Source organism: Oncorhynchus clarkii, chromosome 18 (assembly GCF_045791955.1).
Source record: "Oncorhynchus clarkii lewisi isolate Uvic-CL-2024 chromosome 18, UVic_Ocla_1.0, whole genome shotgun sequence".
Taxonomy (NCBI): domain Eukaryota; kingdom Metazoa; phylum Chordata; class Actinopteri; order Salmoniformes; family Salmonidae; genus Oncorhynchus; species Oncorhynchus clarkii.
In genome coordinates, this window is record NC_092164.1 from 24,530,286 (window position 1) to 24,586,400 (window position 56,115).

General features: G+C 41.9%; 1 protein-coding gene across 1 annotated transcript; it reads right to left on the bottom strand.

Moving 5' to 3' along the window:
- Window positions 1-4,449: 4,449 nt before the first annotated feature.
- Window positions 4,450-32,693, bottom strand: LOC139372539 (contactin-associated protein-like 5). Its single transcript, XM_071112275.1, has 22 exons — window positions 32,553-32,693; window positions 31,340-31,487; window positions 26,972-27,175; window positions 26,612-26,796; window positions 26,275-26,418; window positions 15,212-15,485; window positions 14,901-15,044; window positions 14,553-14,718; window positions 13,548-13,654; window positions 11,692-11,811; window positions 11,108-11,308; window positions 10,394-10,550; window positions 10,100-10,227; window positions 9,695-9,865; window positions 9,186-9,404; window positions 8,792-9,031; window positions 7,999-8,100; window positions 7,780-7,911; window positions 7,543-7,676; window positions 7,113-7,416; window positions 4,944-5,006; window positions 4,450-4,734 (listed from the first exon to the last, which is right to left on the bottom strand). Exons 1-22 carry the CDS (start codon window positions 32,676-32,678, stop codon window positions 4,466-4,468), a joined length of 3,738 nt encoding a protein of 1,245 aa, XP_070968376.1. The 5' UTR covers window positions 32,679-32,693; the 3' UTR covers window positions 4,450-4,465.
- Window positions 32,694-56,115: the final 23,422 nt, after the last annotated feature.

The window sequence follows — 56,115 nt, forward strand, 5'->3', positions numbered from 1 at the left end:
ACTAAGTCCATTACCTACATAATAAGTAGCCTACAGACTAGAGTTGAAATCCAGTTCCGTATTTGACAGGCAGAAAAAAGGCGGCATAATCACATCAACGTCTTGATTGGCTGACTATGCAGTTCAGGCTGGATGGGACAGTGTTGTGTTGTGTTGTGTTGTGTTGTGTTGTGTTGTGTTGTGTTGTGTTGTGTTGTGTTGTGTTGTGTTGTGTTGTGTTGTGTTGTGTTGTGTTGTGTGTGTGTGTGTGTGTGTGTGTGTGTGTGTGTGTGTGTGTGTGTGTGTGTGTGTGTGTGTGTGTGTGTGTGTGTGTGTGTGTGTGCGTGCATGCATGTGTGTTGATGCGTGTGTTGTGGACTTCCCCTTGTTGTTTCTTGCCTTTGTGGACTTTCAACCACAACACTCAGCCTGTCATTTCATATGACCTGTGCTTGATGAGAGCCTGGCCACTTCTAGGCTGCCAGAGCATCGAGGTCTTGAGGGTAAACGTCACAGCTGAGAAAATATTGAGGAGGCTCGCTCCCTCCAGGGGAGAGTGGCTTACTACGGTCTTCACCAGAATTGATTACACAGTAAGTATTACCTACTTTGAAGAGTATCTGTTATCAAGCTGAAAATGACAAGATGTTCTGATTACTGATGATGGCACGGAGAAGAGGCTGTGATGGGGTAGTTAAGCGTTAGAAAAACATCTAGTCCTCTTTGTACCTGAGCAATTTCAAGACTGGTAATCAACATACGACACGAGATGTGCCTCTTCACAGTCAATTTCTCTGGATTACTACATTCCAAAGAGTCTTATTAGGAAGTCATTATTTTTGCTAGATTTACTTAGATGTTGTCAAAAACACTATACAGCTGTGATTAAGACAGCTGTATAGTGTATAATTGCAATTATTCATGATCTCTTCACACCCATGCACGGCCACGCACTAGGTTGAGATACACTTGCCTCTCCTAATGTTGTGGCTGGCTGGAAGTGCAAATATGCCATGACAGGCAATTTACTGCATGGAAGCGGTGAGAGACAGCGCAGAATATTATTGTCCTCCCACACAGAGGCTCAACTTCCTAGCCTACCTTACAAATAAAGGTTTTCTTGTGTTTCCCTTTAGCAAATAGTCTTTGGTTCAAACAGCTACACCCATTGAAGCTCAAAGTACTTCCTTATCAATCTCTGTTCTCCATGAGCTATTTCAGGACCAGAGATGACACAGATAATTCTGACATTCCATCACAAGGGTTAGAGTTAGCCCTTCGGTCCTAGGAAGAAATCTCAAACCCTCACCCAGGAGCCTGAAAGGTCCCACTGATCACTGTTATTGTCGTCTTTATTTGACAAGTCTCCAAAAAATTAGCCGCTCGCTAGGAAATTGATGTCATGTGGTTCTGGTGTGAAAGGAGTGTTAAGTGGCACAGCTACAGTAGTTGAATCTTAGGGATATTTTTCATGAGTGTCCCTGGAGAAAGATCTGAGGGTCCATGTTTCGCTACAGGCTGTGAGTGACAGCTGGTAATTTTGTTGGCCAAGTTGTTTATGCCTCTGACCCGACTGTCTGCTGCCCGCACCTTGACTTAAACGCTTTAGACATGCCTTATTTGTTTTCCGGTTATTTTTAGGTTTCATATCCTGTCTACAAGGTCGGCACATTCATCAATGCCCATTTTTTTCTCTCCTTTTTTTGTCAGTTTTTTAAACCCATTACATTCCACGTTAGACATTTCCTCATTCCGTAATATCACTCAAAGAGGCCAATGTATTCTGTTAATTTGCAAATGGAAGTAGAATTGAAGTAGTCACATTTGCCCTTACCCTCATCAGTCTGTGGATAGGTAGATGGATAGATTGGAAGCTTATGGGAAAGGTTAACCTGGTGTAATGAGGGAGCGGAGGAGAGCAGGACAGAGAGAGCGCGATGCATAATGGATGCTGGTTGCTGCATCATTACAGTCAAAGACTAAGCGCCATGCTGTTCTCCTCTTTCACTCAGTCTAGCAACGGACTGAAAATGGCCTACTAACAAGCTATGAATTCAGAACTTTTACTGGGAAAAACACAATATGTTCCCGACTGCAATAAATGCATGCAATAAACAAATGAATCCATTTTTGCAGTCATGATCATTCCTTTAGATAGTAGCTAATCAGACAGGTGGAGAACTGGGGAAGACAAAGCTCTCAGGTAATGTGGCATCGTCATCTTCAACATGTCTATCTCTGTAGCTGTCACAACAGCTAGAGGAAGATACATAGTCTCATTACCGGCATGTCCCAGTAGTACTCAGTCAACGATTCTATTATTTTCTCCCTCTGTAACCAACCTGAGGCTAATGTTGCTGGCTTTGTTGTTTCTCAACATCCAGACTAGATTTATTTGAACGTTTTCTCTTTTGCTTGATAATAAGTTGAACTAGTAGGAGGTGCGAACTTTGCTTATGTGCAAATGCTTAGTACCACCTTTTAAGTATTGAGCCAGCCTTCCTCTCCCACTGCATGCCATTTTATTTTGATAGGAGGAAAGAGAGGAGAACAACAGCAGTGAATGTGGACCATAGTATGACATACGGTTTTGATTTTAGGATCAGCCCACAGCTTGTAATTGTATTATTAACTAGCTGAGGGCAGGGGAGAGGGTAATGGTCTACTTCATCACTCCTCTAGAACCGCTTCTTCCCCAGTGATATACGATAACTCCAGTCAGCTCAATCATTCAACCACCCCGCTTTTCCCTAGTCTCCTAAAACTAAAGCTTGCCTTGAAGGCAACAACAAAAAGAAGAAACGAATGGCCGCATAAGAGCATTACTCATAAATATGCTCTACCCACACTTTTATAGGAGTTTTCTTTTCCTGGTTTGTGATAGCGTGGGGTCAATTATATTGTGGATAAATCACAATGTCAGACGTTGATAATAAATGTTTTTAAGACAATAGGACAGATAAAAGTGTGTACTTTGTACTGACCCAAGCTCAGACGGAAGAGGCAAAAAAAACAGATTTTGGAGATAAAGCGAGATAAGAATAACACATTTCATATCAAATCACAACATACTCTTATTCACATGAAGCTGTAAAAATGTCTTTATTAAATATACATTTGTTTACAATATACCTGAAGAATTCTATAAAACAAATTCAAAATAAATGCAATATTTAAATGAATCGTGTTCAATAATTGTGTCAGTGACGTTTGTACATCTTTTACAATAAAATACTGTAGATAAATGACCTAATGCACTTTAAATAATATAACCAGGCAATAACAATCCTTTATCATGCGTCTTTCATGACAGAAAATCATCCCCTGAATACATGTTTCCTTTGTATAGCTTGCAAGCTTGCTAAACAGATGTGTTGTACAATTTACTTGTTCTGTTGGTTTGCTAATTGTGCAAAATATAAAGCCTTGCCGTTTTACCAATGTAAGAGCAAGTAACATGGATTGTGGAGGAGACCGCAGCAAATTTGTACAACACTGTACTTCTCCGTTCAACAAAACTCACAACATCAACCAGGACAAGAGCTCTCCTGAGAATGAACCTACCTTTATACCCTAGATTCCCTCTGATTATCTCCTACAGGTCGAGAGACAATTCACTTCAAAAGTTACTAGCACAATCACATAACGTTGTACCGTACTACATTTTCACTTTCAGACATCTAGTATCAGTTTACTGCACCACCCTTTGGTGATTCATAAAAGCATAACATGTCGAGGGGATGTCGGTGATGGTGGACGAGGGTTATTGGCAGTGAGGTTCGCAACAAACATACTGGGAACAGAAAAAGAAACGACATGTTCCGAGAACAAAAGGGCCAGCCACAAAGACCTTGGCACATAGTCACAATGCTTCTCAGTGAGATTTGATCAGTGGTTTAGCCAGGGAGCAAGAGCAGGTGCATTGCTTGCTCAGACCTTGCCTTGGCAGATGGTCGAACATCATTAATTAGTCATTATCACGTTCATGATCCACAAGTGAATACAAGTAAGTGAGTTAGAGTACCGGTGCCCAACCAACCCCAAATGAATAAATCCCTTTAATTGTACATTCAGAATGGAAGCCTATATAAAGCGGGCTTATAAAGTCACTGGGGGGGATCCGATTCATTGAGGCTTTTTGTCTCCTGACTTTAGAGCAATGAAATAGGAAGTAGATACACAATAAATGTTCTCCAATTGTCATCGCTCATCAAAAGAGGTACAGCTCCCATGCTCCAATAAACAGCCTTTGAGATATAACACTGCGGCATGACCATCCTCCATTGGGTCCTTCTTGTAGCCACACAGGGAATGGATCACCAATGATCACTGCTCCTAGATAGCCCGGGAACAGTCAGGTGACTTAACACTGGGTTTTGTGATGAATGGCTGCTCTACCCAGAGGGGCCTGTTCTGTATTTGAGGCCAGGCAGAACAGCGTGCGGAACAGGAGGCAGGAAATTGGGCAAAGAAGGCTATGGTGGCATCAGATGTAGTACTCCTTTCTGCTGTGACTCACAGAGCTGTGTAGGTCCAGGTTTAGATCCAAGACCAAGTCTACAGGATAGCTGTTCTCCAGGCCTGCAGGGTAGCTGTGTTCCGGGCTGTGCCTGGAATCCTTCTTCTGTGAGATGGAGGCCTTCTCCAGGGGGTGGGTGTGGGTGTGGCTGTGGCTGTGGCTGCAGCGGCGATACAGGAAGCACGACGTCACGGCCACGGCACAGAGGGTGATGAGGAACACAGCTGTGATGAGACCTGAGACAGAGAACATTGTTTTGACTTTAAAGTTAATCATTCTGGGGGTTACTTGGTCAACATGAATATCCCAATCCTGCCTACTACGCCAAATGTAAAAAGTATCTGTTTCAGGGAGAATGGCTGTACATTGACAGAAATTAAATAATTTTCGACATAATTTATCATGTGAAGAAACACAGATAACTGGGGATGATCTTCTGGCTAACCTCCAATGACTGCTGAATCACTTCTTGTCTTCTTCAGTCGATCTACGCCCCTATCGACAACCTCTGAGGGATTTATTCCAGACGAAAGGAAGCAAGCAAAACAAAGGAGATGTCAGACATGACCTTCAATTATATTCTGTGGACGATGAAAGGCTACGTGGAATTTATAAAGGCATTTCAATCAATGAGTAATTTAATTTAGTAATTATGCCTGCTCATGTCAAAACCTAAAAGAGAGAGGTCAAGTTAATGAGTCATTAAAGACCCACTCTGTGCAGCCGTTACAACCCTTTGTATAATTTGGATTTACAGTGTATTCATAAAGTACTTAGACATCTTGTCACGCCCTGGTCTTTATATTTTGTGTTTTCTTTATTATTTTGGTCAGGCCAGGGTGTGACATGGGTTTATTTATGTGGTGTGTTTTGTCTTGGGGTTTTCGTAGGTATTGGGATTGTGGTTTAGTGGGGTTCTCTAGCAAAGTCTATGGCTGTCTGGAGTGGTTCTCAATCAGAGGCAGGTGTTTATCGTTGTCTCTGATTGGGAACCATATTTAGGCAGCCATATTCTTTGAGTGTTTCGTGGGTGATTGTTCCTGTCTCTGTGTTTGGTTTGCACCAGTATAGGCTGTTAGGTTTTCGTGTTACTTTTCTTGTTTTTTTATTGTTTGTTTTTTTCATCATTATTAAAGATGAATCTAAATTACCACGCTGGTCCGATCCTTGCTACACCTCCTCGTCAGAGGAGGAGATAGAAGAAAACCGTAACACATCTTCCCTTTTTCCACATTTTGTTTTACGTTACAGCCTTATTCTAAAATGTATTAAATAAACGTTTCCCCTCTTCAATCTACACACAATAGCCCATAATGCCAAAGCAAAAACAGGTTTTTAGATTTTTTGGCAAATTTATTACAAATAAAAAACAGAGATACCTGTCTATATAATATCTGTCTATATAAGGTCCCACAGTTGACAGTGCATGCCAGAGCTAAAACCAGAAATTGTCCGTAGAGCTCAGAGACAGGATTGTGTCGAGGCACAGTTCTGAAGATGGGTGCCAACAAAATTCTTCCCCCAAGAACACAGTGGCCTCCGTCATTCTTAAATGGAATAAGTTTGGAACCACCAAGACTCTTCCTAGAGCTGGCCCAGCCAAACTGAGCAATCGGGGGAGAAGTGCCTAGGCCAGGGAGGTGACCAAGAACCCGATGGTCATTCTGACAGATTTCCAGAGTTCCTCTGTGGAAATGGGATAACCTTCCAGAAGGACAACCATCTGCAGAATTCCATCAATCAGGCCTTTATGGTAGTGTGGCCAGACGGAAGCCACTCCTCAGTAAAAGGCACATGACAGCCTGCTTGGAGTTTGCCAAAAGGAACCTAAAGGACTCTCAGACCATGAGAACCAAGATTGAACTCTTTGACCTGAATGCCAAGCGTCACGTCTGGAGGAAACCTGGCACCATCCCTACGGTGAAGCATGGTGGTGGCAATATCATGCTGTGGGGATTTTTTTCAGCGGCAGGGACTGGGAGTCAGGATCGAGGGTAAGATGAACGGAGGACAGTACAAAGAGATCCTTGATGAGAACCTGTCCAGAGTGCTCAGGACCTCCGACTGGGGTGAAGGTTCACCTTCCAGCAGGACAACGACCCAAAGCACACAGCCAAGACAATGCAGGCTTCGGTACAAGTCTCGTAATGTCCTTGAGTGGCCCAGCCAGAGTTGAACCCGATCGAACATCTCTTGAGAGACCTGTAAATAGCTGTGCGGTGACGCTCCCCATCCAACCTGATAGCGCTTGAGAGGATCTGCAGAAAAGAATGGGAGAAACTCCCAAATACGGGTGTGCCAAGCTTGTAGCATCATTCCCAAGAAGACCCAAGGCTGTGATTGCTGCCAAAGGTGATTCAACAAAGTACTGAGTAAAGGGTCTGAATATTGTAAAAATGTTTAAAAACCTGTTTTCGCGTTGTCATTATTGGGGTATTGTGTGTAGATTGATGAGGGGAAAAAACGATTTAATCCATCTTCGAATAAGGCTGTAATGTAACAAAATGGGGAAAAAGTCAATACTTTCCGAATGCACTGTATGCTAATAAAATGGCATAAATAAAATCCATATTGTGAAGCCGAACATGATTCACATCAATGCTATTAAACTCACCAGATGCTGATTGTGAAGTTGTACTATCAGCCAACGCTCCACAGTTCGATTCAACTAGATTGCCAAGAACATGGACCAATGAGCTTCCACGACTCAGAATGGCTGTCTTCAGCGGTGTCAAATGATTGAACTGGACAGACGACAGGCAGCCAATGAAACCCTTGGATCCTGCCCTAAGCACTTCCTCATCCAAACCAGCATGTCCTGCTGATGTACCTGTGACTTTACCTAAAGTCAGAGATCGTAGTGTGTTCATCTTCATGTCAGAAGAAAGGTTGTATTTTTGGTCGATGTCTTTGTCAATCTGGTTTAAGAAAAAAAGCAAACATTTCCAAATGCAGTTCAACATGCCTTCAAGGTGGGCTGACTGTCTATGCTGTAAGCATAATGCTTTGCTATGTTGAAATAGATTTAGATAGAGATCACTGACCTGGACATAAAGGTCTTTGCCTTCCCGGTGTACTTGGACACGGTGGAGCTGCCCATCGGCTAGGCTGGAGACTTTGGGAGTAAAGATCTCTGCTCTCTTCTCTCTGTTCAGACGGTACCAGATCTGCAGACTCCCTACAAATGTTAAGAAAGTCAGAAAAAAGCTTCTAATTGTACAATGTTGTTAAGAGATGAAGACGGAGAGAATCATGGATGGAGATAGCAAAAATATAGCTACCGTTGTTAGCCAGGATGATAGCCAGGTACTGTTGATGGTAGGTGCTGACACAGAGTAACATGGCAGGGGTGTGAGTCGTCAGATAGCTGAAGGCAACGTTTTCTCTGGACTCGCCGTTGTGGGCATAGATGGCTGAGGACTGGCTATGGATTGGCTGACGGCTAGACGACTGGCTATGGATTGGCTGACGGCTAGACGACTGGCTATGGATTGGCTGACTGCTAGATGACTGGCTATCTCTGTCTCTGTTGTGCATGACTGGGAAAGGCATCTGGAAGGTAAGGGTCACCGAGGAGCCACTCTCGAAGGACATTGACACTTCTGTTACAGGGATACAAACATGGATGTTGTTGTTAGTGTAGAAGGCTCCTTATTCAGTAGTGCCATATTGTGCTGTTGATCTCAGACAACCGGCTTATCTGAATGTTGAATGGGTCAGAACAAAAGGGATGCTTGAAAGAGTAAAACTCAAAGAAACACTGCTAGATCATCAATGGATCAAACAGAAGTCACACATTCTCTGAGGTACCAAGTGCCCCTTCCCCTAAAGCACGACTCTGTCCAGAAACCTCATTCAAAACGCTGTGAATAGGTGATATCTGGATATCTGAAGTGATAAAACCTGCTTTGATGCCAGTGGATTAATACAGGATTCATCCATAATGGGTGGCGTCATCTCAGCAGGAGTCCTGTTGTGTGTCAGCCAGGCCAGCATGAACACAGCTTTTGAATGGAATTCAATCCAACAGAAAATATGTCCTGGCCCGTGATATTAGTTTCAGATTTATGGAAATGAATGAGCCAATGGGGGTTGAAAAGAAAGTATCTCTGATCTTTTTAATACATGCTTTGATCACTCCTTGTGATATAAATAAAATACATTCCCCAAATTTTTTGAAATAATACTTTTTTAAATCTATTTTCATACTTTCAAATATGCAATTTCCTAACCCCAAAGACAGCCATTAACTCAGCTTCTCACAATATTTTTTAGCTTATTGCTGTTACTCACCTTTCTTGCAGTGTGGTCCATTGTAGGCAGAGTGTGTACAGTCACAAACATATCCACTGTTTTTCTCCATACACCGCCCTCTGTTATGACAGACACTAGCAGAGCCGTTGCAGTGGCCCAGGCAGCCTGGGGTCACTCCTGGGGTCAACTTGGCCTGCTCCTCCAGGTCAAGGGTCACGCCGTTCAGGGTCAACGCACGGATGCAGCCCAGGAAAGTGCTCTCTTTGAAGGTGGATCCTCCTGGCAGGAAGTAGGAAGTAGGAAACAGAGGAAGTATAAACAGTATGTTTAAAATGCTCTAGAAATAGAAGAATACTACTTCCAATGTGGAACTAAACAGTAGCTAATATACAAAGAAAGTGTTGTTATGGTTTGACCTGGGTCTAGTGCCTACCTATGAACAGTAGGCTTTTGAGCTGCAGACGGTAGTGCCCTTCAGAGGGGGCCTCCAGAGTGTGTAGGGGCAGCTGGTCCACTTGCAGAGAGGCCTCCTTCAAGTTGCGTTCAGCCCTAACGTAGTGCCACTGCTTATCATTCAGGGGGACAGGGGACGTCACCGTCAAGTCCACCGGGCCGTTTCCCACGTCAAAGATGAATGTTACAGCTGAGGGAGCTGAGGGGGACAGACAGACAGAAATTCAAGTTCAAAACGTGGCCCACCCTTTGTTTAAGATGGATTTGTCTTACTTAGGCTTGTAGTCTTTGGCTCCCGGACCAATGTATTCTCCCCACTCAACCAGAGTTTTCCATAATGTTATCAGAACTATCTAATCAAATACCAAGTCATCTTTCATCTAGAAACAGAAAAGGTTTCAACTTGAGGTGATCATCTATCATTTACACAAGTGCCTAGGGAGGGATTAGGGTTTGGTTGATTTGGGACTCAGGGAGAGACCAACTCACTGGTCAACTTCAGCGTGATGAAGTCAGTGGTCCCCAGGTTCTCCAGGAGAACACCAGAGGAAGCCGTGGTCTTGAAGTACAGAGAGATGTCCGCACTGAGCTCAGCCTGGAACTTAGGGAAGTGGAGGGATGATGACCCGGGGTAGAAAGAGGCTGCATTCCACAGGAACCCTGCAAATACAGGAAAGTACAGTTAGAAAGTAAAGTAACTGAAAATGTAAAAACTGGGACAATTTACCCCACTCCCCCTTACTTTTACAGATATACAGAACTTGCTCCACTCTTCCCTGGTGTTAACAATTACAGTGACAGAATTATTGTTGGCATATTCTGTATGAACAAAATCTAGAATTATTATTGGCACACTCGCTTTTGGGATAATTATATGAACTGAACTAAACTTACTGTCACCGTTGCAGTGAAGGGAGCCGACTCTGTATACAGCTGCTGAGCCTGTCCTGTTGGTGTCTCCTATTACAATCTCAGTCAGTGGTAGGTGATCTTTGTAGGACAGCAGTCCTGTGTCGTTTACCCTGTTGGAAAAAGTCTAGATAATTTTAGACATGACCTCAGTTTACTCAATTTAAAGATGCACTCAAAGCTCTAAGAAATGATACATTTATAGAAGAAAAGACTGATTGGTAAAAACACATGAATGTTGTTAATGCAGGTCATAAAACACATTGGCATCCACTGTACCACAAGTGAGTGTCTGCATCACAGTTGCAGAAGTAGTTCATGTCAATGCAGTTCTCCTCCAGGCTGCAGGAGCACTGTTGGACCCCAGGTACAGAGCCTCCCCAGTAGGTCTGTTTCTCTCCACTCCCGTCCAGCCACCACGACAGGGGCCTCCCGTCTACAACCAATGCACATTTATTTCCATCATGCAATCTCTACGAAAATGAAACAAATATTTACTACATCATCAACTATACTCTTTGTCTGGCCAATGTGGTCTGCTTGGCCCATGGGACATGTTCACCTACTACACACACAGAGGTTTATCTTCTGCCATCATAGAAAACACATGATTGATTTTTAGTCTTGTAAACCCGACCTTACGCACATTGTGGGAGGCAAACGCCTGCCAAGTTTAATTGATTTTGTCGGCAATTCTGAAGTTGGTGAAATACCTTGTCTTGACATATTGTCTTGCCTGTATCTAAAACAAGACCGCCCGCATCAATATTTCATACGAGAAACAAGAAATCCCCAGGCGAGACAGCCGACGAAGACAGTGAGGCATTTTTCACAGTGGGAGTTGGAATCAAAGGGAACAGAGGGTTCGGCAATACTTTGAACTCACTGAATATTTTTGTACAACTTTTGGGGTAGAAATCCATTATGTAATTTGATTTCAACTTGAGCTCTCAGTATACTGTTTGCACTTATCAGGCTTCCAATAAGATTCACCCCAAGTATTGAAGAGACGGGACTTCCTGCAGCTGTAGACCACTTCCTGTTGACAGTGCTCAGACCGTCCAATCAGAGTGCGGAGCTGCTCCAGGGAGACAGTGTAGTTGAACCGCATCACATATGGCTTCTTTGTTGTGGCTCCAGTCACATTCACAGACCCCCTGTTGTTGTGGCCCACCACTGTCCATACCTTGTTCTCTATAGGGAAGACAGAGCAGACATTTTACTTTATATACAGGATTATCTGGTTAACAGCACAGTGGATAATCCAGATTATCATATTAGCATGAGAAAGACTACTAGAATGTAATTTTGTTTTCCAAGATAGGTGTCCTTCACATTTCTAATGATTCATTTAATTCAGGTTAGTCAACTGTATGAAAAGTACACCAGAGATAAACAAAGATGTGTAAAGTGGTGGACACACTTAATCGCATTAGCCTCATATTATCTCATTGAGAATATCCAAAACTGCACCAGCAGCTTCCCCGGCCTAGCCCGGGTTACCAAACGCTGTGCTCACCATTGCTTCACTACAATTCAGTCTGGTTTAACCAGGCTATGCCAAGCCATGAGCTCACCAGTCATGTTGCAGTAGACCAGTGCTGCCTTTAGAGGACCACTCCCATCGGGATCAATGTAGAAATTGCCAGACGTACTCCCCATTTGTCTGTGTGCCTCACACGACGCTTCATAAATAGCTGTGGGAAGCAAGATGAGTACTTATATCAATAGCCCATACGTGTGTTGCAGTATGCCAAGAGCACTAGCTCAATTACATTTTCTTGTCACATGCAAAATGTGTGAACGGTAGTGGTGTGAAGTAGAAAGCCACGGCAGCTTTTATAATTCAGCAGTCAGTAAAGTTCCCTCCACTTCACAATTTATGACACCCTGATGGGAATATCAATGAGAGTTCAGTGACGGGAAATAGTGGAAACACTAATGTAACTTTAGTCACTCTATACAGTATATTAAACATAATATACACTCAGGGGCCCGTCTAGTACCGGTACACCCGGGTCGGACCCCTTTTGCCTCCAGAACAGCCTGAATTCTTTGTGCATGGAAACGTTGCTCAATTGGTATCAAGGGACCTAACATCTGCCAGGATAACATTTCCCATACCAATACCCCACCAGCCTGTACCGTTGACACCAGGCAGGATGGGCCATGGACTCATGCTGCTTACACCAAATTCAGACTCTGCCATCAGCATGACGCAACAGGAACTGGGATTCGTCGTACCAGGCAATGTTTTCACACCCCTCAATTGTCCAGTGTTGGTGATCGCGTGACCACTGGGAGCCTCTTCTTTTTGTTTTTCGCTGATAAGAGTGGAACTTCGTGTGGTCATCTGCTGCATATAGCCCATCCATGACAAGGACCGACGAGTTGTGCGTTCGGAGATGCCATTCTGCACACCACTGTTGTACTGTGACGTTATTTTCCTGTTTGTGTCCCGCCTGTTAGCTTGCATGACTCTTGCCATTTTCCTTCGACCTCTCATCAATGAGCTGTTTATGCCCACAGGACTGCCGCTGACTGGATGTTTTTTATTTATCCCACCGTTCTCGGTAAACCCTAGACATTGTCGTTTGTGACAAGCCCAGGAGGTCGGCCATTTCTGAGATACTGGAACCGGCACACCTGTCACCGACGCTCATACCATGCTCAAAATTGCTTAGGTCATTCACTTTGCCCATTCTAAAGTTCAATCCAACAGTAACTGAATGCCTCGAAGCCTGTCTGCCTGCTTTATATAGCAAGCCACGGCAACGTGACTCACTGTCGGTAGGAGCAAACCATTTTCTCGAACAGGCTGGTGTTCCTAGTAAACTGTCCACTGAGTGTATTTGTACTGTATATTTTCACAGGTGAAGATGTTCACTATCATGAAAGAGACAGTTTAAAGGGTGACTGCACTTCTTGATTTGGCCTCGTTTTAGAATTGGTTCATTAAGAAATGCTATGACTGAATTCAAACGTGATGTGGTTTTGGGGTGTAGTTTGATGTGGGTGTCTCTTGTGTGTCTTCACCAGTGGGAAGAGTTAACCAAATAATTTAGCCAATTAGCTTTAGCCAGCTGGTGTGCGACCATGACAAAATTGGTTTGACTTTGGATAGCCTATCCCTGTGGCTAGTTAGAGACCATCAATAAATTACACAATGTAAATGAGACAATATTTTCACATTACACACCTTTTAGTTCTCAGTAAATACTTTCAATATTTGTATAGGAAAATACTAAAATGTATTGTTGGTTTGAGGTTTTTAAGCATTTGAAATGTGTAGCTATTGGAATTTTAACACATTGTCCCGTGCATCTTGTGTATTTTACCGATTGTCTCTAACTAGCCCCATAGGATATCCAAAGTCAGCCCAAATTTATCATGGGCATTACATTTGGGCCGCAGTTGTGACAGTTTGACTTACAGTTGTGACAGGTTTCTCCAGTGTAGCCTGTCCCTGAGCAGTCACAGTAGAAAGTATCCCATGATTGGGTGCATCGTCCGTCATGCTCACAAAAATTAGGCAGACATCTATGGAAAGAGAGAGACATGTTCACACTCCGAACATAACTCATGACTGCAGAGCTGCATACAGTAGCATGAAAAGCCATTAATAGAAGATAAAAGAGATATATAAGGCAGTTCCTCTATCATAGTGTTGTGTCCTTGCATATCCACTGTCTATAACCCTCGATATAGCCACTGTCTGTGCTGTCTCCTCTGCCAGTTCCCTCCATCACTCCACCCCTCCATAGAGCAGGCTTAGGGAGGAAACAGAGTGTGACTCCTGGAGCGCGTCAACCTAATCACTGCTGCCTGCTCTGGCACAGCCACAACATATTTCTCACTCAGTCTAATAGTCAGAGCTGGCACACAGGCAAATCAATACTGGCAGGGATAGATGCCCAGGGAGGGATGGGAGAGACACACACACACACACACACACACACACACACACACACACACACACACACACACACACACACACACACACACACACACACACACACACACACACACACACACACACACACACACACACACACACACACACACACACACACACACACACACACACACACGCACACAGCTGCCTTAGAGGGATGGGAACAAATTATTCAGAGGATGTTTCTGGCTTTGGCAGTGTGACAGTACAGGCATACAGTCCAGGGGGATGCATCTCAAATGGCTCCCTATTCCCTATATAGTACACTACTTTTGGTGCCATTTAGGATCCACCAAGCAAAATGCTCTCTGTTGTAATGGGAGTCCTTCCATCTGATCTCAGGTCATACACATGTTATACAGATTGAAGAGACAGACACAGAGATACTTTCCCGTATATTGTATAGAACAGTGTCACAAATGACATACTGTAGCCTAAATACAAGATATAAAAACATGAATTGTTGAGATTTTGTGAGCATACCTGTTGCGGATCCCACAGATGTCGAACTGAAGCTTGCTGTAATTACCCAAAAGCCCTTGCTGCACATGGGGTAGATCCATAAGTTGGTTGTTTAGGAAGATCTGACGCATGCACCCTTGGAAGGCCACAGTAGGGTTCTTACAGTCACCACTGTATTGGGGACAACCTGTTGGAAATCATGACAATATTTATATTGCTAAATCATTCCAGGAATAGTCATCGAACACATTTTGATGAAACAATGATCGAATTAAAACACACACTTAAAAAATTCAAGCATAATTTAAGACAGGGTCATTACCAATTTTCCACCAACAATAAGCAATAGCTAAAAGACTGCCATCTTACCTCCAAAAAATACACTATTGCCTGAGTCTGCATGACTTTGTACGTCCATGGTAGAAGTTGGCTCATTGTCCAAGACCAGGGAAACCATCCGATCTCTGTAGCTCAGACTAACAGAATGCCACAGGCCATCAGTTACACTGCCTTCTAGTGAAACAGAACACAGAAAAACACAGCATGGGTTAGGCTACATTTACTGCAGTTCCATAATGCTGCCAGTTCATTGTTACCTGCAAACGTAGCAAACATTAGCGACCGCAAAGTCAATGTGACATGCCATTAGGTGGCTTTTTCCTAGCTAGCGAGCTGCTAACCTATGGAAATGTTGGTTTTCTGCTCAGCAGCTCCATGGATCATTAGGTGCAGTTGACCTCCGCTGATTTGCAACACCAGGTGCTGTGATCCCTGTGCCAGGCCGGTGGAGAACAGAAGTCCTTCCTGGTTCCAGGTCCTGAAGTGGAAGTGTATGTCCAGCCCCCACACCCCAAGAGGCCCCAGGGGTAGAGACAGGTAGCTACCGCTGGAGGACAGGAAGGTGGCGGACACCATCTGAGGCTGGGGCTCAGAGCATGAGAAGGTCACGTTGCCCTGGGGAACAGAGGAAAGGCTAAGTAGGGATCAATGCTATACACATTCAGTGGTAGCCTACTACACTCTTCTATTGAGACGTGCTGATTAGCAACTGTTCAAAGAGACGGAAATTGTACACAGTACGGGAAGTCATTCCTTTTGTGTGTCTGTTCTGGAGTCCTTTGAGTCAGGGGTCCTTTCCTGTGACACATACAGAATGAATGTGCATGCGTGACTGACATACTGTACGTCACACACACACACACACACACACACACACACACACACACACACACACACACACACACACACACACACACACACACACACACACACACACACACACACACACACACACACACACACACACACACACACACACACACACACACACACACACACACTAGCAGATGCAATGTTATTCATGGTCATCTGAGTGGAAAGGCCATGGAAATGTCAAATGTTATCACTAATTCAGCTTTCCTGTCCCAGGCAGAGTGAAGGAGCATTGAGAGTGAATACACAGTTCAGTATTTGTCCGATACACGTGCTCAGCTTAGCTGTGAATACATCATCGATCCTGCTGCCTGCCACAGAGGAGAACAGAACTCCGGCGCTGGGCTGTCTGTCTGCACTTGACACATTTATAACTTATCCCGGTTACTAATAAGGATACACCCATTAACGAAATGACTGTAACAACTGTTAAATCCCGGTGGATTAATACATTGAAAAATGGTATGGTTGAGAGGGTTGAGGCAAAAGGAATGGCAAATAAGTCTGGCTGCACAACCGATTGGCAAACGTTCTACAAATTTAAAGACAAGAATTGTAATTTTCAATTCCGTAAAGTGAGTGTGGAAGAGGGGAAAAAAATGATTGTTCTCTATCAACAATGACAAGCCACCGGCGTCTGACAACTTGGATGAAAAATTACTGAAAGATAACAGTGGACAATATTGCCACTCCTATTTTCCATATCTTCAATTTAAGCTTACTAGAAAGTTTGTGCCCACAGGCCTGGAGGGAAGCCAAAGTCATTCCGCTACCTAAGAATAGTAAAGCCTCCTTCACTGGCTCAAATAGCCTGTTACCAACCCTTAATAAAGTTTTAGGAAAAAATGTGTTTGACCAGATACAATGCTATTTTACAGTGAACAAATTGACAGACTTTCAGCACGCTTATAGGGATGGACATTCAACAAGCACAGCACTTACACAAATTACTTGATGATTGGCTGAGAGAAATTGATGATAAAAAAAGATTGAGGGGGCTGTTGTGTAAGACTTCAGTGCAGCCTTTGACATTATCGATCGTAGTCTGCTGCTGGTAAAACGTATGTGTTATGGCTTTACACTCCCCCGCTATATTGTGGATAAAGAGTTACCTGTCTAGCAGAACACAGACGGTATTCTTTAATGGAAGCCTCTCCAACACAATCCAGGTAGAATCGGTTATTCCCCAGAGCAGCTTTCTAGGCCCCTTATCTTTTTCAATCTTTACTAATGGCTTTGAGTAAAGCCAGTGTGTCTATGCGGATGACTCAACACTATACACGTCAGCTACTACAGCAACTGAAATGACTGCAACACTTAACAAAGAGATTCAGTTAGCTTCAGAATGGGTGGCAAGGAATAAGTTAGTCCTAAATATTTCAAAAACTATAAGCATTGTATTTGGAACAATTCAATCACTAAACCTTGAACCTCAACTAAATCTTGCAATAAATAATGTGGAAATTGAGCAAGTTGAGGTGACTAAACTGCTTGGAGTAACCCTGGATTGTACTGTCATGGTCAAAACATATTGATACAACAGTAGCTAAGATGGGGAGAAGTCTGTCCATAATAAAGCGCTGCTCTACCTCCTTAACAGCCCTATCAACATGCCAGGTCCTTACAGGCTCTAGTTTTGTCGCACCTGGACTACTGTTCAGTCGTTGGGTCAGGTGCCACAAAGAGGAACTTAGGAAAATTGCAATTGGCTCAGAACAGGGCAGCACGGCTGGCCCTTGGATGTACAAAGAGAGCAAACATTAATAATATGCATGCCAATCTCTCCTGGCTCAAAGTAGAGGAGAGATTGACTTCATCACTACTTGCCCTGGCAGCAGCTAATGGGGAACCATAATAAATACAAATACAAATCTGAAACTGTCCCCTAACATATTACAGACTATCTGCCAGGCAGCATCTCAAATACCTTTACAGTCTCTTTCATTGGCTTCCACAGTTCACATGGATGGCAATGGGTTCAGCTGAATGACAAAGAGGGCCAAACAATGGGCAAGTATTGTATTAGATCAAAAAGAACATTTTAGCACTTTCTGTTTGATCTAATACCTGAACATTTGCCATGGCAACAATGCAATGTACCAGGTACGCCTTCTGCACAGATGCCCATTTGGGCTGAAAATAATGACAATAGTGGCTTCCTTTCATTTCTCATTAATGCCGCCTCCTCAACATGTCCATCTACCATATATTCACATTGGTTGTGTCTCAAATGACACCCTATTCCCTATATAGTGCACTACTTTTGTATACCACTATATAGGGAATAGGGTGCCATTTGGGACATACACATTACGTCCACAGACAGAGCTCACCGTAGGCTGGGAGGGAGTGGGTGTCCATGGCTCAGCGCCTGCCTGTAATTGGTCACCAAAGGGTTCTAGAGAGAGCTGTACAATATTACATTAACATAGACAGAGCAGAGGCGTTCTGTAATGGACTGGGAAAACTGTACCTACTTTGCCTCTTCCTAACCACCATTTAATTTTATATATGTATCATCTTCCAACATTGTAGTTTTGAAAATGTATTTTGAGAGGTGTGAACCTTCATGACACAAAACAAATTCATGATTAAGCAATAAGGCCCAAGGAGGTGTGGTATATGACCAATATACCACAGCTAAGGGCTGTTTTTATGCACGACAAAAAGCGGGGTCCCTTGATACACTGCACACTGCCCTAACCCATCTGGACAAGAGGAATACCTATGTAAGAATGCTGTTCATCGACTACAGCTCAGCATTTAACACCATGGTACCCTCCAAACTCGTCATTAAGCTCGAGACCCTGGGTCTCGACCCCGCCCTGTGCAACTGGGTACATATCCACCCCGCTGATCCTCAACACCCGGGCCTCACAAGGGTGCGTTCTCAGCCCTCTCCAGTACTCCCTGTTCACCCATGACTGTAAGTTTTAAGTTCCTCGGCGTACACATCACGGACAAACTGAATTGGTCCACCCACACAGACAGCGTCGTGAAGAAGGCGCAGCAGCGCCTCTTCAACCTCAGGAGGCTGAAGAAATTCGGCACTCACAGTACGGCAACTGCTCCGCCCACAACCGTAAGGCTCTCCAGAGGGTAGTGAGGTCTGCACAATGCATCACCCCCGGGGGCAAACTACCTGCCCTCCAGGACACCTACACCACCCGATGTCACAGGAAGGCCATAAAGATCATCAAGGACAACAACCACCCGAGCCACTGCCTGTTCACCCCGCTATCATCCAGAAGGCGAGGTCAGTACAGGTGCATCAAAGCAGGGGCCGAGAGACTGAAAAACAGCTTCTATCTCAAAGCCATCAGACTGTTAAACAGCCACCACTAACATTGAGTGGCTGCTGCCATCACACTGACTCTACTCCAGCCACTTTAATAATGGAAATTGATGGAAATTGTAAAACTATATCACTAGCCACTTTAAACAATGCTACTTAATATAATGTTTACATACCATACATTACTCATCTCATATGTATATACTGTACTCTATACCATCTACTCCATCTTGCCTATGCCGTTCTGTACCATCACTCATTCATATATCGTTATGCACATATTCTTTATCCCTTTACACTTGTATGTATAAGGTAGTAGTTTTGGAATTGTTAGGTTAGATTACTCGTTGGTTATTACTGCATTGTCGGAACTAGAAGCACAAACATTTCGCTACACTCGCATTAACATCTGATAACCATGTGTATGTGACAAATAAATTTGATTTGATTTGACTGCGTGGCCATGCACGCCTCCAGCTCAATCATCAAGTTTGCAGACGACACTACAGTGGTAGGCTTGATTACCAACAACGACGAGACGGCCTACAGGGAGGAGGTGAGGGCCCTCAGAGTGTGGTGTCAGGAAAATAACCTCACACTCAACATCAACAAAACAAAGGAGATGATTGTGGACTTCAGGAAACAGCAGAGGGAGCACCCCCCCTATCCACGTTGACGGGCCTGTAGTGGAGAAGGTGGAAAGTTTTAAGTTCCTTGGTGTACACAACACGGGCAAACGGAAATGGTCCACCCACACAGACAGTGTGGTGAAGAAGATGCACCTCTTCCTCAGGAGGCTGAAGAAATTTGGCTTGTCACCAAAAACACTCACAAACTTTTACAGATGCACAATCGAGAGCATCCTGTCGGGCTGTATCACCGCCTGGTTGGGCAACTGCTCCGCCCACAACCGTAAGGCTCTCCAAAGGGTAGTGAGGTCTGCACAACGCATCACCGGTGGCAAACTACCTGCCCTCCAGGACACCTACACCACCCGATGTCACAGGAAGGCCAAATAGATCATCAAGGACAACTACCAACCGAGCCACTGCCTATTCACCCCGCTATCATCCAGAAGGCGAGGTCAGTACAGGTGCATCAAAGCTGGGACCGAGAGACTGAAAAACAGCTTCTATCTCAAGGCCATCAGACTGTTAAACAGCCATCACTAACATTGAGTGGCTGCTGCCAACACACTGACTCAAATCTCTAGCCACTTTAATAATTAATAATTGGATGTAATAAATGTGTCACTTGTTACTTTAAACAATGCCACTTTATATAATGTTTAAATACCCTACATTACTCATCTTATATGTATATACAATACTCTATACAATCTACTGCATCTTGCCTATGCCATTTGGCTATCGCTCATCCATATATTTATATGTACATATTCTTATTCATTCCTTTGTTGTTGTGAAATTGTTAGATTACTTGTTAGATATTACTGCATGGTCGGAACTAGAAGCACAAGCATTTCGCTACACTCACATTAACATCTGCTAACCATGTGTATGTGACAAATAAAATTGTATTTGATTTGATTACAGCCCTTAAGCGTGGTATATTGCCTATATATCACAAACCCTGCGGTGCCTTATTGCCATTATGAACTGGTTACCAACGTAATTAGACCAGTCAAAATATATATTTTTGTCATACCTATGAATGACTTTAATTAATGGTACGGTCCGTTGGAGTGTAGTATGATATAGCACAGCTATTCATGGGGCCCTAGCCTGGTAAGTGCCCCTAAATGTTTAGAAAATGATTTGTTCATAATTTAAAAAATGTTAGACAAAAGAATCTGTGATGAAAATGAAAACGTATAACCATAATCAGGTCAGGCAACCATCCCATTTGCCCCCCCCCCCCCCCCCCCCCCCCCATAATGTACATGGTTTGGTCCATTCTCCACGAGGTGAAAAAAACAATACCTCTGATCTGACAGTTGCTCAAGCATGTAGCCTAAGCAGTCACGAGAGATAACCACTATGTCCCCCTCAAAAACAAAATTGGGTTTCCAGAAAAGGAAAGAAAGGAAACAGAGACGGATAAAGCAAAATTCAGGGAAAAAATTACTCACTACGTTTTTTCACAGAAAAAAAAGAGGAGAAGGATTTGAGTGGTAAGTCAGTGTAGACGGCCTGCCGAACTGAGTAGCCTAGCTTGCCAATATAGCTAGCTTGATAGCTTGCTAGCTGCATGTAACTGCCCACCGTTGACTCACTCGGCTCGGTCAGAGCAGTAATTATTAACATGATAATGATGAGCTACCATTACCAGCTATGGCTAGCTAATTAGCTATTATTTAGATATTATTATAACTGTATTCCACAACATTTGTGCGATATTGGATAGCTAATAAGACTAACATTAAAACCTAACATGTAGTCGACCTATCCATACTGTAGATTCTAGTTCTACTACTGCCGTAGACAAAGATCCCAACGTGTCTACCACATGAAGTTGAAACAGTGGACCTTGGAGGTGAGGCAGTTGTTTTATAACAGCAGCAGCATAACTAGACACATTTTTTTATTGTAAAGTTAGGCACATGATGACTTAGACACACTTAAATACGAATTCTATTTGATATGTATAGTTGAAGTCAGAAGTTTACATAGACCTTAGCAAAATACATTTAAACTCAGTTTTTCACAATTCCTGACATTTAATCTCATATAAAATTCCCTGTCTTAGGTCAGTTAGGATCACCACTTTATTTTAAGAATGTGAAATGTCAGAATAATAGTAGAGAGAATGATCTATTTCAACTTTTATTTCTTTCATCACATTTCCAGTGGGTCAGAAGTTTACATACACTCAATTAGTATTTGGTAGCATTGCCTTTACATTGTTTATCTTGGGTGAAACGTTTCGGGTAGCCTTCCACAAGCTTCCCACAATAAATTGGGTCAATTTAGGCCCAACTTATTAGAGCTGGTGTAACTGAGTCAGGTTTGTAGGCCTCCTTGCTCGCACACGCTTTTTCAGTTCTGCCCACAAATGTTCTATAGGATTGAGGTCAGTGCTTTGTGATGGCCACTCCAATACCTTGGCTTTGTTGTCCTTGAGCCATTTTGCCACAACTTTGGAAGTATGCTTGGGGTCATTGTCCATTTGGAAGACTCAAGCTTTAAATTCCTGATTGATGTCTTGAGATGTTGCTTCAATATGTCCACATAATGTTCCTACCTCATGATGCCATCTATTTTGTGAAATGCACCAGTACCTTCTGCAGCAAAGCACTCCCACAACATGATGCTGCCACCCCCGTGCTTCACGGTTGGGATTGTGTTCTTCGGCTTGCAAGCCTCCCCCTTTTTCCTCCAAACATAACGATGGTCATTATAGCCATACAGTTCTATTTTTCATTTCCTCAGACCAGAGGACATTTCTTCAAAAAGTACAATCTTTGTCCCCATGTTCAGTTGCAAACCATAGTCTGGCTTTTTTATGGCGGTTTTGGAGCAGTGGCTTCTTCCTTGCTGAGCGGTCTTTCAGGTTACTTCGATATAGGACTCGTTTTACTGTGAATATAGATACTTTTGTACCTGTTTCCTCCAGCATCTTCACAGGGTCCTTTGCTGTTGTTCTGGGATTGATTTACACTTTTCGCACCAAAGTACGTTCATCTCAAGGAGACAGAACGCGTCTCCTTCCTGAGGGGTATGATGGCTGCGTGGTCCCATGGTGTTTATACTTGCGTACTGTTGTTTGTACAGATGAACGTTGTACCTTCAGACATTTGGAAATTGTTCCCAAGGATGAACCAGACTTGTGGAGGTCTACAATTTTCTTTTCTGAAGTCTTGGCTGATTTATTTTGATTTCCCCATGATGTCAAGCAGAGGGGCACTACGTTTGAATGTAGGCCTTGAAATACATCCACAGGTACACTTCCAATTGACTCAAATGATGTCAATAGCCTATCAGAAGCTTCCAAAGCCAATTTTCTAAGCTGTTTAAAGGAACAGTCAACTTAGTGTATGTCAACTTCTGACCAACTGGAATTTTCCAAGCTGTTTAAAGGCACAGTCAACCTAAGTGTATGTAAACTTCCGACTTCAACTGTATACTATTAAAACGTTTTTTCATTTTGTAGTAGATTTTTAGTATGGTAACCTTTGTAGGAGTGAACATTAAACATACATTTCCCTTTGCTTACTAATTTCCTAGTGCCTAGAGAGCCCCAGGTCAGCAGAAAGCTGTCAGACAGACTCTGATGCAGAGGAGAGCAGGGAGGATGAAGAGGAGTTAAGGAGTAGCAGCTGTGCCAGTAAAGGAGTGACAGAAGAGATTGAACAAGCAAGTAATAAGGGAAAGGAAGAGAATGGACAGATTCGAAGTGTGGAAGATGAGGTTTTGAAAGGGAAGCTGTTGTTCACAGACTAGCCAACTGGTGTGGTGAGGAGACAGAACTGTATAAAAGCATGCACCCAGACTCAGAAGGCAAGCCATTCCCCAACTATTTACAGTAAGTCAGCAAACAGAAGAGAAATGTTGCAGAGAGACTGGCTTATTTATAGTAAGAGTGTAAAGGCATTATATTGCATTCCATGTGTTATTTTTTTCTCATGAGCAAAGTAAACCTTCACCCAGTTCTCTGAATAGTAAGGATGGCTATACGATATCATCAGTGAAATGGCAGAGAATGTATGACACACTACCAGAGCATGAGGATGGTGTGTCTCACAAGAACTGTTACTGGAAATGAAAAAATATCCAGCATAACGTAACAACAGCTACAGGTAAAGACAGTCAGCTGCAGAAACAAATCCAGTCCGAAATGTATAAAAACAGAGCACTTGTAGAAAGGATTTTGGATGACACTGTGCATCGCATCTAGGAATCTACCATTCTGAGGGAAATCACTCAATCTTGATGATGTGCATCATGGACATTACCTAGGCTTCCTTGAACTGTCGTTAAATTATGACCCGCTATTACGTGAGCACTTACAGAAAGTCAGGGACAAAAGGAAAGGAGCACGACAGTCTTGCTACCTCAGCTCTGAGAGCCACAACGAGTTCATAGGAATATGTGGTCAAAGGGTTTTTGAAAACAATACTTTATGAAAGAGAAGATGTCATCTATTACTCGGTTGTATGTGATGCAACTCCAGACATTTCCCATACTGAGCTAAATGTATTATTGGTGAGATATGTACACAAAGATAAAGTTTCGGGAAGCAGGTGACTGGGAAATAATTGAACGTTTTCTTGAATTAAAAGACTTTGCTAGAAAAACAGGCAGTGAAATTTCCGAAATGATTTGAGTGCATTGGAAGGGCATGGTATTGACATAGCAGATTGCCGTGGTCAAGGCTATGAAGTGAAGGGAGTTCAGGCACACACACTGCAAAAGAATCCACTGGCCACATACTCACCTTGCGCCTCCCATACTCTTATTCTTGTGGGTGTACATGCAGCTCAGCCGTGCCCAGGAGTATCAACCTTTTTTGCCTGTGTGAATCGTCTGTACAATCTGTTCAGTTCCAGCCCAGAGCGATGGGCCATTCTCAAAGAAAATACTGGCTGCTGTCTTAACCGCCTTTCAGAGACACGATGGAGTGTGCTTATTGCTGCGGTCCGACCAGTGGCAACTCATTTACCGTCTATCATCAAGGCCCTAGACATGCTTCTTGCTAGCTGCAGCCTGACAAACAAGAAGCCAAATCTGAGGCAAAAGGTCTGAAAAGCTACTTAATGTCTTTCAAGGCAATCTTCCTGCTCACTTTCTGGGTAAGAGTTTTGCAGTGCATTGAGTATAGAAGCCTAATTCTGCAGTCAGGAAATATTTCAGTGGACACTGAAGCAGCTCACATTAAGGCACTACAGGAAGAAATACAGGCTCTGCGTAATCAATGGTGACGCTCTTTTGGCAGAAGCCTCCACGGTGGCAAATGAACGGGGCGGAACTGCTCAGTTTCACAGTGAACAGAGGAGCCGACAGAAAACAAATAAAACGTTTCACTGACGAGACTGAAGATGACATAGGAAAATGAACAGAAGTCAGACACTGGATTTCGCAACACAGTGCTTGCGGTTCCACGCGATTGCAGCTATACGCAAGGAGATTTCACCAAAACCAAATGTGTGTATCTTGCCAAAAATTGAGAAACAAGTACTCCGCAAAGATCTCACAGATGGATTTGAAAATGAGGTGCGACGTCTAAAGATGATATATGGTGCCACTGTCTCCTGTAGAGCTCCAACATGCCATCCACAAGATGCAGCTACAGAGCATTTATTTTTAGAGAGATATGCGTTGCACTGCGAATCTTCTGTACAATGCCTGCAACAGTTGCTGGAGGTGAACGTGCCTTCAGTAAGCTGAAACATCCAAAGAACAATCTAAGATCTGCAATGTGCCAAGGCAGGTTGAACAGCCTTGCCATCCTTCCAAATGAAAACCAGTTAGCTAGAAAATGTCATTTTAAAGACATTATAAACAAGAAGGCTTGACGCTGGGCTCTTGGTGCAGGGTAACCTCTGAGTTTTGTTTCCAGGGAACAAACACAAGGGCAAATGCCTTAACCTGTTCTACCCAAGCCTGCCCGGGGACGAGCAAAATACTGTTTCAGAGTATGTTCTGCTATGGTTTATCTCGTGTGGAACTCAGGAATGAACCACATAATGTCTTGACACTACAGTTGCAGTCTCACAGATGCTTGCTCTCTGTAGGTACCACATTTATGCCTGCAGTCCACATAGTTCAGGAATTGTTTTTATTTTGGGTATGTTATTTAGGCATATATTTAGATGTTATGGGCAGTAGAAGGTTAGCCTTGTTTATAAGAATTGGTAATCAATTCTTTAATCTTAAACATGGATCATTGGTAATTTCTTCATTGAAACTGACTACAAAACCATATATTAAAAAATAAGTCACCAATTGTTTAGTTATTTATAATAAAGCATCATAAAAATCTCATGACGCAGACAGGTTTTTTTTAACATTAGGAACCAAAAATGTTTGCAATACTGTTAAAAAAAATATAGGCAAAGGATGAAGGTAGAAACTAGAATATGCACAATTGTAGTACAGAGCAGCAGAAGCTCACAGTTAGTACATTTAAGAACACATATTGTTCAGTACGTTATTTTAATCTGAACCATTCTGATTTCTATGTTAGGGGCCCTGTAGTTTTTTTTTTCATGGGGTACATACAGTATGCTAGACCAGTGTACATTCAGTATGCTTTATGTTTAGTATAGATCCCTACCACACTGTGGATCTGGAGCTTGCGTCGCTTGGCCAGGTTGATAATGCTGACTCCATTATAGTAGAGGTTCTCTATGCAGCCATGGAAGTTCTTCCTAAGGAAGCTTCCTGGTTTACCGGGTATAGGAATTCCTCCAAAGCTGAGCTTTGAGACACAAAGAGAATGGGATTCATAAAAAAAACATTACTGATTGATTACACCACCAAAAAAAAACATTTAAATATATATCATTCAGTAATGTATGGATGAATGAATGATTGATGGCGCATCATTAATTATGCCGCATAATTTGCAGTGTCTCTAATGAAATACAGTACATTAATGAATGTTGACGCACCTCATAGTCCACCTCCAGTGAGTCTTCCACACCTGTGGTGCTGAGGTGACGTGTGTGCCCGTCCACGGTGAGGTTGACCTGCTTGTTGGAGCGTTTAACTAGGACATAGTGCCAGAGCTGGTCATCCAGGAGACTGCCCAAGCCCACTGACACATTCCCACTGCTGGGGTAGAGCTTAGCGTCATCTGGAGAGAGGGAAGAGGGAAAGGAGGAGGAGGGAAGAAGAAGAGTACAACACAGATACAGTAGGTTGAATGAGGAGTTTTCATAATCAGCATATTTTACTGTATATTTGATTTTGTCATAATGATAGCACCATTCCCTTATAGTAGTTGTATGAGACCATTGGCCTGTGCTTACCCAGGTTGAGGTGCAGAGCCAGGGTCCCGTGGTGCAGCTCCAATGTCAGGTAGTCTCCTCTGTGTCCCTCCCCGTGCACCAGCACCCCATCTGCACCGTAGCTTTTGAACCTGAGGGAGATCACATCCTTCACCGTTCTCTGGGACTTCTGGTTAAACCGGTACAACAGAGCACTCCTGCCGTTGAAGTTTGCCACATCTGACTCTGTGAACCAATAGTGGATGAAGATAAACATGAAGAAAGCGCAGTCAGATCACCCATATACTGAATATTAGCATAATGTTAAAATTTGTGCTAACGCTTTATAATACATTAGTGTATAATCAGACACACACACACACACACACACACACACACACACACACACACACACACACACACACACACACACACACACACACACACACACACACACACACACACACACACACACACACACACACACACACACACACATATTGTATGGATGAAGGGCAGTTGCACTGTAAAAATAACCATGAAAAGTAGTGCACCTAATCTGAGATCTGGTGTTTAGGGGGTATTTGAATGTAAACCCAATGTGAGCGTTTTAATACACAGAATGTGTTCTAAAACAGAAACAAAATAGTCTGAAACACCCAAAGTGGTTCTTCAACTTGAATATTGGTGTTTTTAAGACAGTGTTGTGAAAACAACACTTTTGGGGGTTTCAGTGCATGTAAAAGGCAGCATAAAAACACAAAAACTGTGTTTCTCATACAATCAATGGTTTATTGATGATAAGGGCCTATGGGTATTTTTTGTGTGGAATTCCACCTTTATTTTTCCAACGCTTTATTTGGACAGATTAGAAACAGGGGGAGGGGCAATAACATAATACATTTCATTTGAATTTTACCTGCTCAACCACACAGGCCACACTGTAAGAAACTATTCTGGGGTGAATTGAAATTTACTAAAAAAAAACACCAATATACAATGCATTCGTGAAGTATTCAGATCCCTCCCAACAGATCCCATCTGTTACGTGACAGCCTTTTTCTAAACTGGACAAAAATATATATAATCCTCGTCAATCTACACACGATACCCAATAATGACAAAGCGATAACAGGTTTTTAGAAATATTTGCAAATGTATTACAAATAAAAAACAGAAAAACCTTATTTACAAAAGTATTCAGACCCTTTGCTATGGGACTCGAAATTTAGCTCAGGTGCATCCTGTTTCCATTGATCATCCTTGAGATGTTTCTACAACTTGATTGGAGTCTACCTGTGGTAAATTAAATTGATTGGACATGATTTGGAAAGGCACACACCTGTCTAAATAAGGTCCCACAGTTGACAGTGCATTTCAGAGCAAAAACCAAGCCATGAGGTTGAAGGAATTGTCTGTAGCACTCCGAGACAGGATTGGGTTGAAGGCAGAGATCCGGGGAAAGGTACCAAAAATGTATCCAGCATTGAAGGTCCCCAAGAACACATTGGCCTCCATAATTCTTGAATGGAAGAAGTTTGTAACCACCAAGACTCTTCCTAGAGCTGGCCGCCTGGCCAAACTGAGCAATCGGGGGAGAAGGACTTTGATCAGGGAGGTGACCAAGAACCCGAATGGTCATTCTGAAAGAGCTTCAGAGTTTTTCTGTGGAGATGGGAGAACCTTCCAGAAGGACAACCATCCAACCTGACAGAGCTTGAGAGGACCTGCAGAGAAGAATGGGAGAAACTCCCCAAATATAGGTGTGCCTAGCTTGTAGCGTCATACCCAAGAAGACGTGAGGCTGTAATTACTTCCAAAGCTACTTCAACAAAGTACTGAATAAAGGGTTTTGAATACTTCTGTAAATGTGGTATTACATTTTTTTCATTGTTATATATTTGAAAAAAATTGATTTATTCCATTTTAGAATAAGGCTGTAACGTAACAAAATGTGGAAAGGGGTCTGAATACTTTCCGAATGCACTATATACCATACTTAATAAAAATGAATGCAAGTCGTGCAGAGCCCGTGGTATAGCTGTAGGCCTATTGCAGCTGGCTTAGACACGCCACCCCTCTCCCCACCGAAGACCGGGGTTAAATTCCATGCTCCCTTCAATCTGTTTCTCCTACATAGCTGTATCCCCTCTGTCATTTCATAGCAGTCTCAATAAATTGTCAAAATACCCCAAGTCATTTCAATGATTTGTTCATTTCATTTTACCAAAATAATCTGATTGGGCCAAGTAGTGGTGAGGTTTTGATGGTTGTAGGTTTAGTTGGTAGTGCAATTTTTTCACAAAGTGTAATGAATTTATACAACCGACTAGTTGGCTGATACACAGCCGATACAGTGGGTGGCAGTAGGCACCTACAACATTTATTTGTGGACCGCCATAATACCAAAGAATAAGAAGAAGAACCTGGTTGTCAACAAAAGAGGCAAGAGCAGAATCCTACATTTTTTCAGGTCAACCTACAGCTACTGCTGGTGATTTGAACACTATGCCTGACAATTTCTGCCAAAATGGTATAAAATGGCAAATATTTAAAACAACGTGAAACGTTACGAGACTTCAGAAATAGGGATCTATTTCTGCACTCGACAGAATTCAAAACATTATAATGGTGTTTAGAAGCTTTAGAGGGAGGAAACCGCACCAAAAGAGAAGGTATCTAATTCTGCACTAAACACGATTCAAAACACCAAAATATAGTTTTCAACCTTTTCTGTTAGTGCTCCCAGAACCTAGGAAGGTGTTGGACAACACTTAAATAAATTAATGTTTTAAAAACATCTCCGGATGATGAGTTTCAATACTCCAGCAAAGTTAAGGTATCGTCTCCTTCAAGTTGGTGGCAGCTCAGTTGCCACTAGTTTGGTCGTTACGAAGTACTTAAATTTAACATTGTGTGGCGGGCAGGTTAAATAAAGAGAAATAATGCATTAAAAATCCATAAATGTATAATTCTTGTGCAATTCTTATCTATGGGCTACATTAAGGTTTTATTTCATTATTTTGTCTGGCGTTAGTGCATAGCCTAAACCTAAGCTTTAGGGCTTAACTGTACGCGAGCCAAATAATCTTTCCAGTTTTTAATTTTTTATTATTGCATTTTTTCCCCGGTCCCTAAACGTCTTTGCTGCACGAGAGAAGCAGAGATTAAAGAGGAAAGCGAAAACAAACTTTAGTCAACTAGGTTAAAGCATTAATTCTATCAATTTATGACATTTTTCTGGTGAGCAAGGGTTTATTTACTCTTCCAGGGCAACAAATAATGACAGAAGAGAAGCTGCATGTACAGTTGAAGTCAGAAGTTTACATACACCTTAGCCAAATACATTTAAAATCAGTTTTTCACAATTCCTGACGTTTAATCCTACAAAGAATTCCCTGCCTTAGGTCAGTTAGGATCACCACTTTATTTTAAGAATGTGAAATGTCTGAATAATAGTAGAGAAAATGATTCGTTTCAGCTTTTATTTCTTTCATCACATTCCCAGTGGATCAGAAGTTTATTGCCTTTAAATTGTTTAACTTGGGTCAAACGTTTCGGGTAGCCTTCCACAAGCTTCCCACAATAAGTTGTGTGAATTTTGGTCCATTCCTCCTGACAGAGCTGGTGTAACTGAGTCAGGTTTGTAGGCCTCCTTGCTCGCACACACTTTTTCAGTTCTGCCCACAAATGTTCTATAGGATTGAGGTCAGGGCTTTGTGATGGCCACTCCAATACCTTGACTTTGTTGTCCTTGAGCCATTTTGCCACAACTTTGGAAGTATGCTTGGGGTCATTGTCCATTTGGAAGACTCGTTTGCGACCAAGCTTTAAATTCCTGATTGATGTCTTGAGATGTTGCTTCAAAATAACAACTTGACTCAAATGATGTCAATTAGCCTATCAGAAGCTTCTAAAGCCATGACATAATTTTCTGGAATTTTCCAAGCTGCTTAAAGGTATAGTCAACTTAGTGTATGTAAACTTCTGGCCCACTGGAATTGTGATACAGTGAATTATAAGTGAAATAATCTGTCTGTTAACAATTGTTGGAAAAATGACTTGTGTCATGCAGTAAGTAGATGTCCTAACTGACTTACCAAAACTATAGTTTGATAACAAGAAATTTGTGGAGTGGTCAAAAAACAAGTTTTAATGACTCCAACCTAAGTGTATGTAAACTTCTGACTTCAACTGTACCTAATTATAGACAAGTTGAGTAACAAATAACATACAAAATGTTCGGAAATCATAAGCATAGACCTATCTAAAAAGGCCCGTCAAAAGCTTTGCGGGCTTCCGATTTTCACTTTATCACGGACGGTTGCGGGTGAACAAACAGCTGATCCGCGCATCACTAACACAAACAATATCCTGACTAGAGACAGCCTGATGTGATGATCCACTCACTGTATGCACAGCCATAGACCTCCACTCTGAGGCCGATCCATCCTGTAGTGCTCCAGTCCAGTGGGATGAAGCGTAGGAACCTAGCTGTGATGGAATGGACCAGCTTGTGTTGGACCACACCCTCTGAGTTTGTGTTCCCTCTATATGTCTGCTGGGAAGAGGAGGGAGAATAGATACAGTACTTACTAGAACGGTCAAACACATTCAAATCAAAGTTTTTTTCCAATTGGTAACAGATCATGAAAAGTAATCATTCATTCAAAAATAATGTGAAAAAAATCCAGGAATAGTAGACAGTCAATGATACTAACGAGGGCAAATTGAGGGCTTTGCTTTTGTGTCAAGATGCAGTTTTTCTACTTCTTCCTCACAACTTTTGAGAGGAACGAGGAGGAACATGAGATTTAAGGGGAAGATAAAGCTCTTTCATGACTTGTATTGATTCTTCTGTGGAGGCCTAAGCCCACCTGAGCCCATTTGTTTAGCCTTTCAGCATGGGAAGAAGCAATGCGACCTCTGTCTCTGGTGGGCCCAGTGGCCACAGAAATCAATTCAAAAGTTCAAACCCCCAAAAATAAAGTAATTCAAGTCAAGCAAAAAGGAAGCGCTGTACCCTAGAGGCCAAAAGACTGTTTTATGCTCTGTGTAACTCTCAAGCGGCCACCCGAAGCTTCTGGGGTGAGAGCGTTCAAGTACAGAGAGCAAAAAATAGCTGGGGGTTGATGAGGTAAACAAAAGTTTACATTTGGTATTTTCAGAAGTGTGACATTTTATTTAATTCTTATTTTCTTTCTTTCTATTTTCTTCCATTAATTACAGCAAAATATTTCATTTTCACATTCTACTTTTCTCTGCTGTACTTAACCAAAATCTCTCATTTACAGCTTTAAAATGTCTTATAATATCTGCCAAGGAAGGAATCCCCTTAAGACTTGAAATGAATCCCTACTTCTTATGACTTACACAAATATTATTTTTCTTATTATGCTTTTTGAAGGGACATGACAATTAGTAATTAACATAAGGGAATTTCATATTTTTTTCACCCAACTTTTAACCTAATCCGGTGACATTGTAGTTTTCATGAATTTATACGATATAGACAATTTTGACTTTGCAGCTGGCCCCTCTAGAAGGAAAAGCCTCTTAGTTCTGCCTCCAGGGCAAGACTCATGACAATAAACATCAACCTGCCAGACAGGCAGAGCCTCACCCCAGTGTCTTCGCTCTGTCCGTACTGCTTCCAAGCCAGGCTAGAGTCACTGAACAGCAGCATAAAGCTGCTCACCCAGTCAGAGCTTCCTGAACGGCCCTGTGTAGCGATGGCCGTGATCTCCATCTTCTCCCTGAGGTCCAGCTGGAGCCAAGGCTGTCTGTCTGACCGCTCCGGGGCCCAGCCACCCTCTCCTGGAGCAGGAAAGGGTACAATGGGTGTGTGTGTGTGTGTGTGTCTGTGACAATTAACAATGACATTCATCCCTGTTGCAGTTGTTAATATGTATATTATTGATGTATTTCATTTTAGCATAATTGTCATTGTTTTTATTTCACTTGGTCCTCACACCCACTAAGTGGTCATGCTGCTCCCCCTATGGTCATCCCCCCTCACCCTCTCAACAGTCTTTACTCTGCCTCCACCCCAATGAACATGTATTTATTCATCACTGCTAGAGGTATGACGTATATAGTGCTATTTCTATTGTTGTTGTTTTTTATGACCATTTTCAGTATTTTATTTCACTTAGTCCTGTACGTTGGAGCTCGGAGCCGAAGATTTTCACTTTACCCTGCAACCACACCTGCAACCCTGTACATGTGACTATTAAACACTCTGAATCTCTGAATCTGAATCTAATCTTCTGATTCTAATAATGCAGGCCAACACAGCCAAATCCCTCACTAGATCTGACAATATTTTGCTTACAGTGAACGTGGCAATGCTTACCCTCTCTTCTGTTCAGCTTTGCGGAGTGAGGCAGCTGACTATTGGAGGATGTTGAAGAGCTTTTGAAGGATGACTCAGGCAAAACTGATAGCAATGGTCCATTACAACTTTCTGAAAGAGGACCATGGTTATTTTATGCCGTGCGTGAACAATAGTGTGAAACACTGCCACCGGGTGATGGAAAGAGGGAGTGTCCCAGCAAACCACCCGATACAGTAGCCTACCTCTGACTTTTATTGAACCTTTATTTAACTAGGCAAGTCAGTTAAGAACAATATCTTATTTACAATGACGGGACACCGATCCCGAAGAAGTTTTAAGAACACATTCGTATTTACAATGACGGCCTACACAGTCCAAACCCTAACCAGGACGACGCTGGGCCAATTGTGCGCCGCCCTATGACTTCTCCAAAACAGCTACATTGAGTAGCCTAATAAGCATTTAACACCTGTCAATTTGAAGTCAACATAGACACCATGCAATTGAATACAAGACAATTGAATATGACTTCAAAGCACACCAAATTCATTTTCTTAGCCTAACAAAACAAGTGTCCTAATGTGTTAAAACAATAGCTCACCAGAATCATTATGGGAAAATGATATATACCTCTCAAATATCATACCAAAAGTTGAGTTGGATGAGTGTCAGAGTGTGACAGATATATTTGGCAACCTTAAACACCGATATCGAATAGGCTAGTCTACTGTAAACAGACTTGCAATTTACTTACTTGCTGCATGTGTGGATCCACAAATACTTAAAACAACGACACTGAATGCATAGAACCACGAGGCGCTTCTCGAGCTCATTTTCGCCAACAGAGCAGGCATTTTATCCTATTTGCGTTACAGCATCTGCCGGTTGTCTCCAGAAAATAGGTCCAAACGTGTGCGCGCCGCCGCTCAGAATGTTCCTGTGGCTTTCCAGCTCTATCCTCGATATATTTTTGTAAAAGCCATGTGATTAAATCGTAGAGACCTTCTCACAAATATCATCTTAAAGACGTTGTTTCAAAAACAACAAAAGTCGCTATTTATATTTATAAGGACAATAGCTTTAAGTTCTTCATCAAGGATTGTTGGTTACTTCTGGTGCGTTCCGACGCACTAGCATCGTCGCGACTCCAAAGGGCAATCAATCAGAATGTTGAGCACGCAGTGAGCATCTCACCTGCTTCATTTGCAAGCGCGCGCGCGCGCGTGAGTGTGTGTGTGTGAGAGAGAGAGAGTAAGCGTCAAATAGATAGAAAGAGAGCGAGAGAGGGAAGGAGATTCAGCAACAAAGACAGCTCCACGCGCGTCCAAGCGATGTCAGGGCTTGCATATCCCGCTGTGCTTTCACGCTATAGCATCAAAACATGAGACCCAACACTTTTGACGCATACTGTATAGATTGTTCAGTTCAGATGCCATAATAAACCCATCAAGCCTATATTTAATTAGACGCTGCTTAGCATTTGATTGTGATTGCCTGTCACGGATTATTGCATTGTAACGTGTTAGTCATCATACACTAAACCTCATCCTAATCTATCTCATATCATCTCTGCACCATTAATCCAGCAAGGTCATTTGGACTGAAAGTTATGTTATCCATCCTATAACAGTATCCATTTGAAATGGGATGGTCTAAAAATGGTTCATAAATCATGTAATTTTGTTTATTAATCACTTACTTGCGATACTATTTCAGATCTTGCTGCTCTCTCTGTGCATTTATGCTTTTGGTTTCTTCCCTCATTAAATATCTAATTAAATAGATTTCTGTGATTAATACTGTTTGCACCATGTTTTGTGCTGCTATCTTGTTGTGATGCTGCGATGTTGTGTTGCTACCGTGTCTTTGTCATGTTGTGTTGCTACCATGCTGTGTTATCATGTGTTGCTGCCATGCTGTGTTGTTGTCTTATTTTTAAATGCACAAACACACACACACACACACACTTAAGTACATCCTGGATCATATAAGAGCATTGTTCCATAGATAACATGATGCAGTGCTCAGTTGGGTTGCCTGGCAAGGCACTGGCAACGCCAGTTATCATCTGCTTTCTGTGGGGAGGCATGCAGCCATAACCCTGGAAGGCCAGATGGAAGGTTTAGAACAACTATTCTATATTCACCAACTCAGGTTGGACAGGACAAATACGCCATCCATCCAAATAATCAACGTTTTTGTTGTTCATTTATTGTGTTTTCATGTAATTTAGAGGCACTTTTGAAGGACTAGTTTCAGGTTTAATACAAAGATAACCGAATCCAATTAAATAATGTTAAAGATATTATATGTGAAATATGACCGTTATTGCCATGCCAACGATGTTGTTAGGAATATGATTCCTAAACATACTTCTGATAATGGCATGTTGTTGTGCTGTATTGGAGATCTCTACATATCCTGTGCCGTCATTATTAGACTTACTAGAGTGTGCATAATAACTTTTTAATGACATTACCTGGTCTGTTCCACAAAACAGTAGATACGTGGTCTTATCGTCTCCCAAATTCCAATAAAAAATACACAGAACTGAAAAATTAAATACTTTTTGGGACAGCAAAAATAATGTAACATCTATAAAACCTCCATAAACATCTAGAAACTCACTGTCCCCAAAAACTGTAGAGTAGATGAGTAAATGGATAGAAAATATACAATGCTTACACATTAACAGAAGACGGTCTTCTTTCCGATGAGACGGGTTTTAAGATTTTCAAATACCAATGGCATATTTAATCATCCCCTGAGGTCAGGATGTCAGAGAAGTCCAGGTTTAATTGTGTTCTGCATACAGCGTAGAAATAGTAATATACATGGACTTATACTGTCATATAGTCAGTATGAATAAGCACTCCTACACAGCACATTTGACACTTTCTTAGTAATTAAAAATGAACCCACCAAAATAGGGTTAAACTCACACTTTTTAAAGTGTTGATAAACGAACACCCCAAGATTGTGTTCTAACACCATGGGTTTTGCAAATTCAGACATAAATTAATACTTCATTAGAGCTGATACTGTTACACTTTCTCAGCATACATATCTATGGAGTTAAAGTAACTAGTTTTTGAGTGTTGGTTTAACACTGTACGATGACCAGCCTTATTTGCATATTTATTTACCAGGGTGCTTTTTCAGTGATTTGTTTTTGGTACCAGTACAACCCATGACTGTGTTTGCTAGTGACAGAGACATGGTTGTTGGATTCGATAGCTGTCAGTTCTATAGCCTTTCCCAAGTAAGCTCCTAAGTTTATATTTTATTATAAAAATGTAATTATTTATTATATGGCAGTGCATTCATTTTTTGACATTACCATACTTCTTCAGCGTAGTTATACCACAACACAGTGGTCTGAAAGTTCTGGTTTGCAGGCCACATCGACAAGTCATATTATGCTGGTTTGCAAAGTGTTATATCATTCCAGTTGGAATCCAGCCAGAGTTAGGTAGTGATGTTACGTTTGATACCGGAGCTCCAAGGCATGTGTCAAAATCGCTAAGCAGCTAACTTAGAAGCAGTGTGCCGACGCGTGTATCACTTTATCGGAAGTACATCATCACTGACGTCCGAAGCTTCATTTGATCACGTGCTTTTCAGACAGTGTGTCGAAAAATGCAAGATCCCACTGATTTCGCTGAGGTTCCGGTGCTTTTTTCAATTCTGTTTTCAAACACCGATCAGTACTGGACACTGGCCTCCCGGGTGGTGCTGTGGTTAAGGGACTCTGAGTTTGCGCCCAGGCTCTGTCGTAATCGGCCGCGACCGGTAGGTCCGTGGGGCGACGCACAATTGGCCTAGCTTCATCCTGGTTAGGGCGGATTTGGCCGGTAGGGATATCCTTGTCTCATCGCGCACCAGTGACTCCTGTGGTGGGCTGGGCGCAGTGCGTGCTAACCAAGGTTGCCAGGTGCACGGTGTTTCCTCCGACACATTGGTGCGGCTGGCTTCCGGATTGGATGCGCGCTGTGTTAAGAAGCAGTGCGGCTGGTTTGGTTGTGTATCGGAGGACGCATGACTTTCAACCTTTGTCTCTCCCAAGCCCTTACGGGAGTTGTAACGATGAGACAAGATAGTAGCTACTAACAATTGGATACCATGAAAAAGGGGGGAAAATTACATTTAAAAAAAGTACTGGACACTGTACTTATAAATATAGTTAGGAATTTGGACAAAAAGGTTCACCTGACTGGTAGCCTAGAAGGTGTAGTAGAGAATTATGGACCATTCAGGGACGTGAGGGTACGAGGTCAAATCCTGTTGAAGGCACACTATTTCGAAAATATTTTTTATTTGAAACCACACTTTCTGCACTGTTGTTCAAATCATTTGTTTCATTTAGTGTAATATAAGCATCCTAAATAACGCCATAGATTCCGTTTTTGAAAAATAGTAAACTTGAAGGCAAAAAAGGGAAGCATGATGGAAACCTGGTATTCCAACTGATTATAGGCTACTACTGCAGACGACTTACCGCTGCACCACAAAGCTCTAATGGAAACAGTAGAGAAAAAAAATATATGATAATCACACGCTGCTATTTTTTGCTGATCAGCAGATGACACTAATGTGCATTGTGAGCAGATAATAAAGCTCAGAGTAATGAACTGTTTTTCGCCACAATTTGGTGAAAGCGCTGAAGCCTTCAGAAAGCCTCGGTTTCCCATCACCAGAGTTAGGAAATCCAAACAATTTGAACTTTTAATCACAGTTAGAAAGACTGCCAAGGTAGAGAAGATTGATAAATGGGACGACCTAAACCGTCTAAACTGACAAAACCATATCAATAACGAGTGAGATAAGTCCAATCAATTACAGACCGTGTAGTATAAAATCAATTAATCATGCGCAAAAACATAAATATTAAAACAAACTATTCTAAAAGCAACCTGCTACAAAGAAATGTGAATTATTATGTGGATTATAGTTCATGGATATTTTTGTAGGGGATGGTACATATTTCCTAAGGGGAAATCAAGTCTGAAATTTCAAAGTGGAAATTGAAGCCTTCTTAAATGTCAAATAAACTACAAGTTTGAAGTCCTGCATTGCAGGAATGTTCTCCTACAACAGGGTGATCAAATTAAGATCCTTCATCTGAGGCTGGTGAATGAGCATTCAATACAGTGCCTTGCAAAAGTATTCACCTCCTTTGCTATGAAGCCCCTAAATAAGATCTGGCGCAACCAATTACCTTCAGAAGTTAGTTACTTAAATACAATCCACCTGTGTGCAATCTAAGTGTCACATGATCTCAGTATATATACACCTGTTCTGGAAGGCCCCAGAGTCTGCAACATCACGAAGCAAGAGGCACCACCAAGCAAGCGGCTCTATGAAGACCAAGGAGCTCTCCAAACAGGTCAGGGACAAAGTTGTGGAGAAGTACAGATCAGGGTTGGTTTAAAAAAAAGTATTGGAAACTTTGAACATACCACGGAGCACCATTAAATCCATCATTACAAAATTGAAAGAATATGGCACCACAACAAACCTGCCAAGAGAGGGCCGCCCACCAAAACTCACAGACCAGGCAAAGATGGCATTAATCAGAGAGGCAACAAAGCGAACAAAGTTAACACTGAAGGAGCTGCAAAGCTCCACAGTGGAGGTTGGAGTATCTGTCCATAGGAACACTTTAAACCATATAATCCACAGAGCTGGGCTTTACAGAAGAGTGTCCAGAAAAAAATAAGCAAACATGCTTGGTGTTTGCCAAAGGCATGTGGGAGACTCCCCACACATATGGAAGAAGGAACTCTGGTCAGATGAGACAAAAATTGAGCTTTTTGGCCATCAAGAAAAACGCTAGGTCTGGTGCAAACCCAAAACCTCCCATCACCCCGAGAATACCATCCCCATAGTGAAGCATGGTGGTGGCAGCATCATGCTGTGGGGATGTTTTTCATCGACAGGGACTGGGAAACTGGTCAGAATTGAAGGAATGATGGATGGCGCTAAATACAGGGAAATTCTTGAGGGAAACCTGTTTCAGTCTCTCAGAGATTTGAGACTGGGACGGGTGTTCACCTTCCAGCAGGACAATGACCCCAAGCATACTGTTGTGTAAATCAAATGATACAAACCCCCCCAAAATCAATTTTTATTCCAGTTTGTAAGGCAACAAAATAGGAAAAATGCTAAGGGGGGGTGAGCACTTTTGCAAGCCACTGTAAATGCATTCAATATGTTAAATTCATACTTCACCCTGCGCTGCCCTTGACATATCTCACTGGTTGTAGAAGATCGCTGTGAATCAGATCAGGTGCAAATATAAGGGGAAAATAAGTAGTATTTTATATAAAGGTCAGTGGCATTGCTTTTAGTTGCTTTGAGGCAGTCTGTCCTCAGCAACCAATTATTATTGTTTTTTAAAGTCTTGTAGAGATTGTGTTTTTGTGAGGTTCACTTTCACCTGATGGCTTGTAATTGGGAAAGGACAATCTCACAGCAGTGTGGTTCTCTCCAAATATTGGCCAGGTCACAAGAATCCCACAAAGGAGGAAAAACTGAAAATGTCCTCTCCTGCCTATCCATGACTTTTGCTGTCCTTACATACAGTATATTACTGCTTGTTCCTGCTTCAGGCTGGCCTCAGATCTGTATGAAGGATATTATACGTATTTGAGTGCACCTCAAACATGTATGGTATGTACTAATGGTCTGGTTACTTTAGACAGAAACCAAAGTAGAAAGGTTGGCCGGGGAGGATGAGTGTGCATATGCCACGACCGTCTAGCAATCCAAAGGCTGCGTGTTCGAGTTGAGTTTCTAACCCTTCCTAACCTTAATCTAATTCTCCTTACCCCCATTCTCATCAACGGGGCTGTAGTAGAGAAGATTGAGAGCTTCAAGAGCCATGGTGTCCACATCACCAACAAACTAACATGGTCCAAGCACACCAAGACAGTCGTGAAGAGGGCACAACAAAACCTATTCCCTCTCAGGAGACTGAAAAGATTTGGCATGGGTCCTCAGATCCTCAAAAGGTTCTACAGCTGCACCATCGAGGCATCACTGCCTGGTATGGCAACTGCTTGGCCTCTGACCACAAGGCACTACAGAGGGTAGTGCGTACGGGATGGAATCAAGTCTAGGTTCAAGAGGCTTCTTAACAGCTTCTACCCCCAATCCATAAGACTACTGAACATCTAATCAAATGGCTTCCCAGACTATTTGCATTGCCCCTCCCCCTCTTTTACGCTGATGCTACTCTCTGTTATTATCTATGCATAAGTCACTTTAATAACTCTACCTACATGTATATATTACCTCAATTACCTCGACTAACTGGTGCCCCCGCACATTGACTCTGTACCGGTACCCCCTGTATATAGCCTCGTTATTGTTATTTTACTGTTGCTCTTTAATTATTTGTTACTTTTATTTCTTATTTTTCTTTAGGTATTTTTCTTAAAACTGCATTGAGGGTTCTACATGGAACACAATAGGGTTCTAGTATGGGGACAGCTGAAGAACCCTTTTGGAACCCTTTTTTTCTAAGAATGTAGTGCTAGTCATTGCAGTAACATCTTATTTTACAATAATGTGGTTGTTGTATGATCGAAGGGGAACCGTTAGGGAGTTAAACCCTCAGGGAGCTAACAGAAGTCTTCAAGGTCTCAGTCTACTCAGTCAAGGCTACCCATAATGCTAGTGTAGATCGACAAACCACCTCCATTACAGTTGTAAACATGACAGAAGACCTGTCATAAAGTGACATGTCCATCCATGATACTTTTGCTTCACTGATACCCTCCATGATCCATCCTATGTACATGGTTCAGAAAAAAAACATTTGACCAGGGCCAATAGGGCTATGATCAAAAGTAGTGCACTATATAGGGAATTAGGTGTCATTTGGAACATATCCTCTGTCTCTCTCTGTTCATTTTCTTTGTCATTAGAAATGTAGCTAGCCATCATCAGCTAGACTTGTACCCTTCTGGTGCCTGATTGCTCAAGATTGAGGCAATTGAGAGACAAGATTGTTCACTAATAGCTTGGAGAAATGTGAGCTGGGCTGAAACGGAAAGCCATTCTACATTACATCTTATCTATATAGTCATGTTCTGTCAGCTTATAGCTGGTCTCATGGCTGGGATCTTTGATGCATCTGAACAGTTCAGCTAAAGGATTAAGGGGTAGGTTATCATAAATCGTGTATTATGAACATGTAGTAACACTACTTATAGCCTGCATGTACTGTAATGCATTGTGTTGAAGTTATTATGCACTGTAAGACATGCCACGGTCACGTTTTTGTTCATACACGAAAGCCTTATCTTTAAACCCTCTGTATAAAATACAAATAACTCTCTAAATGACATACATGAAGTATTTCAACTCCATTTTAGGTTTAAATGTTGTTCAAATTCAGTACGCCAGTAATGGAATATGAAACACAAGAATGCCGGGACAAAATTTGTGCCGAGCTCAGGCATCCTGTGAATGCCTAATTTTAGATCGCAACGTTCTCTTGATATTCCTCTGGTAAGGCCACGGCACAATTAGAATCTGAGGTGGTCAGGCAAACTACGGGGAGCAAACACTGTCTGTGGTTTCACAGTCACATTCAATCAATCAGTATGATAAACGAAGCCGAGACGCCATCAGATCTGAACAAGCAGACAACCTTACAAAGAGGCCACAGTCAGACTGTACACTGTGGCGGCGCTGGATAAATGTCGGACAATAACTCAAGCTAAAAGGACGGGATGCTGAAAAATATTCGAATTAGGCAAATAAACGGATGTTTCTGTCTGTGGGCTGTCTTTGAATGCCTCGCAACATAGCCAAATCAACACAGTCACACTAATGAGGTGATTACTGAGTGATTACCAACACTGTTACTGAGCTTGTATAACAATAGAACTGTAAGTGCTGTAAGAGATCCCATCCATCACAAGGGTTAAGAGAGGTGAGCCGTCAGACGTCGTTTCCCTGCTCCACTGACCCAGCAAATTCTCTCTGCTTTATTCACCCGTGTCTGAGGGCCAACGCATTTCTCATTTCAAACCCTTCACCTGTGTCATCTAACAAATCAAAACATACTACCTGCCTAAGAGACAGAGGGAGTTGTACAGCTAGAATCTGAAAAGATGTCGGATGTCTGAAAAGGAAACCTCTACGGCCCCAAAATTCATTATTGACTATTGCTGTACTGTTATGCACATGAAAATTGAGAGCTTGTATCACATTCCCTGAGCTTAGTTTAAGTTGGATTAACCGTTTAATACTTTTCGATCATGTATCATGATGCCCTATTTAAAAATGTACTTAAACAATGGTCAATAATCACTTGCAAGAAATGGGAGGATAGCATTGCCACTTGACTCTCCAAGAATGAAAAACATTTTCCAGTAAGATGGTCTGTTCCGTAATGCATCTTCATTAGTTCTGTTTGAAGAATGCATTTTGTCCCAGAGGGTCCATAGTGCATGTAGATCCAAATCTCTGAGGATGATACAAAAAAGTTTCAGATGTCGTGAGAGACCAGTGGAGAGGACATGGCGACAGTAGGATTGTGACCCTGGCCACTAAATCCCTTTCCGAGGACAGACATTGTGTCTCAGTATGCTCCAGCCATTACAAGATCATGTTCCTCCTGCAGATCAGGCTTCTTAAATGAAAAATGTCTCACAGTATATACAGTAAGAATGTTTATACGTGCCTCTACTAAATATCACCAACAGCAATTCAATGTTTTGGAAAATGCCATCCTGTGCAAAATATTAAAGCCAAATAGATTATTCTTGCAACATTTTTTGGGCTGACCCTTTTATTCAAAGAAAAGACTGAACTGAGAGTTGCAATTGTATGCAAAAAGTATGGGAAGGAAACCTTTCTAAGGTTAATGCCTATCAATCAGTTATTTTCATCAAAACGTTACATTCCCTATTTGCATAGAGTTTAATCTTATATATATAACCAGGGACGACTGTGCTTGAAGTTAGTTAAGATAAGGTCCCATCTTAATATTCATGTTATTAAACATTGGTCCACAGAAGCAATTATAGCTTACGCCTTATGCTGCCTTAACAAATGACCTTCATTTAGATGTGTCCTGCACCTCATTTGCTTTTTAGACGTGCTCATTTATCAACGTGTCAACGGGTCTCTGACTGTCATTTAAACAATGGCTTGGGATAAAAGACAAACTAAGCACCTCGCTTCCTGATTGTCACATTGTCCTACACTCTCTGAGTGTCTCCACAATCTCCAGGCTATTTTGAAAAATAAAACCCATAGAAGGGGTACAATGACCTACAGGTCCCTTTTCAGTACACGACACACTTAAAGTCATGCTCAGAAGAGAGCGACCTTTGGTTGCAGTAAGAAAGCCATCGCCATCTGCTCCCGTATGTTTTGATAACAAAATAACTTTTGGGGGTTCTCAAATGCTTACAACAATGTTTGGATTATTACTTGAACAGTCTAAGATTATATGTTGTTGTGGTCTTTGCAAATTAACCATTTTGGATCATCAGTTGTTAGCTAGAACGCTAACATTCATTGACATGGGCTGACAACATTTGCTGTAACAACATTTACTATAGCAAAAGCTAGCCAAAGAGCCATTAAGTGTAATCCACCAGTCGATTTTTGATGATGACACAAACATTATATTAAGCAGGACATTCATACACGAGCCTTAATATCCAATTATAATCCAAACGTAGCGTGAAATGCATTCATAAGCAACATGTAAATAGAGCCTTTTTTTTGCTGCCGTTCAAAAATAACTCCCCCGTGTTCTGTCACAAACATTCGCGCACCGCCCTCGTGCGGCAATGTTTGCAAACACAGAAAGGGGTCTATACAACCAGCTTTTTCAACCATGACAAAGGTCTGGAATTCCTTCATTAAGAAAGGCAGAGAGTACTTAGACCCTGCACAGATATCTGCCTCGTTCTCCCTCCACTCAGACAGACAGTGTCGAGGGGGAAGGTATCTGTCACACCCTGATCTGTTTCACCTGTCTTTGTTCTTGTCTCCACCCCCCTCCAGGTGTCGCCAATCTTCCCCATTATCCCCAGTGTATTTATACCTGTGTTCTCTGTTTGTCTGTTGCCAGTTCGTTTTGTTTCGTGAAACCTACCAGCGGTTTTCCCCTTGCTCCTGTCTGTTATAGTTCCGTTTTTTTTAGTTTAGCCCCGTTTTGACCATTCTGCCTGCCCTGACCCTGAGCCTGCCTGCTGTTCTGTACCTTGCCAAACCGCACTGGATTATTGACCCCTGCATGCTATGACCCTGAGACTGCCTGCCGTTCTGAACCTTTTGCACCCTATCTGGATTACTGACCCCTGCTTGCCCTTGACCTGTTGTTTTGCCTGTCCCTGTACTAGTAATAAACTTTTGTTACTTCGACACTGTCAGTATCTGGGTCGTACCTGAAACGTGATAGGTATCTATCGGTTTGGAGGAGTGATGAATTGCCATCTTTGTGATCTCACCCTCAGTGTCCCCTCCCTTCGAGCCTCCAACACTGTTGACATTTCTGTATCAGGAAAGCTGAAGGCAAGACGGAAGAGTGGAAAGAGGGTGCAGAGGGCAGGAAAGATTAATGAATTCATCTATCGTGTCATTCCCTTTCAGTCAAGGTTCAGAAACTATCTTGGGTTGTGACCCCCCTCACTAGAACGTATAATTACTCCAGCAGTAATGTGCATCTGGCCACTCTGAAGTAGCACTCTCTGAACTTCTAAACCAGCAGTTCTGTAGTATTTAACTTTGAAATATACAGGATATTTGAAAGGTTTATCAGTGTAGAGCAGTACAGTTAGGTTACAGATGTATGTTTTGTGGGAGCCAAGTCACTCATGACTTACCGGTTTATCCAGGGTTCCAAGACTACTGGGAGCCTGACAATAGGCATTTGTTTTCTCTTTTTTTTGTGTCTTTTAAAAAAAAAAATATGTAGGGGGTAGATCAGCTTTAATATTGTAGATAGATTGTAGCTTCCATCAATATAATTGTCTACATCACTTCCAATACCCATATATATATATATATATATATATTACATTTTTAACATATAAACATATAAAAAAATACATATATTTAATTTATTACTCTCCAACCCTACCACCCCTCCCCCAATGGAGCAAACTAGTGAACAACAACGCTTAGGCCTGTAATTCCAGTTTATACATACTCTATACATTTTATGGACAGTCTATTTTACAATAGTTGTATTTTGTTTGTTTTTAACTCTTGTCCTTCCTCAACCTCTCCCATATACAGTGGGGCAAAAAAGTATTTAGTCAGCCACCAATTGTGCAAGTTCTCCCACTTAAAAAGATGAGAGAGGCCTGTAATTTTCATCATAGGTACACTTCAACTAAAAAATCCAGAAAATCACATTGTAGGATTTTTAATGAATTTATTTGCAAATTATGGTGGAAAATAAGTATTTGGTCAATAACAAAAGTTTATCTCAATACTTTGTAATATACCCTTTGTTGGCAATGACAGAGGTCAAACGTTTTCTGTAAGTCTTCACAAGGTTTTCACACACTGTTGCTGGTATTTTGGCCCATTCCTCCATGCAGCTCTCCTCTAGAGCAGTGATGTTTTGGGACTGTTGCTGGGCAACACAGACTTTCAACTCCCTCCAAATATTTTCTATGGGGTTGAGATCTGGAGACTGGCTAGGCCACTCCAGGACCTTGAAATGTTTCTTACGAAGCCACTCCTTCGTTGCCCGGGCGGTGTGTTTGGGATCATTGTCATGCTGAAAGACCCAGCCACATTTCACTTCAATGCCCTTGCTGATGGAAGGAGGTTTTCACTCAAAATCTACATGGCCCCATTCACAGGAGTCGCTGGTACACGGATCAGTCGTCCTGGTCCCTTTGCAGAAAAACAGCCCCAAAGCATGATGTTTCCACCCCCATGCTTCACAGTAGGTATGGTGTTCTTTGGATGCAACTCAGCATTCTTTGTCCTCCAAACACGACGAGTTGAGTTTTTACCAAAAAGTTATATTTTGGTTTCATCTGACCATATGACATTCTCCCAATCTTCTTCTGGATCATCCAAATGCTCTCTAGCAAACTTCAGACGGGCCTGGACATGTCCTGGCTTAAGCAGGGGGACACGTCTGGCACTGCAGGATTTGAGTCCCTGGCGGCGTAGTGTGTTACTGATGGTAGGCTTTGTTACTTTGGTCCCAGCTCTCTGCAGGTCATTCACTAGGTCCCCCCGTGTGGTTCTGGGATTTTTGCTCAGCGTTCTTGTGATCATTTTGACCCCACGGGGTGAGATCTTGCGTGGAGCCCCAGATCGAGGGAGATTATCAGTGATTTTGTGTGTCTTCCATTTCCTAATAATTGCTCCCACAGTTGATTTCTTCAAACAAAGCTGCTTACCTATTGCAAATTCAGTCTTCCCAGCCTGGTGCAGATCTACAATTTTGTTTCTGGTGTTCTTTGACAGCTCTTTGGTCTTGGCCATAGTGGAGTTTGGAGTGTGACTGTTTGAGGTTGTGGACAGGTGTCTTTTATACTGATAACAAGTTCAAACAGGTGCCATTAATACAGGTAACGAGTGGAGGACAGAGGAGCCTCTTAAAGAAGAAGTTACAGGTCTGTGAGAGCCAGAAATCTTGCTTGTTTGTAGGTGACCAAATACTTATTTTCCACCATAATTTGCAAATAAATTCATTAAAAATCCTACAATGTGATTTTCAGGATTTTTTTTTTCTCATTTTGTCTGTCATAGTTGAAGTGTACCTATGATGAAAATTACAGGCCTCTCTCGTCTTTTTAAGTGGGAGAACTTGCACAATTGCCCGTTTGTCTGGCTCGCCATTCCAAATAAAATTGAATATTTATTTCTCATGTAATTCAAAAGACTGTTCGCTAGGTGTAGGCAAGACCATAAAGAAATAGGTGGAATATGACTAAAGAGTCAATCAGGGTGATTTTTCCACAAATAGACACGAATTTCCTTTCCATCTTATCTATTTTTGCAAACTTTTTATTAACATTTATTGGAGTGAGATCATTTCTTTCTTTCGAGATATGTATTTTATTACATGGTAAGTAAAAGTAGTATTTTTTAGTGATCCAATATGTAATATAGTAAGTACACTTATCATAATTTGGTTGCAATCCAGAGAGGTTAGACAATTATCTAGCTCCTCTTTGGGGCTGTGGAGGGATCCAAGTTGTGGATTTAAAAGAACTTGAAAATAAAAGAGAGCAGCACACTCTAGGAGCTCAGATGCAAAAATGTAATTACCAACATTTCGACAGCCAAGCTGTCTTCATCAGGGTATAATCACAAACACTGCGGGATGACTCGTTTATATAGTGTCAAAAGACACAGGTGTCTGTAATCATGGCCAAGAGTGGCCTAATATCATTGGTTAATTATCAAATATTAAAATGGCATACAAAGAACAGCATACAAACAGCAAATGGATAGTATACGATCATCAATTCATTTTCGACTACATGAGCTTACAAACCATTACAATGGCAAAGTCACAATAATCACAAGAATGGCTTCAGATCAAAGTCTACGTTGAGACCGAAGGGAGCAAGGGTCTTTAAGTTAAAGATCCAGGCAGCCTCTCGTTTTAACAATAAATTATCACGGTCACCCCCTCTCCTAGAGAGGGTGACATGTTCGGTGCCAATATAATGCAGAGACAAAATCGAGTGGCCTGCCTCCAAGAAGTGGGCAGCAACTGGATAAGTAAAGTTTTTACACCTAATGGTGCTACGATGCTCTGAGATACGTACTTTTAATTTGCGCTTTGTTTTACCCACATAATTTTTACCACAAGGACAAGTTCTAAGATAAATAACTGCCTTAGTGGAGCACGTAATAACACCTTTGATTGGGATCGATTTCCCTGTTTGTGGGTGTTTGAAGGATCTACATTTATAAGTGTCATTGCATTGAGCACAGCCATTACATTTGTAATTTCCATCCAGTAGGGGCGCAAATAGACTCAGGAATGTTCAGGAATATCTTGGAGTGGTAAATTAGTACCAATTGATCTCTGAGATTTCTGCCCCGTGAGAATACGACCACGGGAAAGTCCGAAAACACATTACCGAGACTTTCATCGGATTTTAGAATGTGCCAATGTTTGTGAACAATTCCCTTAATTTGTTCAGAACGCTTTGAATAGCGGGTAGTTAGAATGCGTCTTTTTGCGAGACTGACCTTGAAAAAGGTCATGTCTCGTTTTGTTTTGAATTTTCTCAATGGCAATATTAATCTGATCAGAATCTGAAAACATGAATCATCAGCGTACAATGACACCTTTGTTTTTAACCCCTGGATTTATAATCCCTTGATATTATTGTTTGATCTGATTTTAACAGCTAACATTTCGATGGCCATAATAAATAAACATGCCGATTTTGGACAACCTTGTTTCACTCCTTTTGACAGTTTAAAACTTTATGAGAAGTAGCTATTATTGACTATTTTACACCTAGGGTTACTATACATTATTTTAACCCATTTTATAAGAGATTCTCAAATATTGAAATGTTCCAGGCATTTATAAATAAACTCCAGTCATACTTTATCAAAAGCCTTTTCAAATTCCGCTATGAATAGCAGGCCTGGTTTCCTAGATTTTTCATAGTGTCCTATATTTTCCAGTACTTGCTTTATATTATCTCCAATGTATCGTCCATGTAAAAAACTTGTCAGATTAGAATGAATAATGTCCGACAATACTTTTTAAATTCTATAGATTTGAATTCTATAGATTTTTTTTTTGTTTTGCATCACAACACTGAAGTGTAAGGGGATACCAATTTTTTAAAGTGACTGGATATTTATATTTCCCACTTGTTTCCTGTTTCATTAATAATGAAATCAGACCTTGTTGTGTGTTTGATAATCTTCCATTTACATAGGAGTGGTTAAAACATGCTAATAACGGTCCTCTGAGTATATCAGAAAAGGTTTGGTATACCTCAACTGGTATGCCATCCAGCCCTGGAGTTTTCCCGGACTTAAAGGCTTTAACTGCATCAAGAAGTTCCTCCTCTGTAATTTCACCTTCACATTAGTCTTTTTGTGTTAATAGAAAAACATCCATACAATTACCTTCAGTTAGAGGAGATGGAGGAGACTGAAACGAAAACATATGCTTAAAGTACTTTGTTTTCTCTTTCAAAATATCAGTGGCCCTGTGGAAGTCAGTAGTCACTCAGTAAATCGGCTCAGCCCGCTGAACGAGAGGAGAGCCTCCCATCCTCCACTCCTTCATTCTCCCACGGCCTCTACTGTCAGCTTGAATTCCCCACCTTCTTCCTCATATCAGCTGTGTTCTGCCCTTGCCTCAGGGCCCTGGATCCTGCCCGTGCTTCATACGGTATAAATGATGACCGGAGAAATAAATCCTTCCGCTACATCTCATTCCCTCTCTGCTTCCACAGATCTCAAGGAGAGCAGAATATACCTATATGAAGAATGTACTGCAAGCCCATGTCCAACATTACAGGTGACTAAAGAAAGACTCCCCGAAAGGGATGATTGTTATTCTTATAGCAATGACCGTCTATAGAGGGCATTGTACTGTTCAACATGTCGATACATGAAACCATTGACTATTGGCCTATTTATTTGTCTGTCCATAGAAATGATTTAATGGGAGTCTGTCAGAAATAGTTTATCAACACATAGCTCCACATCTTCATTTCCAATCGATATCTATTTTGTTACTGATATAATGTGACTTTGCTGAGTGAATTAGAGTCGACACTTGCTAATATATTAGACGTCATAGTCTCAGTAGAGCCAGACAATGTGATTTTCTGACTAAGAATCGCTTTAGTCCAAAGCATTTATTTCTAATGTTCTCTTCTGACAAAAGCTGAACCCACACTGTAAAGGGATTGACATAAATTTCACAGGATGACGCCGGAGAAGAAGGCTGAACATGTTCCTATCCAATTGTGTTTTTTTGCTTGTTTCTTTGCAACTTATTTTTTAAACTTATTTTGTACATAATGTTGCTGCTACCATCTCTTATGACTTAAAATACCTTCTGGACATCACAACTGTGATTACTTACCACAAACTGGCAGAATCCTTTTTTTCCTTTAACGAGTCTGACAAGCATGACGTGAATGACATACTGCTTTCCCGGAAACAGGCCCAGATCCCTATAATTTGCGTGAAGAAAAGGTGGACAAAAAGCGGCCGGAGGGCGGGCTGCCTTCTGAGCAATCGTAGGCGATCGAATAAAGCCCCACTGCCTTCCATTTTGCCAGAAAACATGCAATCTTTGGAGAATAAAATCGATGACCTACACGGATGATTAAACTACCAACGGGATATTCAAAACTTGAATATGTTATGCTTCACGGAGTCGTGGCTGAACGACGACATTATCAACATACAGCTGACTGGTTATACGCTGTGTCGGCAGAATAGAACAGAGGTGTTTGGTAAGACAAGGGGAGGCGGACTATGTATTTTTGTAAATAACAACTGGTGCACATTATCTAAGGAAGTCTCAAGGTTTTGCTCGTCTGAGGTAAAGTATCTCATGATAAGCTGTAGACCACACTATCTACTTAGAGAGTTTTCACCTGTATTTTTTGTAGCTGTCTACATACCACCACAGACTGATGCTGGCACTAAGACCACACTCAATGAGCTGTATTCCGCCATAAGCAAACAGGAAAACGCTCATCCAGATGCGGCGCTCCTAGTGGCCGGGGACTTTAATGCAGGGAAACTTAAATCGGTCTAACCACATTTCTATCAGCATGTTAAATGTGCAACCAGAGGGAAAAAAAACTCTGGACCACCTTTACTCTACACACAGAGACACATACAAAGCTCTCCTTCACCCTCCATTTGGCAAATCTGACCATAATTCTATCTTGATTCCTGCTTGCAAGCAAAAATTAAAACAGGAAGCACCAGTGACTCGATCAATAAAAAAGTGGGCAGATAAAGCAGATGCTAAGCTACAGGACTGTTTTACTAGCACAGACTGGAATATGTTCCAGGATTTCTCCGATGGCATTGAGGAGTACAGCACATCAGTCATTGGCTTCATCAATAAGTGCATCGATGATGTTGTCCCCACAGTGACCGTACCTACATACCCCAACCAGAAGCCAAGGATTACGGGAAACATCCTCACTGAGCTAAAGGCTAGAGCTGCTGCTTTCAAGGAGCGGGACTCCCACTATGCCCTCCGACGAATCATCAAAACCCCTCCTCTCAGATAATGATAATGATAAACCCCTCCGTCCTGGCAGAGGGATCTCTCAAACCCAAGATGGTAGCCAATTAGTCTGTCCGTTTGTATGTGTGATCCTTGAGATCAGAGTTTAAAGAGTTGTTATGTTTTAATGACCCTGATCCTATTTACAGAAGCAAACACTTTTTATGTGAAGGTGGATGCTGTATATAACAACTATTACTTTTAGATCTCACTCCCTATTTTACGAATTTGACTTTTTCAAAGATTTCAGATTGAGAAGGCCTTTATTTTCTTCTTACACCTTTCTGGAGTTGGAGCTCGCCATGTCAGGAGCGTCTGTCTGCGCAAGGCCTGCTACGCTAGCGCAGGTGCGCACTGAAGGCTAGGAGTGAGAGAAGCGGTTATTGTATTGAAAAAAAACTGCATTGTGTATCTGTTACTGTGCCTACTCTTTACTCAATGGCATCCTGGATTGAATAGGCTGAATGATCAATGGGGGAGTGAATTATCATCACCTTATGCCCTACAATTTGCGAACACCGGTGGTATTGAACAATGTGTCAATACCACCAGGAACTTAATGTCTCTCTACAATTAAATGTGTACTACTCTCAAACGCAATTGGACATACACTTGATGGCATACTTCCAAAATCTCAAACTATTGAATTACTTTTTTTCTGTGTCGAAAGACTTGTTTTGTTGACAATGGTGCTGGCTCCGACAAGTCCTCACGCATTGGGCAACTGAAATATATTGTTATGCTTTTATTGTTTATCTCTGGTAATATGCGACCAAACCATGGGCAGGTAGATCCCATGCAATCTCTACCGACTCACAGAACTCACAGTTTTAAAATCTTCTTAATTTAATAGAATAGTGCCCTCAAAGCTCATCATACTGAGCGGGGTTCAGTCTGGCTTTAGATCGGGGCACAGCACCACAACTGCAGCTATGGCAGTGGCAAATTACATCATAAATGCACTTGATGAAAAGCAACATTGTGCTGCTCTGTTTGTGGATTTATCAAAGGCCTTTGATTCAGTTCACCATGAATTGTTGCTAGATAGACTCAGAAACATTGGTTTCAGTGAAGGGGCAGCAAATTGGTTTCGGAACTATCTTTCTGGCAGAATACAATGTGTATATTCTGACAATCACAAGTCTAGCTTTCTTGAGATTAATAGAGGTGTGCCCCAGGGTTCCATTTTAGTTCCTGTGTTGTTCTCAATTTTTTTTAATAATTTGGGAAAAGGGTTGCAACCAGCAAAGTTGCATCTATATGCAGATGATACAGTTATGTATTTGTGTGCTCCTTCTCTGGTTCAGGCTGTTGAAGAGCTCCAGACTGCTTTTCAGTCACTGCAGGCCTCCCTTTATGGTCTCAAACTGGTCTTGAATGTACAAAAAACTGAAATCATGACCTTTACCAGATCTAGAACTCTGCCGGAGAATGTTAGCATTATCACATCTGGTGGCTTATCCATTGAAAAAACGTCATCCTACAAATACCTAGGTATTTGGTTGGATGACAAGATGTCCTTTAAAGTTCATGTGGATAATCTTGTGACACAGCTTAAATTGAAATTGGGTTTTTATTTTCGTAATAAGGCTTGCTTCTTATGGCTGGAAAGAAGCTTGTTCAGGCCACTTTTCTCTGCCTTCTCTTCTTGTGCGCCAGACGCATGGAATAATCTAGAATCCATGTTTCATCTAGATATGTTAGTGCCACTGAATTAATTTAAAATATTGATGGGAAACTCTGTTACAGAGGAGTGTACATGCTTTTTTTGGCTGGATCATGTTGTTGTATTGTATTTTTGTATGTTTTAATTATGTAATGTATTGATTGTTGCTGCCTTCTTGGCCAGGTCTCCCTTGAAAAAGAGACGCTGGGTCTCAATGGGCTTTCCCTGGTTTAATAAAGATGAAAGAAATCGATTTAAAAAACAGGCAAAGCGTCATTACAGGACTAAGATCGAATCGTACTACATCAGCTCTGACACTCGTCGGATGTGGCAGGGCTTGCAAACCATTACAGACTACAAAGGGAAGCACAGCCGAGAGCTGCCCGGTGGCATGAGCCTACCAGACGAGCTGAACTACCTCTATGCTGCTTCGAGGCAAATAACACTGAAACATGCATGAGAGCACCAGCTGTTCTGGAATGACTGTGTGATCACGCTCTCTGCTGCCGATGTGAGTAAGACCTTTAAACAGGTCAACATTCACAAGGCCGCAGGGCCAGACGGATTACCAAGACATGTACTGCGAGCACACGCTGACCAACTGGCAAGTGTCTTACTAACATGTCAACCTCTCCCTTTCCGAGTCTGTAATACCAACATGTTTTAAGCAGACCACCATAGTCCCTGTGCCCAAGAACACTAAGGTAACCTGCCTAAATGACTACTGACCAGTAGCACTCACATCTGTAGCTTTGAAAGGCAGGTCATGGCTCACATCAACACACTTATTCCAGAAACCCTAGACCCACTCCAATTTGCATACCTCCCTAACAGATCCACAAATTATGCAATCTCTATTGCACTCCACACTGCCCTTTCCCACCTAGACAAAGGGAACACCTATTTGAGAATGCTATTCATTGACTACAACTCATCATTCAACACAATGGTGCCCCCAAAGCTCATCACTAAGCTAAGAACCCTGGGACTAAAGACCTCCCTCTGCAACTGGATCCTGGACTTCCTGACGGGCCACAATCAGGTGGTAAGGGTAGGTAACAACACATCCGCCAAGCTGATCCTCAACACAGAGGCCCATCAAGGGTCCATGGTCAGTCTCCTCCTGTACTCCCTGTTCACTCATGACTACATGGCCAGGCACGCCTTCAACAAATTTAAGTTTGCCGACACAACAGTGGTAGGCCTGATCACCGACAACAACAAGACAGTCTACAGGGAGGAGGTCAGAGACCTGGCCGTCTGGAGCCAGGACAACAACCTCTCCCTCAACGTGACCAAGACAAAGGAGATGATTGTGGACTACAAGAAAAATAGGACACATTCTCATCGATGGGGCTGTAGTGCAGCAGGTTGAGAGCTTCAAGTCCTTTGGTGTCCACATCACCAACAAACTAACATGGTCCAAGCACACCAAGACAGTCGTGAAGAGGGCACAACAAAATCTATTTCCCCCAAGGAGACTGAAAAGATTTGGCATGGGTGCTCAGATCCTCAAAAGGTTCTACAGCTGCACCATCGAGAGCTGGTTGCATGACTGTCTGGTATGGCCATTGCTCGCCATCTGACAACAAGGCACTACAGAAGGTAGTGCATATGGCCCAGTACATCACTGGGCCAAACCTTCCTGCCATCCAGGACCTCTATACCAGGCTGTGTCAGAGGAAGGCAATAAAAATTGTCAAGGACTCCAACCACCCTAATCATAGACTGTTCTCTCTGCTACCACACGGAAAGCGGTACCGGAGTGCCAAGTCTAGGTCCAATAAGCTTTTAAACAGCTTCTACCCCCAAGCCATAAGTCTCCTGAACAGCTAATCAAATGGCTACCTAGACTATTTGCATTGCACCCCCCACCCGGAACGCCGCTGCTACTCTCTGTTATTATCTATTGTCATGACGTGGCCTTCTTTGGGTATAGCGAGTGGCTTCCGCCTCTCTTCCTCCAACACCCAGGTTCTGTTATCTCAGGTCGTAAATTCCTCATTTTTGTCTTTCCTGTCATTCTCAGTCCACACCCACTTCCCTTTGTCCACCAAGCCGTCATATCGGCTTAGCCCACTAGGGAACCTCCCCTATCATTTCCTTGTAACCATATCTACCATTTGTTTGTTTATGCATTTCTGTGATTATTTAGTTAGTTAGAAAATAAATAATTAAGACAATTGATGTATGGATGATTCATAGTAAAGGCTGAGTTCGTGCAGATAACCAACAATTTACAATGTTTGGATTGAGACTAACGTGAGGTAAAGAATCATTAATTCTTTAGAAGACTAATTGATCAGATATGAAAATAACTGGAGTTATATTAGGAAAATGATGACGTTGTAATCTTAAGATTTTCCTTGGTGTCCCGACTTCCTAGTTAATTACATTTACATGATTACTTTAATCACGTAATAATAACTACAGAGAATTGATTTGATAAAATAAGTCTTCACTTTAATGATGCCAAAGACACGACACTATGCATAGTCACTTTCATAACTCTACCTACATGTACATATTACCTCGATTACCTCGACTAACCGGTGCCCCCGCACTCTAACACTGTACCGGTACCCTCCTCTATATAGCTTTGCTATTGTTATTTTACTGCTGCTCTTTAAGTACTTGTTACTTTCATTTCTTATTCTTATTCGTATTTTATTTGTATTTTTTTTAACTGCATTGTTGTTAGGGGCTCGTAAGTAAGAATTTCACTGTAAGGTCTACGTGACTAATACAATTTGATTTGATTTGCATTTACAGGCAGCTCGGTGGCAAGTCAAATTCTGTATTTCACATTACAGTACACCTTCTGCAATATAAATACTGTACAAAAGCAAGTACTGTATAATGACACACACTGCAATACTGTAAAATTGACTGTATTATACTGTAAAAAAAAGTAAATGCTACCGTAATCGGAATGAATG

Excerpts from the sequence above, each read along its gene's own strand:
- LOC139372539 (XM_071112275.1), bottom strand. The coding sequence starts at position 32,678 with ATGGAGATCACGGCCATCGCTACACAGGGCCGTTCAGGAAGCTCTGAC. Across the intron at positions 26,797-26,971 it reads GGCTCTGCACCTCAACCTGG|ATGACGCTAAGCTCTACCCC; the intron begins GTAAGCACAGGC and ends CCCTCTCTCCAG. Across the intron at positions 15,045-15,211 it reads GAAAACCAACATTTCCATAG|AAGGCAGTGTAACTGATGGC; the intron begins GTTAGCAGCTCG and ends CTGTTTCACTAG.